General features: G+C 38.5%; 5 protein-coding genes, 1 long non-coding RNA gene and 2 pseudogenes across 9 annotated transcripts; 3 read left to right on the top strand and 5 right to left on the bottom strand.

The window, feature by feature from the left end:
• Positions 1-9,487: 9,487 nt before the first annotated feature.
• On the bottom strand, positions 9,488-10,943 carry LOC148850505 (transcription factor MYB93-like). Its single transcript, XM_088947790.1, has 3 exons — positions 10,699-10,943; positions 10,441-10,570; positions 9,488-10,330 (listed from the first exon to the last, which is right to left on the bottom strand). The coding sequence occupies exons 1-3, from the start codon at positions 10,829-10,831 to the stop codon at positions 9,652-9,654; spliced, it is 942 nt and encodes a 313-aa protein (XP_088803916.1). The 5' UTR covers positions 10,832-10,943; the 3' UTR covers positions 9,488-9,651.
• Positions 10,944-18,129: 7,186 nt separating this feature from the next.
• LOC148850504 (tubulin-folding cofactor C pseudogene) lies at positions 18,130-19,285 on the bottom strand (annotated as a pseudogene).
• Positions 19,286-19,685: 400 nt separating this feature from the next.
• Positions 19,686-20,533, bottom strand: LOC148850503 (uncharacterized). Its single transcript, XR_016099271.1, has 4 exons — positions 20,291-20,533; positions 20,159-20,188; positions 19,973-20,044; positions 19,686-19,858 (listed from the first exon to the last, which is right to left on the bottom strand). It is a non-coding gene; the product is annotated as an uncharacterized LOC148850503 (long non-coding RNA).
• A 7,264-nt stretch (positions 20,534-27,797) lies between these two features.
• LOC148850502 (signal peptidase complex-like protein DTM1) lies at positions 27,798-29,119 on the top strand. The gene is made up of 2 exons (XM_088947137.1): positions 27,798-28,272; positions 28,787-29,119. Exons 1-2 carry the CDS (start codon positions 28,025-28,027, stop codon positions 28,872-28,874), a joined length of 336 nt encoding a protein of 111 aa, XP_088803263.1. The 5' UTR covers positions 27,798-28,024; the 3' UTR covers positions 28,875-29,119.
• A 2,823-nt stretch (positions 29,120-31,942) lies between these two features.
• Positions 31,943-36,162, bottom strand: LOC148850501 (Ribosomal L29 family protein). The gene is made up of 2 exons (XM_088944799.1): positions 35,641-36,162; positions 31,943-32,474 (listed from the first exon to the last, which is right to left on the bottom strand). Exons 1-2 carry the CDS (start codon positions 35,962-35,964, stop codon positions 32,292-32,294), a joined length of 507 nt encoding a protein of 168 aa, XP_088800925.1. The 5' UTR covers positions 35,965-36,162; the 3' UTR covers positions 31,943-32,291.
• A 5,255-nt stretch (positions 36,163-41,417) lies between these two features.
• LOC148850500 (ubiquitin carboxyl-terminal hydrolase 4-like) lies at positions 41,418-51,863 on the top strand. 3 transcript variants are annotated; one of them, XM_088946957.1, is made up of 8 exons: positions 41,792-42,189; positions 43,393-43,444; positions 43,577-43,693; positions 47,029-47,162; positions 47,666-47,764; positions 49,823-50,011; positions 50,504-50,685; positions 51,107-51,863. In XM_088946957.1, the coding sequence occupies exons 4-8, from the start codon at positions 47,145-47,147 to the stop codon at positions 51,513-51,515; spliced, it is 897 nt and encodes a 298-aa protein (XP_088803083.1). In that variant the 5' UTR covers positions 41,792-42,189; positions 43,393-43,444; positions 43,577-43,693; positions 47,029-47,144; the 3' UTR covers positions 51,516-51,863. The 3 variants fall into 3 exon arrangements, with proteins under 3 accessions (XP_088803081.1, XP_088803082.1, XP_088803083.1); XM_088946956.1 differs by lacking the exon at positions 43,393-43,444 and having other exon boundaries at positions 41,535-42,189; XM_088946955.1 differs by lacking the exons at positions 43,393-43,444; positions 47,029-47,162 and having other exon boundaries at positions 41,418-42,189.
• Positions 51,864-56,174: 4,311 nt separating this feature from the next.
• LOC148850499 (multifunctional methyltransferase subunit TRM112 homolog A pseudogene) lies at positions 56,175-56,781 on the top strand (annotated as a pseudogene). Its single transcript, XR_016099119.1, has one exon. The product of XR_016099119.1 is annotated as a multifunctional methyltransferase subunit TRM112 homolog A pseudogene (transcript).
• A 341-nt stretch (positions 56,782-57,122) lies between these two features.
• Positions 57,123-63,881, bottom strand: LOC148850498 (uncharacterized). The gene is made up of 8 exons (XM_088944273.1): positions 63,460-63,881; positions 63,235-63,375; positions 62,864-63,091; positions 59,901-60,108; positions 58,736-58,872; positions 57,952-58,032; positions 57,354-57,420; positions 57,123-57,259 (listed from the first exon to the last, which is right to left on the bottom strand). Exons 1-8 carry the CDS (start codon positions 63,771-63,773, stop codon positions 57,254-57,256), a joined length of 1,182 nt encoding a protein of 393 aa, XP_088800399.1. The 5' UTR covers positions 63,774-63,881; the 3' UTR covers positions 57,123-57,253.
• Between the last annotated feature and the right edge of the window lie 7,190 nt (positions 63,882-71,071).

The following is a 71,071-nucleotide window of genomic DNA, read 5'->3' as shown; positions in this document are numbered from 1 at the left end:
CCTTGTGTGGTCAGATTCCAACACAACTTCCTGGTGGTAGCGACCCCCTCTCCCTACAATGCCATAATAGGTTGACCGATCACCCATGTCCTACGAGCGGTGGTCTCCACTTACCACTTGGCTATGAAATTCCCAACAGATTTCGGTGTGGGAGTAGCGAGGGGCGACCAGCTCAAGTCCCACAAGTGCTACGTTGCCGCCCTAAAGGGAAAAATCAAGGTGACCGATGACCTCGAACTGGAACGACCCACAGAGCAAGGCGAAGAGCAAGTCGTGCCCACGGAAGAAACAGTCGCGGTCCGGACCTCAACAACAGACCCAGCTCAGACTCTTCAGATCGACGCTTCCATCCAGGAGCCCCTACGATCCAAACTGGTAAGTTATTTACTTCAAAATTTATATATTTTTGCATGGTCAGCGGCAAAAATGCTCGGTATAGACCCTGGACTCATAACTCACAAGCTAAACACTGATCCTGTAGTTCGGCCCGTTAGACAGAAGAAACGCAACCTAGCCCCGGAATGGTGGAAAGCGATTGACGAAGAAATCGAGAAGCTCCTCACGGCGGACTTCATAAGAGAAGTCCAATAGCCGAGCTTGGTAGCCAACCCCGTCCTGGTAAAGAAGGCCAACAGTAAGTGGTGCATGTGCGTCGACTACACCGACCTGAACCGGGCTTGCCCGAAAGACGTCTTACCACTCCCCCAGGGCATGAGTTGCTCAGTTTCTTGGACGCCTATTCAGGCTATAACCAGATCAAGATGAACTCGGCAGACGAAGAAAAGACTGCCTTCATCACAGAGTTCGGCCTCTACTGTTACAAGGTTATGCCCTTCGGGTTGAAAAACGCAGGGGCAACCTTTCAGAGACTTGTAAATAAATTGTTTGCGCCGTTAATCGGCAGAAAAGTAGAATGCTATGTAGATGACATGGTCGTCAAAACTCAATTCTCATATGAATTAATACGAGACTTGCATTCTGTTTTTGAAATTTTGCGTAAGTTTAACATGAGATTAAATCCAAACAAGTGTGTGTTTGGCGTGACCCCAGGTAAATTCCTAGGATACATCGTTAACCAGCGTGGCATTGAAGCCAACCCAGATAAGGTTAAGGCCATCTTAGACATGAGACCACCTCGTAAGTTGTAGGAGGTTCAGAGGTTGAATGGTCGCATAGTCGCCCTGAACCGCTTCATGTCCAAATCGGCGAACCATTGTTTGTCATTCTTTAAGGCAATCAAGAGCAATGGGTTCGAGTGGACCCGAGACTGTCAGCTCGCGTTTGACAAGCTCAAGAATTACCTTTCTAGTGTGTCGATCTTAACCCGGCCCGAGGAGGGCGACGTTTTAGAACTGTACCTCTCGGCGAGCGACGAAGTGGTCAATATGGTACTAATAAAGGAAGTAGATCGGGTCCAACGACCCATCTATTATGTTAGTAAAGTATTGCAAGGATCAGAAACGAGATTCCTGAAGATGGAGAAGCTATCATACGCATTGATAATTGCAGCTTGGAAGCTCCACCCGTACTTCCAAGCTCATACTGTTATCGTCCTTACCGACAAACCTCTGAGGCGAGTCTTGCTTAAGCCCGAGGTCTCTAGTCAGTTGACTAAGTGGGCCATTGAGCTCAGCGAGTACAATCTCCAGTACAAGCCGTGAACTGCCATTAAGGCCCAAGCTTTAGCAGATTTCATAGCCGAATGCACATTCAGCTCCGAAGTTCCCAGTCCGGTTGAGTGCGAGGCTCCCACCTCGGATGAGCCCAAAGCTTCCGGATCAATTGAGTCTGAACCCCGTGAAGTAGTAGCCAGTGTGGCACCTCTCCTAGCTCGGCCAACCACGAACTAGGATGAGGAGCCCTGGATCCTTCACGTAGATGGCTCCTCGAACCAACAGGGCAGCGGTGTCGGAATAGTTCTGCACGATCCAAGCGGCATAAACCTGGAGTACGCGCTATGCTTCGAGTTCGAGGCATCCAACAATGAAGCAGAATACGAGGCGTTGATAGCTGGACTAGCTCAAGCCAGAGAAGTAAAATCCAAGCACATCGTTATCTGCAGCGACTCCCAGCTTGTGGTCAACCAGGTCATCAGCGAGTACGAAGCTCGCGAGCCAACCATGATCGCCTACTTAGTCAAAGTCAAAGAGGCCCTGCTCAACTTCTAGTCACACTTCATCAGGCAGATCCCTAGGTTGGAGAACGCTGAGGCCGACGCCCTATCCAAGTTAGCCAGCACTAGCGACATCACCATGAGAATTGTGTACATAGAGGGCCTGTATCGGCCTAGCATTCTCAGGGGGGCAGAGGAGGTCGCTCCCGTCGTTCAAGCATAGCCGAGCTGGATTGACCCGCTCGTGAGCTTCTTGCTACACGAGAACCTCCCTACAGATCACAATGCAGCCAGAAGGGTGTAGCGTCAGGCAGCCAAATACGTCGTGATAGACGAGCGGCTGTACAGGAGATCCTACATGCTCCCCTATCTATGTTGCTTGCGACCCACTGAAGCCGAGCTCGTACTCTGCGACATCCATGAGGGTCTATGCGGTGGACACTTGGGGGGCAGGGCCCTTGCCTAGAAAGTGCTTCGGCAAGGGTATTATTCGCCAACAATGAAGGCAGATGCCATTGAACTCGTCAAAAAATGTGACAAATGTCAGAGACATGCCAATATTCACCACCAACCCGTTGTCGACCTCAAGTACCTCACCAGCCCGTGGCCCTTTGCGCAGTGGGGCATCAATCTACTCGGGCCATTCCCGCCAGTAACAGGTGGAAGAAAGTTCTTAGTAGTGGCGGTGGACTATTTTACCAAGTGGGTAGAAGTCGAGCCCCTCGTAACGATCACAACCCGAAATGTCCAAAACTTCTTTTAGAAGAGCATCGTATGCCGTTTCGGACTACCTCCGGTATTGATTTTCGACAATGGCAAACAGTTCGAAGACATCAAATTTCAAGATTGGTGCAGAGACATGGGGATCCAATAGAACTTTACTTCAGTCGCGCACCCTCAAGCAAACGGTCAGACAGAAGTCATGAACAGAGCCATCCTCCGCGGACTAAAGGCACAGCTGAACCGAACTAAAGGATTGTGGGCAGATGAACTACCTAGTGTCTTATGGGCCTACTGAACCACAGAGAAGACCGACATGGGAGAAACACCCTTCAATCTCACCTACAGCACTGAAGCAGTGATTCCCGTAGAGATCGAAGTACCTACGTTGCGCCTGGAAGCATACAGTGATCAAACAAACGAAGATGAGCTACGTACCTACCTTGACCTACTCGATGAAGTGAGGGACCTCTTATACATTAGGACTGCAGCCTACCAGCAGAGAGTAGCTCGGTACTATAATGCCAGGGTCAAGAGGCGAAACCACCGTGTTAGCGATCTGGCCCTTTGTAAAGTTATGGTGCCTGAGCCCGGTACTGGCAAGCTCGGATCCAACTGGGAAGGTCCTTACCGAGTGAAACGAATGCTCGGGGAAGGAACATATGAGCTCGAGACCCTCGAAGGGAAACAAGTACCTCGAGCATGGAATATTGTCAACCTGAGGCAATATTACCTATAAAAATCAAGCGGACCACGCATCCCTTCCAAAGCCTAAGGGACAGAATACCGAGCTAACATGACCTCGGCACAAGAAGACCCCAGTTGCCACTTCGGCCTAGGAGAAATCCAGGAGCGGACTGCGCATCCCTTCCAAAGCCTAAGGGCCAGAATACCGAGCTAACATGACATTGGCACAAGAAGACCCCAGTTGCCACTTCGGCCTGGGAGAAATCCAGGAGCAGACTATGGGTCCCTCCCAAAGCTTAAGGGCCAAAACGCCGAGCTAACAAAGACCTCGGCGTGAAGAAAAGACACTTCAGTGGCAAAGGAAAGGTATGAAATATTAAAAGCGTAAGTAGCTCGGGTTTAAACCCCACGAAGCATAGTTCGTCCCGATAAATTGGTCGAACTGAGAAATAGCCAACCAATGCTTAGTTCGAGCATACGTTGTAATCACTCCGTGATATAACAAACAGGCTTTAAACGTGACAAATCGGGATAACGCATACCAAAGAACCCTACTTCAAGTATGTAACTTTAACAACTCAAGTGATGATATTGCTTTAGTATAAATAAAGGAAGTCCATCATACTCAGAAGAAGGGAGAAACTTCCATTCAAAAAAAAATTGACAAGTGCAAAAAAATGAGCTAAACATCTCGGGAAAGGTTCCATCATCATAGGGCACAACCGCCTAACTAAAAACTTGTGAAAGACCGGGTTTACGGCACCCTAAAGCCACAGAAGCCCAGAGCAATACCACCTCAAGAATCCACCTCCTCATCCTCGGGAGAATCGGGCTCCTCTTCATCCGCCTGGTCCGCTGTCTCAGGAGACAGACCCTTCATGGTAATGCCATCGAGGTTGAGCGCAGAGAACTTCTTCCAAACCAGCCACTGGCAGAGCTTAAACCATGAGCGGTATGAACCCAAACCGTACTCCGCCTGGAGGTCATGAAATTCCTTGGAGCCTTTAAAGTCCCAGATCGCTTTCTCTATCTTAGCCTCCACCATTTGATCGAAGTTTTGGGTCTGATTCAGAAGAGTGGACTCCAAGTCCCGCACCTGCTGCCTGAGAAGCTCCCTCTCCCCCGCCATCCTCGATGACTCCTCCCTGTAGCGTGTGCTCTCTTCAGTAAGCCAAGCGATTTGAGCTTCCTGGTCATGGACGAGTGGCTCCTGAGACTCGCTCCCCTTGCGGGTGTGATGGAGCTCGCCCCGGATCCGGTCGAGCTCGACCTGGAGCTTCTGGTTGGTAGCGCGCTGGTCGAGAGCGTCAACGTGATGGATGTGTGTCTGGAGAGCCATGGCATGAATGGCAGAATTTACCTGTCGGCAAGAAAGAAAGATCAGAAGACAGCGGGAAAGGGTAAAACAAGAGAAGAGGGAAAAATGTCACTTACCACCATACAGTGAGCAAAGGCGAATGCGGATAAATCCCAAGGCTCCATGTTTCCCCACTGAGCGATTTCATCATTGGTAACGGCTTTCCGGCTCCTCCGACGGGCTACCAGATAATCATTTACCCCTTCCCAGTTTCCCACTAGGAATCAGGGGTAAGGATGGGGCTGAAGAGGGTTGAAGGATACCTCCCCTGATTGAGGGAGTTAGCTTCCCCTAGGGTTAGTCCCACTAGTCCCCTTAGGGGGGGGGGCATCGGAACCTCGGGTGAAGGAGAGGGAAGGACCGACTCGGCGGACCTGAACTCAGTGCTTCCCGAAGGCGGGGTTCGGTCGGGGTGCATCCTCTTCGCTTAGCGTCTCTGGCTGTCCGAGAGAAGGTGGCACGAATCAGCACTAGACATGATGGCTGCCACAGGACCACAAGGTATTAGTCTAATAATAAACAAAATGCATGTGTACACAAGTCGTAAGGCACTACACGACCTAAAAGACTGACCTACCCGGGCTCAAGCTTGCCTGCACAAGCTTCTCCTCGGCTAAATAGTCTGAGCAATGGAAGCCTACTGACGCCCAGGACAGCATCGTTTTCCGAGTCTCAAGGTCCAACTTGGCCCCGAGGTCCTGGATAGCGCCCCTCCAAGCAATAGGAAAGGGCCACCCCTCGGGGTTACGGACCACAAAGTAGTCCCACTTCCAAGCGGGAATCTTATTCGGCAGCTCGTATAAGAGCTTATAGCCGCGACGGGGGGAGAGGTAATAAAAGCGCCTCTCCGGAGGAACCCCAGGAGCAGCATTCTTTATACAAATGATAGAAGCAAAAATATCAAGATCTAAAGGGAGACAGTACTCGTAACACAAAGATATAGTCCCAACCATGTTTCGAATGGCGTTGGGATGAAGTTGGTCAATGGTGACGTTAAAATGATTTAGCACCCCCACTATCAAGGGGTGCAGGGGGAGACGCAAGCCAATCTCGGGTTGTTCCTGAAAGATTACTATGTCATTGGGACCATGCTCCCAAGGGAAGTTGCCAGTAGGGATGAAAGTAGCGGATCAGAGACCTGAGTCTCTCCACTGTCATTAAGGAAGGGCCAAAGGAATCAAGCTCCCTTCCCCTAGAAGTAGATGTCGTATCGTCAGAGGCATCCCGAGCATCTGGGATACGCTCCCAGGCTCCCCCCGAGCTCAAGGGAGCATCATCATCCTGGCTATCGCCCCTCTGATAGGCATGACGTGGGTACCCAGACATGGCTGATGGCGATTGGGACTCACCAGAGTAAGACGGAATGAAGTAGACTGAGGAACTCGAGTAAGCTAGGCGAAATATGCGACCTCAGGATCCAAATGATGGCGTAGAGGAAGGTAGGGCCCGAGGAGGGCCCCTATTTATAGCCCCCGCCCTTTCAAACTGACGGCCCGAATCAAAGCAGATCCAACAATCCACAGATTTCCTGACTGCACGCCTTCTGAAAACCAAAGGCGATTGGCGGCACGTCTTCCACGATTGAGGTAGTCGCAGCTGCACGACGTTCGGAATTAAAGGCCACCTCAGCATGTTTTTGGAATCCGAAAAGTCATGGAAAACAGAAGATCTCTTGATTCCTACGAACGCATTTAATGAGGGTAGTCAATCAAGTTTGAATTTCGGTCAAGTCAGCCCATCGCACTTCATAAACTCCCCGCGCTAAGGCGATACCCCTAGCCCGAGGAGTGGGGGGCAATTGATGAAGGATGATTTGACCCGATCTATGAAACAACGACACGTGGACACTGACCTGACGTAAGCGATAGCTCAGCATTGTGGCCCGCTACAGCTAAGTAACGGGCCCCTAAAGCAGCTTGCCACAACGCAAGCTCCGGGTTCCCCGAGCTACCCGCAAAGGGATATTCCGAGGCAACTTCAGCTCGCAAGCTAAGAAGACCAGCTCGCCCGAACTCCCAAGAAGACAAGTCATCCCAAAGATTAATTCTACTAAGGGTACTCCTGAAGTATTCCTAGCTCGCTACAAAGTAGCTCGTGAATGGGTCGCACGAGCATTCCGTAGGACACTTCTATCTGACAAGCCGTACCAATCAGACTGCGCCATGTCCCCTACTGATGGCGCAGTCCCTATCCTTTCGGTAGTCTGCACCCATGTCTCTCAGTAGGTGGAGGCATGCCTGTCACTTTGGAGACGTGTCACTCGCCCGAGTAAGGAGTACTTCACAACGGCCACCTGCGTAGCCCTGGCAGGTAACGGCTGTAGCAGGGGGCCCAGTGGCGGTTATGTCCGATCTCCCAAAGAACGCCCCTATAAAAGCCCTCAAGGCAGAGGAGAAACTCTCTCCGAAAAAAAAGAGGACCAAAAAATCTATTGAGTACAGGAAAACTGTGCGACCTCCACTCTTAGCCTTCGTTCTTCCTTTCACTTCCCATGCACAATACTAACTTAAGCATCGGAGTATTCCCACCGGGTAAACCCCCGGGAATCCTTCCTTTCATCTTCTCAGGTCCCGCTCGTTGCCAGCAAGGAGCTAGTCAGCGATCAGCTAGGAGTGCCTGGATCGTGCTACATCGAATATGTCTTATTGGTCTGTCCAATTCATCCAAAATTGATCTTGATTTGAATATAGTCCAACCCAAAACCAGTCCATTAACACCCCTAATCACAGGACATATTCAGTAATTGTTGGGGTGTTTTAAGTTCTAACCAAATAAAAAAGGTGTTGATGGTGTGCACGAAAGGACGTGTTTGGTTCTCCATTTTTGAAAGGACTGAAGTGAACTCTACCAATCCCCATTCCCCTGACAAAACAATCACTGTAACTACTGATCAGCTTTCATAGTACTTTTTCCCTTTTAAAGGGTGTTACCCCAAAAATAAAAATAAATCTTCCTCAAACATTGCCCAGGACTCATATGTCATGTTTGGTTTGATGGAAAATAAGAGAGAACGTTGAAGGAAACCAAACATATATAATCATACTGAACAGAGAATAGGCCGAAGATTATAATTTAATCAATATAGGGAAAATCTATGATGTTGAAAAGACATTATATGGAAAGAGCTTTAACCAATTAAAGCCCACCCATGAATTTTGATAAATGCCTGTTTATGATACCCTTTGATTGGTTACAATTTTTTCGGATATGATATCTTTTCGATGGTAAGCATACAGCTTGATCTACAATTCCATATGTTGGACTTGGGACATGACACACTAGTTGGGCTTACAAAACCCGTTGGCCCATATAGCCGACGCTAGCCCTCAAAGCCCAAAAAAAATATCTCTAATCCATGTAAGAAGATGCATGGTTCTGTAATCTGTACATTTCACAAGCAAAAACATGGGTCTGGCCGGCCTAATTCCCGAAACCTACCAAGTCTCCCATCCCATGTTTAGAGGTAGAGGGGATCAGGAGTCAGGACCCATAATCACATTGAATATTAATATTAAGAAAAATAAAATTCTTTTACCATATAAAAAAAGTTAGAGTCCGGGATCCAAATCTGTTGATCTTGAAGAACTGAGAACCAACTTGTAGCTCAAAACCTCAAAGCTGATGAACTCACTACTAATGCGCACGCGTCTTCTCTAGCACAAGTAGTTGATTGAGACATTAGACAATTTGGCGACATGATTTCAAGCACTCTCGCCCAACGGCAACAGCAAAGTCCATTACACAGCATATCACGTTTCAACACTCAGTAAGAAGTTTCAACCTTTCGTGGAAACTGCTACAGCTACAACACAATCATAGAGAGAGAGAGAGAGCATGTCTAATTGTGTTTGTGCAGCCTTACAGTGCTTATGCTTGTTGGTTCAGTGGGTTCGTTTAAACCTCTTCTAGACCACAACTTCGCTCAAGAAAGATTACTAGGCAACTGAAATCAGGAATATTCAACCCGGGAATATGTATCAATAATGAATTAAATAGCCTAAAGTTCGGGACCGGGTAGGGTTGGGCCGGCCCAGGCTTGTATCTGGGCTCTAGTTTTGCCTTTTTGGGTTCGTTCTGTTCCTCTTTGTCATCATATTGTCTTGGGTTTGGAGTGGTTTGTATGTGCTTTGGCTTTGTCCCATTGGGCCGGTGCCGGTTTAGGCCCAGCTGGTTTTCCAGGGCTCTCCATGCCTGTTGTACATTCCAAGTGGCAATGCAAGGTGAAGTATGTGAGCCCTACCATGTTCACTATCATTGGCCTTGACAATTGAAACTGTAAACTATTTGGCAGCCTTTGAAATACTCAATGCAATGATGATAGAGTAACAAATTTCTTAGAATATTGGACTATTTTTTGTCTCATTACATCTTATCAATCCCTCACGAATTAAAGCCCAACTGAATGGTTTTGGGTCTGTTGGCTCAAGAACAGAAGCTAACTAAGCTGTTCTCCTAAAGAAGATACCACGTATAGAAAGAAATGCTAGATGTTAAGGACAGTGAGAAAAAGGCAATAAGTAATATATCCTCAACAAAAGAAGAGAGTATCTCAGTGAAGGAGACCAATCTTGGGTTATCAAGTCTTCTTTTTTAACTTGTTCATCAGAATCTAGCAAACAGAACAGGTTGTATATATGTGACATGCAGAACACAACAACAACAACAACAATATGTCGGTGCATTTGGGTAAACGAGTTGTTTATCCTACGTACACTAATTACATTCTAGCTACAATGTCAAACCTTTAACATATATCATAAGAACTAATAATTAATTAAAGCACCAATGGAAAGAAAGAGTCATCGTCAAGAAATAGTTCAGACCAAAACAGAGATGCTTCTCCTTCATAGCTAGAACTGCTGCAAGCGTCACCCGTCGTGTTGCTGGTCATGGTCGTCTCAGTTACACGTGGAGCAGCTAGTGCAGGTGGCTGATGGGGAGGATGAGAGGGAGAGGCCGCAGAGGGAACCCATGGAGACTGGAGCCAGCTTTCTTCTTGGCTAAATGATGTAACATCAGAAGCTTGCGTTATTTCATTGGTAAGAGGTGTTTGGATGCTGCCTGGCAGTTGCAGGCCTGATGAATGAGAGAAAAGAGTTGAATCAGGGACAGGGAGTACTGGTTGAGAAGTAGCCATTCCTAAAGGATTTGGGGAAGGATTTTCCCACTCGAATGAACTCAAAACCGGGTTTTCTTTGATTGGAGATGTGGAGTTCATTAATATCATCTGTGGGAGACAACCTATAAGCTTAGCCAACTGATGACAAGCTTCTGCCGGTGTAGCCAGTGGTATCAGCAGCAGCTGGGAAAGGCTGGAGAACAGATCAGTTCGAGGTTGGTGAGTCATGGGATCGAAGCCCATCTTTATCAGTTTCCTCTTTATGCGTGTGTTCCAAAAGTTCTTGATCTCATTGTCTGTACGACCTGGGAGATGCTTCGCCATTACAGACCACCTTGTAAACAAATTATCAAATTCAGAAAAGCTAGATAGTTTAATAATGGAATATATATAGGTACATATGTACATGATACATCTGAAGGAAAACAAAGAATATATAATTACTTGTTGCCAAGAACGAAATGCAGATTTAGAATCGTCTCCTCTTCCTCAGGTGAAAACTTCCCTCTCTTGATGTCAGGCTTCAGGTAATTTTCCCATCGTAGTCTACAGCTCTTCCCACATCTGTTAAGACCTGCAAAGAGTGAAGGGACATCGATGGGCATTAGTGAGAGAGAGAGAGAGAGAGAGAGAGAGAGAGAGAGAGAGAGATGGGTTTGGTTTGTTGGTGAATGGTGATGATATTAATTAAACCTAAACTACCCGCTAATTTGGGCAGGGACCTCCAATTTGAATGACCATGTTTTTGAATGTAAAGAAGAAGCTTTTCGTCCTCTTCTGGAGCCCATGGACCTTTCTTCAGACCGCTTTGATCACAACAAGGGGATCTTCCCATTTGATCCTTAGCTTACCGAAATAATCCAGTACGTACTGCTCCTTACCGGACGGAATAACTAGGGAGGGACGTCAAAGGATTTAACCTATTTATACAAAGGCCTCAGGCCTCCCCCACTTTGTGCTCTCTCGTCTCTCCTTCAATATTTTAATTAGTTCACTTTAAATTTGAAAGCGACTGTTACCAAATAAAAGAAACTTGAAACTCGAAACTTGAAAAAATCCAAATCTGATAGCCATAACGATGACAGCAATTATAATGATGATTGTGATAGTAATAATGTATTAAAAAGTTATATTAATATGTATTTTTTATTCTTTATTTTTATATTTTTTGGTTTTTATTATTAATAAGATATAGATTTCAAAATCCAAATCTGATTACATAAAACATCTCATCCAAATATCGTCGGATCGAATTGTGAAATTCAAGTATCATTGATAGGCCTACCTACTTGGTTAGATTCTTCTTTTTGTAATATTTTATCTTTTTGGTGTATCAATTTTTGTTCATTTATCAAATAAATGTAAGATTTGAATGGAAAAAATTGAATGAGGTGAATAAAGTTGTTCGATCCGAGGTGTGTCGAGCTAAACATGCAGTGGATGGTCCTATCAAATAGACGAAGTCAAGGTGGAAGGACAAGACAGTACACCATAGTCTACACACACAGAGAGAATCAAATGCCTCAAGAATTTACCCCTAGGTAGGCACTTCAATGCTCAAGTTAGTAATGAAGAGAGAGATTGGTTGGGTCAAGCAGGTAGAGTGAACTGGTCCAAGCGAATGAGAGTAATGTGTGTCAGATCCGAGACAGTTTACCCTGAAGGGGAGATGCCTTTATATACATCGAACACCTGTGTCATAATCGGATGAGGTCCACGGGGTTGCTGGGATGAGGTCGCCCATCGAGGTTCCCGAGAGGTCCTACTCTCCTTGATGGCCCACGTCTCCTTATTCATGCGGGACTCTGCTTCCTCGTGAGGTGGTTGTGGTGACATGTGTCGATGTAATCTAAAGTCACTGGCCACAAAGGCAGATCACGTGGCAGCTTCGGCCAGCTAAGGCGTCACCCGAATAGTAAAAATTAGTGGTTCAATTTACCATTTAAACCTCACAATTAAATAGGGACTAAATTCAAATTTGAGTATTTTAGTTAAAACAATGTTCTATAATCTTATTCATACTTTTAATAGTAGTGTAAATATAGAATTTTAGATGTGTTCAATTTTTTCTATAATTCTTTTTGTACTTCTATGTAAAAATAATTCTGATATGTCATACTTACTTCTTGCTTAATATGATAATTATATGATATTATACATGTGGCTGAATGTTCTTTTGCAAAATTTATGTATTTTTTTCATTTTGTATTTTTATATTTTATTAGTTTTATTTATTTACTTATGACATTAAATTCTAACAAATTTGACCCAAAAGTTAAATTATTGATTTTTGTCAAACATTAAAATAATTTTATTTCTACTCAGTTCTAAATTATTTATTTAATTTTTATTATCAATAAAAATAATTTTTGTTTATTACACTTAGTTTTAATTTTGTTAATAAAAATATGATAAATGTGTCTAATTTTTTTCTACATTTTGTAATTTTTATATTTATTTCTATTTTAAAAAATTTACTACCTAACTATGACTATATAGGTTGATTAATTTGATTCGGATGGTTGAATTTCTTAGCCACCACTATGATAAAGAATGATTTTGTTATTGAGTTAATTTTAAAATATGCGGGTTTATATTGTTAAAAATATTGGCATAGATTTAATTAGTATCATTTATTAGCAAAAATTACTTAATATAGGATTTAATAATAGAAAATGAGAGTTAATGCTTTAAGTTATAAGACTTAATGAAAGGAGATTAAATAAGGTGGAAAGTGATAATTTAAGTAACATTTTCATCCTTTAAAATTAGAGATGTACTAAATAGACAAATATGGACATTTTAGTAGTCATTAAAATTGACGTTAAAACTACAATAAAATGACTTTCATTCCATGAAATATGGGCTAATTTTAGTCTATATATACATTTTCCATTCATGTCTCCAAATGAAAAGGAAATGGTAACAGTTTCTCCAAATTCAATTCAATATATCTTATCAATTCAATCCGTTTACAAAATTAATTTGATTGAAACACATATGAATCCACCCCCTGCAATCTGATCTGGTATGATCAAATCTGATGATTTGATATTTAATAAAATTTGTTATTAATGTTGTATGTTTATTAAGGAGTTTCATGCAAATTATAAATTCATCTTAGTTCATGAAGGACGTGTAAGGTATTATATATATATAGAGAGAGAAAGGGAGACATGATTCTCAGAGTATATAGTCTAAACAAATTAGTCGGACCCACTAATTTGAACATTCTTTTCTTTTCTTGTATTTTTTTAAATATATTTCCTATCAAGTAAGCAGAGATGTTCCACTTCCACAATATGATGGATGTATTTGCTTACAAAATCAAAACTAACGATGCTGTGTCAAACACCCCTTAATAATATATATATTAAGGCATGTCAATCGTCTTTGGTATAAATTATTAACTTGGCTAAAGCATGCGCAATTTCTTTACCAAACACTAACCAAAATGGTCTACCATTATTCAATAAATTTCTAAAGTTATATCCCATTAGAATTAAGCTTGAAGTTTGAAAATGTGGATACCCTTTGGGCTTTGGCTCTTCGGCGTGACATTACCAATCCAAGTAGCTGGCTGCTGGCACCTCCAAAATATCAAGTTCTGCCATGCATCGTGACTTTGACAATTTAGTGGTAAGAATCTCTCTGTTTAAACTATGGTTTTTGAACCGCTGTTGATGGCGGATGGTCGGATCATTATTGAAAATTGTTCAGGCAATTGGTTTCGTTTTGCTTCAACTTCGGTTTTTGGTCAAAAATCATTAAAATGGTCAATGATTTGTTGATTCAGGCAGTCGAATTGTGAATCTATTTAATAATTTTTGGTCTTTTTTATTTAATTATTTTGTTAATTTTTTATTTTTTTTTGTCAGAATAGGTCGTTTGTTCAAAATAGATGATCAAACCGTCAACCTGAAAACCAGTGTCTAGAATGGTTCCAATTCTGGGTCATTTTTTTAAACATTGGTTTAAACAGTACCACACCGCTAATATTGAGAAGACTACATACATAAACAATATTTAAAAAATGACCCGGAGGCCGAACCATTTTTGCATTTGGGTTACAAATCACCGATTCAATCAGTCAGGTCGAATGGTTCAGACCGTGCCATGTCAATGGGTCGAACGGGTCAACGGTCTAACTGTCCGGGTTGAACGGTTTTTTACCATTTGACAGATTTTAACTGAACTGGACCCAGAATTCTAAAAATTCTAAAAAAGTGACTGTTCAAACGGTTTAACCAGCTGAGTGAACGGCAAATTGAGAACATTGTATATAAATCGTTTCGCCACACAATGTATGACTAGATCAAAGGAAATAAAAAAAAGAGGGATGAGATATATAGATTGTTTGAATCAATTCTCTCTCTACAGAGAAGGAGTTAGGATTTTCTCTTGAGATGAGCCAAAAGTTAGTAAACATAAATAAGGTGATAGATAGATGACCAAAATATAGGTGAGGTTGAGAAGGGTATTTTGTGGATTTTCAAGGCATGGGGGCCATGGCCTCTCTCTCTCTCTAAGCACGTACCTTTGCAGCAGTGCAAATAAATTGTACGCATTCCCAAACATTGAAAGAGATGAGATCAGTATATTTTTTTGGGGGATAAATATACTGCATAATTCCACTCAAATTTATAATAATTCAAAATTTTAAACAATTTTATCTATTACATTAATAAAACTAAGATTTATTGGGATGGACTGAACAATAAAAATCCCATCTTCTTTATTGACGATAATTAAAATGAAAAAAAAATAAAAAAAACTGTCCCGACCGTAATCATCTGAGGTTCTAAACCGAACTGCTGGCAGAAACTGGGTCATGCCGCATTAAATTGAGCAGGTTGATGTGAAACCCATATTAAGTGGGTTTAGACCCTATCGCATGTTTAATATTGCGTTAGGAGTTAGGACCCAACCTGTAGTCCGACTCAAATGCATATATGGATCAAAATGAATTTATCCTACAGGAAGAGACCAAGTGGGGCAAAGAAGCAGCTCAATCAGATTCCAGATTCAGATTCCTCTAACCATTAACCATTAAATAAATAGGTATTTGGTAAATTAAACCCAGTGAAATAGAAGGCCCTTTGCGGATATACAAGTTTCTTCCTTTGATGATGCAACAAGTATAATTACTCTTCAACGTCTTCAATTTCAGAAATTTTCATTCATTGCGGACCCTGTATCCATGATTGAGTTTCTTTTAAATTTTGACGAATTTATTTCTTTAACAAATTTTAATTATTTTATTAGTATTCTATAATATTTTGAAGGATAAATTATAAATAAGTACCCTCTACTTTGGGGTATTGACACTTGAGGGCCTAAAAACTTTCAATTGCAACAGTTTAGTATCCAAAAGTTTCAGAAATATACAAAAATCCAATTCCATTAAAACTGAATAAAATTACAAAAATGCCTATATTCATATTCTTTTTTCATCTTCTTCTACTTTTAGATACTTTTAGATACAAACAGTGGCAACAAAAAAAAATTATGATGGACAGTGCATTTATACAAATACAAAAGCCAATATGTAAGCATTGTTCAATATATATTCATCACCTTTGGAAGCTTCATTAGAGAATCCAAATGTTCTCTCCTGTTTCTGGATGCTTTTATTTGAGTGCCAACTTTATCTGCTTTATTGTCCTGTGAATCGATGTTTTTTGTGCCATCATTGAATTGCATTTGATGGTAGATCCATGATTTTTAAAAACGAATCAGTCAGGGGTCTAGTTACCAGTTCAAATGGTCCGACCATTTGACCCGAATGCCCGGCCCATTTTGACAAAAAATATAAAAATTTTGAAAAACAATCAAAACCGTTTGAATGATTTGGACGGTTCAAACAGTTAATTAGCCGGTTCAGCAGTTTGCTGAACAAAATCAACAATTTTGGGAAAAAGCAGGTTTGGGGAAAAACGGAACCGGTCAGGCAACCTATTCCCGGTTTTCCCGGTCCAGTCCAGTTTTGAAAACCATGGGTATATAAAAAAGAAAAAAAGGAGAATTTGAATATGAGCATTTTAATAACCTTTACCCTTATACTCACTATAACACCAGTTTAAATCCGTTAAACTTAAGGCTGTGTTTGTTTCCAATGTAAATATATATATATCAGTATAAAACTCCATTCCTAGCCATTTGTTTTCAGTGTAAGTTTTACATCAAAAATTGATATAAACCTCCCCTTGGTTGAGTTTTACATCGATTATCACACTTTAAAAAGTTTCAACAGTTCACTCATTTTCAACCCATCGGTGTTGAACTACATTGATTTTTACATCGATACAATTGCACTGACAGCAAACACAGCCTAAGTGTATATTTCTAAAAGTTGAAGGACTTCGTATGTCAGCAATAAATGTCGAAATCTTAATTTTTAAACTTTTATCAACAACATTTCCACTCAATATTTTTCATATATCGTGTCGGTTGTTCTCAATATTTATTAACAACCTTTTGTACCAAAGAAGTTAATAACTACTCTCATCCCAGTGAAGGGTTCTACCAGGCCAGATTTTCTAGTTCTAGACTTCTAGTATTTGATGAATTCAAGCAGCTCACGGAAGGTTGACAAAAAAGAAATACATGAACGTTGACCGTAAGGTCACATCCTGCCATTTCAACAACTGCTTTCTTTGAACCTATTAGGTTTGAGACCTTGTACCCCCAATTGGTCCAGGGCCTGCTCACTGCGTACCTGCATCCATGAAGTTGAGGATCAATTTCTTCTAAAATCATAGAGGGATTAAATGATTCAAATTTGGACTCATGAATCCTCTATTTGGGAATTTCTAATAATAAATTGAAAAACAAAACAAATAAAGAAACCCGTTCACCATGAATCTCTGTTAATTAATCCCTAGATGTATTCTTTGTGTATGACTTTTTCTGGCGTTATATATTTTCTCTCAACTGTTGTAACAAATGTCTTTGACTCTTTTCAAGAATGTTAAATACTTTGGATTTTTCTTACAAATCCTTTAAATAAATGCTTATACTGAAACGAAAATGAAAAAAAATAAAAAGATGAAATTTTCATATATATTCATTCACCTAATCACTGTTTTAGCTAGCAACTAGTACGTAGTCTTAATTTTATTCTTTGTTTATTGGCTATACTGGCATTAGCAATGACATCATCACCACATACTTTCAATTTGAGAATTATATATAGTTTAATCGCCCTAAATTAGTCAAAGACATTGGTAGCAATCCATATCAAGTATTTTTACTTGCTACATCTTTTTCCTATTTACTTACAGTTGGAATTCAAAGTTGAATAGGAAAGAGCAAGATGGGAGACCAGCAAATAGAAGAGGTGGCAATTGGATGGGTTGGATGCAGGTTGAAGACCAACCCAACCACTATCAGTCAACAATTCACACCTATTATTTACCCGTTCATCCACGTTAGCCCATTTAAAATATTTTGAATATAATGGTGAAATGGGTCACTCTATGTTCACTCTTGGATCGAGAGTTGATCCATTTTACAATAAATCTAAACTAAAATTAAGAACAAAGTTTTCGTAGCTGGATATGTAATTCATACTGCCAAGTGCCAACCCAATCCATACTGGGTCTGCTCCATTTAATTTCAATGCGGGTTGGGCAGTTAATGCACTCTTTTACTTCCTGAATTAAATCCAAGTTGGGCATTGTTGACTGGATCAGTTACAATCCCTGGAGGTGGGTTTCTAGTAATTTCTTCAATAAAGCATATATAATTGAACAGTGGAACTCAATAGTGGTGGTTTTGTTCCTATCAATTTAATGCTTAGTTTGGAAGGAGTATAAATGCAAATGTGTAGAGTGCAAAATCTTATATTTTGTATTATTTTGTATACATTTATATTTGTATTCCTTCCAAATTGAATCTTAAAAAGAATATAAATACAAATATATAGAGTGCAAGTCTTACATTTTGTATGTATTTGTAATGTATACATTTTCCAAACTTAGCCTAAAGTAATAAGTCATGCTATTATAATTTTAAAAATAAAGCAGTACATTTTCCAAACCGCCGGTGTACTTCACGCTCACGGGCGTCGGCTGTACAATGAAATCGCCGGTGGTTTGCTTCTGGGTTAGGGCTCGGAGGAGAAAATGAGAGGGAGTTCGAATGAACTCTCAAATCCCAAATAATTCAAAAAGTTTTTTTTTTTTTTTTTTGGCCTTTTTGTCTTTTTTCTGTCCGATTCAACCAGATTCAATTGATTAACGCCCAAAAGCCCGTTAACCTTAGGATGAATTTGAAGTGGGTGACATGCACGCCTCCTATTAGAGGGTGCACCTTCCCGTGAACCCAAGGTCCACTGAATCTGGACACCCAATTTCCAGTCTCAGCATCAAGACTTGAATCTGTAAGATCTTTCTCGATTACTTCATAAAACAAAAGGTTGGAGCAAACCTCACACCGCTACTTTCTTCGATTATTGGCCTACTTCGAACACGAAGATAGAAATCTCAAGCGATGAACAAAGAGCGCTCGTAGGCTACCTATTAAGCGAACTTCACAGGAGTTAAGATCGGAAAGCATGAAATCTCCCTCCTGTGAAATCTGAAAACGCTTAACCAAACCTCACCCTTCTTGTTCCTAAACCCAGGAGAGTCTCGAAACTGAAAATTCGGTTTTTCCGCTAAAGCCGTATCGGAAGCCTTGATATCAGTTTCCTGAGCTACATTACCTTGATCTTTCTTTCTCGCTTTACTCTTGAAAGCAAACTTCTTTTTCGGCATTACCTCAGAATTCACACTTTCTAGAGTTTATTTCAATTCGGAGATTGCTTTCAGAGACGAGTGCACTTCATAGGAGGGCAAGAAGTAAGAATTCTCAGAGACAAGCTTCTCAAGATCGGCAATGGAGACTGATACCTTCTCAATGTCAGATTTTAAACGAGATTTCAAATCAGGATCAGAGACCTGGCGGCAGCGCTCAAGTTCGTTCTGAATAGATCGTTTTGCTTCCGAGAAGTGACCTCAAAAGGAGATAAGGTCGAATCGGACTTACGAGAATTGGACTGTTGGAGACGAGACTGGTGGAGATTGGAGAGGCGTTCGATCATTGCTGCATTTCTTCTCAGCGACTGCATCTACATTTTTGTCCGGCATTTCTTTAGGATTCGAGTGACCTGCCATGGCCTTACAGGCGCGATTCCTGTAATATAATTCTGACTCTCAGAACTCTTCTTCACTCGAGTTCAAATCTGCGCCCCACAGATGCCCCACACGCCCGTTCGGCGCCATCTGTCCCTTTGCACGATATTCGCTTGTCCCGCGTGCGGGGCTAACGGGACCTTAGCCCCAAAACTCCCAAAACATACGAGTTCAAATCTCAAAACCCTATTCCCACTTCCCCTCGAGTTCGTGCAGTTGGTCCCCTGACCCCTCGTTCCTCTCCCGTCACCCGAGTTCTCTTCTTCTCCGGCACCGGCGATAATCCGGAGGTACTCTCCAGTTCTTATATTTCAACTTTTTCACACATTTCTTATTTTTTTCTTTTTTTTCTGATATTTTGGTTTTTCAGAAATCAGAGAAACCGGCGGCAACATGGCTTTTTCCTCCGGCATCCATTACCAGAAAAGTTGATTACCAGAGGGAATGGCATCCATTACCAGAAAAGTCGATTCAAATAGGGATGCTTGATACTTAGATGGCCAGATACAAAAATGGGCATTAGCAATTGAGGCACATGAATCAAATGCTCATGCATGTCAATAAAATCAGAAAGGAAGGCATACGCATTGCCGCGAAAGCCCCACTTTTCTCACCAACCCATTCTTCCATACAACTTCCCCTGCCTCTCTTGCTGCATCACGGAATTCCCTGTCACACGAGAACACCTAGAAACCACACAGTACACATGAACGGGTCAGTCTGGTCTCAAGACTCTGAACCACAAAAACAAAAGAGATGAAAAATTCAAAATCGTTGCCTTTATAATTAGAGGTACAAACCCGGGCTGCATTGCTTAACATCCTCAGCGTCTTGCACAGGTACATGCTTGTTACCCGGATGATCGCCGGTGCCTGAGAAAAAGCACTGTTGCCGGTATTTTCTCTGATTTGAATTAAAAAATAAAATATAAAAAAAAAACTAAGAAAAATGTGTGAAAGAATGATGATATGAGAGATGGAGGGTACCTGTGACAGTGAAATGGCCGGATGTCTGATCTGAAATGAGAAAACAAAGTATCAGACAACAGAGGTTTAGCTGATTTGAAATGAAAAAACAAAATATGAGTGTTCGAGAATACTTGGTCAAAGTGAACTCACCGGAGAAGTCGTCGGTGCCGAAGGAGGAGAGCTCGGGTGGAGGGGAGAAGAATGGGGTCAGGGGACGGCCAGTTCAAGCAGAGGTATAGATTGAGGGGGCGGGAATGTAGAAATGAGGGTTTTGGTCTTTTGCGCTAGATTTGGCCCCGCATGCGAGAAGCATTTCCACATGCGAATGGACAGGTGGTAGACGCTCGGTGTGTGGGACATTTGTGGAGTGTAGGGATGGCAATGAGGCGGGACACCCCTCCCCATCCCCTCCCCGTGGTTAAAATCCCCGCACCCGTCCCTGCCCCGTTCTTGGTATCGAGGTAGAAATTCAACTCCCATCCCCAACCCCGTCGGCGATGAAGAATCCCCGACATATACCTACCCCACAACCTTCCTACTCTAACGATCTAATTCTATTCTTGAATGGATGGGCTCTAGGGTGTGAACAAACGAGAAAAGGAATATATTTGTATCAAAGATTCAAAATATATAGAAATTTACACGATTACAAACAAAATGGCGAAGAAGTTGGTTCATCCATGAAACAACCAAGAAGCAACCTTGAAGAGTATCGACATTCACGTGTTCCAAGCAAAGCAAAAAAGCAAACTCCAAGTAAAAGTAATTCCAATTCATGTACATGTAATAAACGCAAAGCTATCATGTCGTATTGAACATAGAGAGTACCGAAAAATACAGTGAAGATCGAAGAAAGGAAGACTGGGAAGTTTGCTGCTACGGTGGTGGCAGCGCTCGGTGGTCGATGGACGAACGGAAAGCAAGAAAGGAAGAAACAGAGAATGAGAGAAGGACTGCCAGTGCCAGATTGAGAAACAAAGAATGAGAAAAAGAGAGAACTGTGGCGGTCGGCGGTTCCTCTTTGCTACGGTGGCGGCGGCACCCGGTGGTCGACGATTGTGCAAAGTTTGAAGGAAAACTCAGTTCAGTGATTCTCTAAGTCTTTGTATGTGCGAAGGTTGAAGAAGACGAAATAGTAGGGTAGTAGGGAATAGGGAAACAAGCAGCAACTCGCAACACTGTTGTATTCGAGACTCCTAACCTAATACAGCAATACCTATGTAATACCTTAATAGACTATATACATAAGGTTATATCTGTAATTTACAACCGGGGTTGGGGCGGGTTCGGGGATTTATATGCAGACCCATCTCCGCCCCGTCCCCAGTCCGGGGCAAAAAAAATTCTCTGAACCCGACCTGTCCCCATGTATGATCGGGGAAAATCCGCCCCATTCAAGGCAGGACGGACCGGAGGTGATGGGGCGAGAGGTAATGGGGCGCAGATTTGAACTCCCCTCACTCACGTTTGCTACTTTGCTCTATAGACTGTAGTGTGATCATGGGCCAGGATTCTTTAATACGATACTTTTGAATTGAACCGAGACACACGGGCCCAGGCAAAAATTTATTGTATACTGTTCAATTAATTCTAATACTAATTATATGTTATAAAATAGGCAAAACCTATTCTATCTCCGCTGCATCATGTATCTGGTTGAATGTAATATTAAGTCTATGTTTCTAAGCTATAGATACATTTTGTGAAATATGAATTAATAAAAAATAAACAAATTTTAGTAAATAGTCTATTGATTGTAGATGTATGTGTGTATATATAATAAAACATCACATGCCTAGCCTCTCAACCATGTTATCATCTTTCTCTTATCTTTTTTTTTTAATATATTCTTCTTTTCAGATTTGAAAAATCGATATCCGACAAAAAAAATGAAGAAAAAAAAAAACTATTCATGCAACACGTAGAATAAGACATTTTTGGGCCAGCTAAATGCCATCTTCTAGCTTTAAATACATAGTTTTTATTCAACTTCCAACCAAAAAGCTATCTTCTAGCTTTAAATGCTTTGTTTAGTATATTCTTCTTTTCAGATTTGAAAAACCGATATCCCATAAAAAAAGAAAAAAAATAACTATTCATGCAACACGTAGTATAAGACATTTTTGGGCCAGCTAAATGCCATGTTCTAGTTTTAAATGCATAGATTTTATTCAACTTCCAACCAAAAATTTATCTTCTAGCTTTAACATTCCGTTCGCTTTTTGGTAAGTTATTTATCTCGGTAATTTTTTCTGGAAAACACTTATCTATGTAAGTGTATTTATCCACATTTTTTTATTTGTCATGTAAATAAGGCAATGGTCATTTTAGCCATAAAAATTCATTATTGAAAAGTGTATTTTTATCCCATTCAAGTATTGACAACTTTCCCCTTAGTTGAGAAAGTTATTTACCCACCTAAGAGATGAGTATCATCACTTACCCAAGTAAGTGATACCTGGGAAAAAAACTTTTCCTGATCTCCATATAAATCTGAAAAAAGAACATGAGATTCTTGGTCAATAGGAACCAAAATCCCATTGACCAACTTTCCTCCCTCTCAAAATCTGAAAAAATAACACCCCCTAAATGCATTATCCCACTTACAATGCTTTGTTTACCAGATTAGCTCCTAAATTAATCCCACTCCATGTGATTGATTGTATGCACCATGTGAATTGGTTGCATCTTCTATACATCTATGACTGGCACCATAAAGATAAATCTGCAAATACAAGCATTCTTTGATGGAGATAAAATGTCTTCTTTGGGTCTCTCTTGCTGGCCATTATTTGTCTCTTGATGCAGATTGTAAATACCAATGCTGGAAATTTCAATTAATATGAGACCAATTTAAATCATATGTGACTAATACAGATTACATACCAATGCAAATGAAGGGGATTGACATATCATACATGTAATAACTAACCATGTAAAATTTATGGGATTGTGATTTGTGATTGGTCAAAGTCTTGTCTTTTTGGCATCGTTGGTTTGTCCTGGCAGATTAGACTACAATGCTTAAAATATATGATGTTGAAAAAACTTACAATCGATCAAATGGCCTCGTAAAAGTAATAATCAATCAATATTGGAATGAATGTTTAAGGTTGCGTTTGAAAACGATGCAAATGGAGTGTAAATTTAGATTGAAGGTAAATTTATATTCTGGTTTATTTTTGTCTGTGTTTAGTAACGTTATATTTATATATTGATAAATGATAGGCCAATGTATATTTACATTGATAATAAGATGTAAAAGTATATCAATAAAAAAGAAGTAAATTTGCATTCAAGTGAGCTTTTGATAAAAAAAAAAAAAAAAAAAGCATATGCTTTATTGAAATTCATGTTTACATCTATTTAGCTGCAATTGTTTGTGAGGGGTAAATATTGAACCAGTGTTATATTATACTTCATTCCAGTTTTATAGTTGTTTGGACGAAGTGTAAATAACTATCGAAAATCAATGTAAAATTCTATGCAAATCTAGTTTTGCATCAATAATTGATGGGGAAAATTCATGATGTGTATCATGTACTTTAGCTCGAGTTATAATTTGGTCCCCAAACTTTAATATGCGATAATCCAGAATCCAAACTTTCAAAATGCGATAATATGGTACTTGTGGTTAACGGACCTTCAAGCAGCACGTAAAAAGATGTAAATTCCCATCTCATTTTTTATAACCGAATTTGAGTCATTTTCAAAATGACGAAAATGACCCCCAATATAATAACCTTTCTTTGCAAGTGGGAACCATTGTTCACTACTCTAACGTTCTGAAGAGCACAGTTCTCCCTGCCGGCGCTAAATAAGTAGAATATGCCGCCAGAAAAGCTGAAATAAAGGGGAAAAGGAAAACTGGAAAACATCACCGGAGGGAACACTTGTTATCGGAACAAAAAACGCTTATTGGGAAAGTATCGCCAGAATAGAGAGCATTTGCTGCTATTAGAAGTGTTTTTAATCCCACTGTCATTAGAGAAGAGAATGCTTGTTGCGGGCGGAGGAGACAAACAAGTTTTTTTTCTTTTTTGCTATTTTATTTCTATCCATTTTCTATGTTACTTAATACAAGGTAAAACGTCTTGGTGTGTGTTCTTCGAAGCTTGGTTCCACTGAATTTGATGTCGACTTGCAGGTTCCTAATGGCCGGGAAAAACGTCTTGATTTGAAGGTACTTTTGGGTTTCCGATTAACACTTATTCTTTAATGAATCTCATTTTCATGTGATTCTTCTGTTTTATAACATGAATTTGAATGCTTTTTCTTGGTTGGTTTTGTTTAAGTTCATGTTGTAATTTTTTTTTTCTTGGTTTCCGATCAATATTTATTCTCTAATGCTTTTTTGGTGATTCTTTTGCTTTAAAGCACGAATTTGTTGCCCTTTCTCTATTTCTTTTTTAATTTTTTTTTCTGAAGTTTGGATTTTAGAAACCTAATTAGTGATCCTGGACTTCTTTTTTTAGGGAAATTGCCTAAAACCCACCATCATTTTTTATGAATTATCTTAAATTCAACATAACCATTCAAAACTCTCCATGTCAGTGAGATAATGATAACTTGACTAACAGATATCGTTAATTTATTATTTTACCTTTTATTATGTTCGGCTCATTTTATTATTTAACCTAAATGTTTTATCCATCACACATGAGTGTAAATATTAAAATATCAGGACAGACGTGTTGGCATCGTTCTTGTGTCAAGAACACTCGTGGCTGCCACATCATCAAACAAGAATATTTTATATGAAATAGTCCGCATCAATATCCAGATATCGGGATATCACCAGAGATTCCTCCGAAGAGAAGATTCTGAACTACATTGAGAACTTGAAGGTCAATGAAGTTGAAGATATCTGGCAGAAGACGACCGAAGAATGAATTGTACTGCAAGAAGAGGGTGCGAAGACGAGAGCATTTAGAAAGAGAAAGAAGGGATGCTATCGTTGAAGAGGTGTTACCAGTATGGACTCCAAAGATTATCAAACACAATTAACCCCCTCCCTCCCAAGCAGAGGTGTAAAGCTGGCCATTCATACTGGCCCGTAGGCCGTCACGGGTCATGCTGCCCTTCCCAGTGAAAAATTGAGGGGTCAGCTCGACACGGCCCACAGCCCAAGCCTGTGCGGGGCTAAGCTGTCTCATGGGCCGAGTCTTGGGGCAAGTCGGGCTGTACATTGGGCCAAAGCTATTTATTTAAAAAAATTGATAATATAGATAAATATATATAATATAAATAATATATATGGGTCATGTCGGGCCATGCCGTGCCATTCTAACGCATGGACCTAAACCCCAGGCCCAACACAGCCCGCATAGTCATGTCGGGCCTGGCATGACCTGTGAACTGTCATTCCAGGCCGTGTCAGACTGGTCCAAGTTCGTGCCAGGCCATGCCGGGCCGCAAACCACACAGCCCGATTTACACATCTACTCCCAAATCCCACTACCTCTTTATAGCACCAAGAAACAACCCAAACAGCAATAACATTGGAAACGACTCTATAGCCATCGCTACTGCAACCCTCACATCCCCTCTCTCCTCTTCTCCTCCCTCAACCCTCAACTGTTGGAGACGGCAAAGCTCCACCATCCATGCAAATTTGATGAACTAATAACCCAAAACACATAAGCTCGTGAATTTACTAAAAGTAAGTTCCATCATCCAGCTTGGGCGGTATACACATTTGCAAAATTGTATTATAGTGCTCAACAAGAAACTTCCGGAGATGAAATATTCCATTTTGATTAGAAGGGCCATGGTTTATAATATGTTTTGCTAGTTGCTATTTGAAATTTTGAATTGAAACAGAAGAGGGTGAACGCCGACAATTATAAGAAGCTAAGAGATTACTGTTCAGTAGAGGTATTAACAATAGGAGATTAATTTTGACTTGGGAAATGAAGTGGAGGGATGATATATGACAACTTCTCAACATGAAGCCATGTGAAGGATAGAGTAGTTCGACACACATCAAAATATGTGATTGTCATCTGTTGCACTCTGGATCTATATGGGTTACTCATCTGTTAAAGAGAAAATTTCAAACATTTGTGTTGTGCAACGACTAGGGTTAATAATCCTAAACTCGAGTCTGGAATTCCTGAATTACTGTAATTCTGTTGTATTTTATTCGCACTTCCATTCACTTTGTGACAAGTATCTCCAAAAGAGTTGTTGTGGCGAGCCTTGCCGTTTTCAATGGTTGAGGGAGGAGAAGAGAAGAGAGAGGGGGAGGGTTACAGCGGAGAGAGGGGATGCGAGGGCTTGTTCACGGCGGTGAGATCGGCATTGTGTGTTGGTGAGGGTGAAGGGGTGGGAATAGAAGGGGGAAGAGACGGAAATCGTTGATAGAGAGAGGGAGACAGTGAACGGGAATATTATATATGAAATTGGATTGGGCACTTAAGGGCATTTTGGTCAAAAAATATTTAATAAGCTGACACTCTCTTCAGCAGTGGTGATGGTAAATTTAAGAGAATTCATAAAAAGTGATAGTAGATTTTAGACAATTTCTCTTTTTTTTAAGTATCATACATCAACGCCGCCCTTCGGTGGTGGTGATGGTTATTATTTTTAAACGTTAATATTGTTTTAATTATATATCCTTCTATTCTCTATGCAACTCTATATCCTCTGAGTTTGAACTTGGATTCCTCAAGGCTTTATCCCTTTTCCAGCTATTTCTCTGACACTCTTTTCTTTCTTCTACTTACTCTCTTTCTCTCTCTGAATTTCAAACTAGTACGTTCTCCAGAAATTAAACTCTTTTTCTTCTGTAGAGCAAGCAAAAGCAATTCCTCTCTATACCCATCTCTCTATTTGCCATTGCTGTCAGAAAAATTTACCTTTAGAGATGCAAGTCACCCAACTCATCATAGTCGCCTGAATATAAGCATCAGCAACAGAATCGAACAGTTCCAGCCATCGAGGTCTTCAAGACTTGAATTTCCCTCCATCATCAACATCTTCGACTGAAGATGAACGAGTCTTTTACGCTTCTTTTATTTGTTCAGAAAAAAAAAAAGGTAAAAAGGTCTGAAAATTATCAATAAAAGTAATTTTAACATTTTTAATTATTATAATTATTCATTCCATATATGATGGTGTTAACGGTCTATTAACAACAAGTACCTAAATATCACGTTTCCAAAGTTTTGGGTATTATGACATTTTAGAATTGGGAGACCAAATTATCACTCGATCCAAAATACCCTGTACTTTCCCTAATTGAAGAAAACTTACTTCTAATAAAAACTATGTAAAACTTTATATGAATATCAATATTTCCCATTTACGCATAAATTCATGGTGTAAAGGTGTATTTATAACAAGGCTGAGGTCTTCTTATACCCTATGAGTCTCTCAGACTAATATAACCCGAGGTTGTTTTCGGTAAATAAAAATATAAGCGGAGTTCAGAAATTGCGGATTTTGAGCATGATTCATTGGCATCGAGCGTACTGCAGGATGAAGATCTTGACCACATGGTCAGGAATTCTTTTATAGAATTCCTACCTTCTCATGCCAAACTTGCATTGCACCAAACGATATGGGACCTAAACTAAAGGGTATAAATTGGGAAATGACTATTGACTTAGGCGGCAGCCCGCAGCCCGCACCGGCAGAGTGACTGGCAGCCACCGTCTTCATTTAATGCCCAAGCAAGTTGCCAACAATCCAATGTCAATTATCAACGGACAACAGCAGTTCATCTGTTCATGCCTCTTTTCCACGTTCCACCCCCTATTATCTTCGCCGAGGCCCTCAATCAAACACTTTAACTGCGTCTTCGTCTTTTGACTCTTTCCTAGGGTTAGCTTTTCGTCTGAGGTTAGGGTTTCTCATTTTCGGCACCAGCAGCCGTCTGGCATGGCGATGGCGAACGACGCCGTTCTCCGGTCTTCTCTGCTTTTCTTGGGCGCGGTGGTGCTATTAGTCGGAGCCTTCACTTACTCATTCAAGAAGATGATAGTCACTTACTTCTCCGGTCTCTTCGCCATCGCCGGTCTGCTTCTCCCCGACTGGGAGTTCTTCGACCGCGATTTCTCTCAGTGGTTTTACCCAATGACCACCGAACAAGGAGACGCCAATTCTTCTCAGAGATCCAAATCGACCGGGTAAATTTTCTCTATTACTCTTTTAGATCTGAAGTTCGCTATCCTTTTCGTTTCTGAACTCTTATAAATAGATCTGAAGGTTTGGTCTTGGTCCCATTACTTCTTCGTACTGTTCGTTTTTCCTTCATTTTGTTTGTAGAGCCGTGATCATATAATGCTTGCTTAATTAAACCCCATTAAAACAAACTACTTAAGGTTTACATAAAATGCGTCAACATAATTGCTCATTACGGTAAACCTTCTCTCAGTTGTGACTAAAAGCCTAACTTCCAGTTCGCTGATGTTTCACCGGCTCTGAAGCTTCCCACTAAAATCCCAACCTTGTGTCAGTTCAGTTGGTGATGCAAAGAGAAAGAGCTAGAGAGTTTCTAAGTTCTGTTTCTGCAAAGGGATCTTAAGAAGTGTAAATCTTTACTCCACGACCTCGTCCAATCATCCAGTTGAAGATAGAGCTAATATCTTGTTTGAAAGCATTAGTGATCATTCCTGAATCCGGTTTGTTATTGTTTTGCAGGTTTAGAATCTACCCGTTGAGGATAATTTTGTACACAACAGTCTATGGCTTTGGTCTTTACAAATGGTGGATGTTTGTGTCCAACTAGTGAACTACCTGCTACCTCTCTCACTCAACACAAGATGCCATTCGATATATATGACATGTAACGCTTCCTCGTCTAGATTATAATTTCTGGACTTCCATCATATATTTGTGTCAAGAAATCTGTATCATTCTCAGCTAGTTTAAGATGAATTTCTTTGTTTTTTTCCTAAACAATGAACAACATGCTTTATCGTTTTCAGTAACGAGAGGAAATACCATATTGCCACCAAGGCCCAAGTTCTGTCATTCTGTGTACTTCTGGGATGGTCAACAGACTCAACACTCGACAGATCATTCGATTGTTCTGAACTTTTGATCAGGGTTTTAGTCTTTTAGAAGTAACCAGGCAACTATTTACTATTACAAACTGGGGTTACCCACATGCCTTCCCATATAGAAAGCCAATAAGAAAAGAATAACCACCATTTATATAGTCGTCAAATCCAGAAGATGAAAAGCTCAGAGCCTTGTTGTGTTATGAAGTTTCATTTGTGCTTCCTATTATCTAAGGGGAACGACGATGGAGATGGCACACAATCCAACATACAAGTGATTCTACTTCTGTACCGGTAATTTCATAATCTAAAATTTAGATAAGTCGGCAATTGAACTAGGTAGGATGGGGTTTCTCCACAAATAATCTGATTTATATGGTGAACCTGTCCAGAAAATTACAGTTTAGTCTTTGGCAAGTGACTCATCAAAGTCTTCAATCTCGATTTAACCAGATGCCATTTGCTCACCACCACCACCATCACCCCTCACCCTACTAAAAAAAAATCTAGATTAGAATTTTCAATTTTTCTTCACGACAAATTGAAGGGGCTAGAAGAACTAGAAGCATATCCAAAAGGACTTAATTTAAGCACTCATGTTTTAATAATTTAATGATGGATATGGCATTGAACAAAATGGAATGACGAAGTAGGATTCATGTGACTGGTCCATATTGTTGGGATAAGGCTTCAATGATGATGATGATGACCCTTAAATTGAGTTCAGATTTCTCATGATAAACTACTTTGTTAATTGTTTCATTTTAATTATATATCTTAATTAAAACTTTTCTGAATAATTCATTTGAACTTAAATTGTGATTTAGACCAATGATGGGGCAGTGTTTTAAAAGGCATAGGCTTGGAGACAGCACTCCAGGCATTGACATGTCTGAGGTATATGCCTCGGGTGCAAGAGGTGTACACCTCAATTGCTTTTTCCATGAGGCGTGATGCACCTTAGGCACACCTCATATAAAAAGATAAAAAGAAAGAAAAGAAAAGTAAAAAAGAAAATAAAATAAAAAAAGAAAATAAAAGGTGATCTTTCCTCCTCCCTCCACTTATGCCTCCTTATATTTGGGAGGATTAAGCCCAATACGTTTTGAACTATGCCTCACACCTCTAGGTATTAAAATGCTTGGTATCACATCTCCATGTTTTAAAACATTGGATGGGGTGACATTTTTGAAAATAACAATACTCAGTTATATCAATTGTAGCCATTAGGCATTAGTTACAAGGCTTTGTTTATTTATCAAGAAAATATTTATCTAGATAAGTGCACTTGCCCATATTAGTTTTGTTGAAATATATCTTTTAAGCAAATTAAACATTGACCATTTTTACCCATAAAATGTTACTATTAGAAGGGGGCAATTTTATCTCATAATATTTTATTGTAGGGCCCATAATTTATCAAAAAATTAATATAGGATTGTCGGGCAACCGAAACCACTTTTCCATTAGTCAACTTTCTCCCCTCCATTTACCAAAACGCATGAAGGATCTAAGTATTAAAAAAACAATGTTTTTAACATGTGCATATTTTGTTTCTTTTGAAGGTATCATCTTTTCCAGTATGATGGAAATTGCCTAAGAAAGGAATTAATGGATATCGATTTTGATTAAGTTCCTTTATTTTGTTTGCAGTGCAATTCTATTTGCACTGGTCTAAACAAATTCTTAATTACTTTTATTTGAGGTCCTACCTTGTGTTGTGTGCAGTGCAACTGAAGTAAAGCATGAACCGGAAGTGAAGCAGAATTTGCACTCTTCATTTTAATTTTCATGAATTCGTACTGATGCAAATAAATTTACAAAATTTAGAGTGCAATTAAACTAGTGATTAAATTGTACTACTTCAGAATCATAAATCACATCTGTGCTTTGTAGCCATATACACATTGCCGGAGTGCACTGCTTCCATAAAGTTGCTAGGCGAGTGCTAGCATGGCGCTCTCTCTTAATTCACAGGACAGGACATAACACCTCTTGCATTGCTCAGCTTAGTAATATAAAAAAATGATATGCGAATCTCAACCAGTGGGCAGTGGCTAACCAATGGCAATGTCCAGTCGTCCACTCGCTCACATTAGAAAGCAAACCATATTGGTAAATTACTTTCTCTAATAAAGTAATAATCCAGTATCAGGCCCTGTTTGGTTAACGGGAATAGGGGTCTGGAATCGGAATCAGAATCCCAATCTTATTCCTACTGGAATGACATTCTCTCATTTGAAGGAATGGCCATTTCTTACCTATTTCTCGGGAATAAAATCTCATTCCTGCTGATTTTAATTCCCATTCTCATTCTTATCTGAACCAAATAGATTATAGGAATAGACCATTCTACTTCCGATTCCGGAGGATTTCAATTCCAACTGTAAACCAAACGGACCCTCAGTCTTAATTCCTCTCTTCTCCAGTGTAAGCCGCTGCTAGTGTTATGATGTGTTCAGAATTCAGATTTTAAAAAATAACCACTAATCTTAACCTTGCATCAGGGTTTTAAGTAGCTTCAGGTTTATTTTCCTTTTCCAGCTTTTTCATAATCCCATAGAAAGACAGTTTTTTGTTTTTGCCAGCTAAATTCTGGGACTACCAGGTACCAGGTAGTTATGTACTTGTGTGGGAACAAGAATTACTGCGGAAAGAATGAAGGGATAAAGGATGATGGCTAAGTAGATTAGAAGATGAATATTATGAAACCATAGACAACTTCTGTTAGTATTTTGTGCGCTGACTCACTAACAAAATCCTGACAAAATGTGCAGCCCAAGGCCTGCTAATATTTCACCAACCTGAGATGATTCAAATTTATTAATCAGGAACAGGGAGTCCTATAATAGAGTGGTACCGGCTCAGATCAGAATAACCCAATGCAATTGCCACCTCTGAAGAAGGGCCCCGCCTGCAACTGATTCATATTCATCAGCAAGCATTGGGACAACTACTTTCAACTTTCAAGTCCTCACACACACACACAAAAAAAAAACCACGTATTTAAATTATACTCCCTTCCACAAGAAGAATTAACTGCCTAAATAAATTGATGATGTGATACAGAAAGATTGACAAATTCAACTAATGCTGCTACTCTGCTACCAAAGACCAAAGTGATTACAATGTGAAAGTCAGGCTCATGTTGACTTTTCTGCTTCTGCTTTTTCTGCTGCTGCCTCCTCCTCTTGCAATTTCTTGAGAGATGGTGGCGGCCTGACAATAATGCTTTTCTTCCATTGCCGGTCAAGCTTTCTTGATAACCTCTTGTTGATTCCCTCTTCAATCTCTCTTTCCCTTCTTACTGTAAGCATGCGTGCAATCTGTGCTTAGAGAAAAAGGATTGATCATTATAGAATGATAACATCACAAACCACTAACTTGGTGAGGGTAAAAGTCTCCAAGGTGCCTTAAGCCTTTATGCCCAAAGATACAAGCAAAGAAAGTCTAATAGATAAGGAGGAATTTGTAATGGTATTGGTGACTTAACATGCGAGTATGAAAAAAAGGAATATAATGACATCCAGAAGGGAAGGTAAGTGAAAATAGATTGTAACGTCTTATTAACTCATTATGGAATATAGCATTTCAGGGACTCTTATAAATGGATGAAATGTCCCTGTTGGATATTAAATCCAAACACTCCATGGATTATTGAGGGGATACTTCTACATAACGCTTTCTTTTCTGACTATTTGACATAAACAAACAGCCAAAGTACACATCACAATGGATGCCATTTTTCCTAAAAATACATAGACAAAGATAAACTTTTAGACCTTTTTCTATAGGTATGTATGTGTGTGTGTATGTGTGAAATTATGAATTAGACAAGTCCATTTATAATCTTGCTATCTTGCCTATTTAGATTCTGATTCCCATGTCTATGTGACCATGCAACAACATTGATGGAATTAGACAAGTTCAACAACAATCCGAGTCTACCTTCTTCCTTTTCTTTCCCCTGACTGAAAAAAAAAATGGAAAAGAGGCAAAAAACGAAACAACCACAATAACAAGAAAAGGCGATAACACTTGTCATAGTGATATGGAGTAGAGCTTTGGTTTAAAAACAAAACGAGCTAGCCTCATTGATAAGTTCTTTGGTGGTTGAAGTTGATGTCTGGGATCAAATCTGAGTACAGACAAACTGGGCATTGAGCTTAGCCATTAGAAAACAATTTTGATACCAGGGGAACTTCAAATTTAGTAGTCAATGGAAAACCCTAGTCAAACATGTTACATTTCTAAAACTTAGTTGAGGCCAAAAGCATCAGTAGTTCTTTTTGAGAACAAAATAATTGTTTCTCCACCATAAGAAAATGCTCCATTTGCCCTATTAGGAATTTTCAACAGAGACTGTTTATGATATAATTACATGCAATACCTCACATGCTCCATTTGTTTCTTATCTTTCAAACACACAAGTCGTTTTCCCCTTTTTCATGTGAACAACTTTTATGACTTAGTACCTCTTCAGCAAGAAAACTAAACATGAACACCACAACCCGGCATCTTGTACAGAGCCAGTCCTCTTGAGTCTTGATCCTTCCTTTCCTTTTCTCCCTTTCTTGTTTAGTTCTTTTTCTTTATTCTCTTTTTATTGCAGAGATGTAAAATGATGTCATTTCTCATTGCAGAGATGTAAGTTCAACTATTTTCTAGTCAATATCAATAAAAAAGAACCATACTATCTTTATTAACATAAAAAACCACCCGTTTACCACATTTCCAAAGCCCCAACGGCTCTATAGCCTCTTTGCCCGATAGAAATAAAAGAGAATAACAAAATACTGCAGAGGCCGAAATTAAATAATCAAGCTCACAACAAAAGCCAGTGAACAATAAGGTAACATTTTAAATAGCACAAAATTGTCTAAGACTTGGTAAAAAAATATGGAAAAATCTTATATGATGCAAAAGATCTAATTCTCATCCTTAGACTAGCCGGTGAAAAGGATCAAAAGAAAGCTCAATCATTTCCCAAGGGAAAAGAAAAGAACCAATAATAAAATTTGAATGTGTGATTAGACAATTACAAAGAGCTGTTGCAATTTCCAAACGGTACCAAAAATCAATAACCAAAACCCTTTCTAAAGCATCCATCAACTGTAAACCCATTTCTTTTTACATTGACTGCACGGAACAAGTTTCTTGAAGACATTACTTAGGTCAAAAAAGGGATTACTCATTTAAGGAAGCAGCAAAGAGAAACCTCTGTTTATTTTGCGTTTCAATTTTCCCACGAAAAGTCCGAGAATATAAACAAAAGGGTAAAAGACTTAAACCTTCCTTCACATTTCTCATAAATACCAAAACCTCCCCTCTCTTTTTAAAATGGACTAAGACCTCTCCTACTAGAGTAATATTCAACTGAGTTATCCAAAAGTCTCTTTTGCCATTGCTAATTCTTCAAATTTTCAAAACGAATCTATCTTGTCAAAAATCGTGCTGGGCATTTATCTGACTTTTCCTCATAACCAAAATGTGGTAGCTTTAAATAATATTAACACACAATTTATGTTAGACACGAGAAATCAAACTCCAGAGTCTGATCTCTTTTTATAGTTGTCTGGGAAATCGATTTCCAGTGGTTACGGTGAAATCCATGACTTGTCTGATCTCTCTCAGCTACAAGCAAGATCTGTAATGTCCTTGCTTCATTATCGGAACCCTTTTCTTTTTTTCTGCTACGGATGCCTATCCACGATTTCATCACATGGAGAAATATGAAAAGAAACAAACACTAGGAAAACAAAGAAATGGAGATACAAAGAGAAGACAATCCAATAAAGCCCGTTACAAGGAAAGAAGTGTTTACAAAGGTTTTGAAGAAAAAAAAAATTAGAGAAAGTAAGCTAATTAAGACAAAAAGTTGTTTAAGATTTAAACTTCCTACAACTATTCTGTTTTGAACAAAATTCAATCAACCAACGCCCCCCCCCCCCCTGTTTTCGTTTTATTCATCTTCCTAATATCCTTTTTATCTATTTCTTGTCCTCCTTTCTCTCTTTCCCTCTCTCCCTTGTTCTCTATTACCACTGGTGAACATGGAACTTGATTGAACAAGTTGGAATTTCTCGGTCACAACCTCTTCTGAATCATTCCTAGGTTGCAACCTGGAATTTTTCGGTATTCACTTCTTTTTCTTGCACTAATAAGCCAGATTTGATTGAATTTCCCAGCAAAAAGAGAAAATTTATTTTACACTATATGATTTCCCGTGCAAAAAGGGCAAAACTGGATTTTTAAAAAATTTCACCCAAACATAAGGTCACATGTAAACAGATTGCTAACGGATTGCTAGAGGAGGGGACTGGGGAGGTCTTTGTCCCATGAATTACCCGAGAGGAGAGGCTTAAGTTCATTTTAAAAAGATAGGGGAAGTTTTAGTATTTAGGTCAAAGATGAAGGGAGGTTCAAGTCTTTTACCCTAAACAAAATTAACTTATCGAAAACTCAGAGATGAAATAACTTGGAATATCTTACTCTTTTTCGCATTCGACGGAAGTCGCTGGATTTGAACTCATTACGGACTGATTTCTGCAATCGGAGCATGAAGAGTTCACCCTTGAGATCGACAATCTCTTCGTTTAGTTCTTCGGTGGTCTTGGCTCTAATCTCCTTCAGTTCTTCCTCTCTCTTCGCCATCATCACCACAGACGAAGCAGGGTTTCGCGAAGAGGGCATCCGAAGTGGCAGGACATGCTGAATTCGGATGCCATGGAAGGAGGATGATTTCGCATTTCCGGATATGATTTTTGAAGAGGAACAGAAAACGCTCGAAGGAGAAGCTACAGAGAGGCTCAGCATTTTCACGATCTTTCGTTTCTCCCGCTCGCCCACCCGCTCAGTCTGAGAGTGATAAGTTGAGAGAACAGTTGTAGTATATCTATGGATAACGCTCTTTTCTTATTAAAAATAAAATAAATATATCATTTTTAAAATGACTGAAAAGCCACTTAACCTCAATCGTGGAGCAGTGGGCTGGATTGGGCCTGGACCTCAACTAGACCTGGACTTCTTCTGAGATCAGTTAAATGATTAAATCATGATATTCTTTCTTCTTCTACTTTTCTACGATTTAAAATTTTAAAAGCATAAATTATGACCGAGAGAAACCTGATGACACTGACTTTCTCAACGCCCAACCCTTCAAACGGTATATGATAAACTACTGGTCCTACTTGTATAGGGAGTTTCGTGAAGCTAGTCATTAGTCAACAACTACTGGTCCTAGTTGTATCTACAAGTACCGAAGATTGTTCTCTTGCTATCTTGACTTGTAGATGAGGTTTGGGAGATCAAATAACCCCCCACAACTTCGCATAGCACATCTCCGCCGTGTATTGAGAACAATTTCCGATGATGATATCATCATTTCTAGTATTATCATCGGGAAATGTTTCAAATATTTTACGAGAATGCATTGTGGGACACTGTGGAGGGCTGATTTGAACTCGAGGCTTGGGGCCATAATTTGCCACGTGACCTTTTAGTTCATAGTTTTTTTTGGGGGGGGGTTGATAAAACAAACAAAACACAACCACAAATAAAAGAAAAAACCGGGAAAAAAAACAGAAAACTAAGGAGGGTCAAAGACCCCTCCCTCCAAGTCAGGCACCTGCAAGACATCTTCAGCACTAAAAGGGGGAAGCATCCAAAGCAAGGGGTGCTCCCAAAATTCCTGAACACCATTCTTGGCCCTTAGCAGCCAGTCTATGCGTTGCTCCAATAGAGTCCCTTTTCGTTAATCTTACCTTCAAGGATAAGTTAGACAGCACATACAAGTTGTGAAGGATCAACCAAATACTAGGATCACAATGAAAAGAGTTCCTAGCGATGACAAAAACTATAATAGAAGAGTTGCAAAAAATATTTATAGATCTTAGGCCCATACCATAAATAAACAAAACACACTCAAGAAATGTCGTGGCCTCTACATAGAAGCAAGGTCCACACTTAGCAAAAAGAAATGCCCTCTATCAATAGAAAACCAAAAACCATAGGTGCTTTTATCATCTCCAAAGCTTCCATTAGTCATAGCAATGCAACCTTCACACTTCATCCATCTTCGCAAAAAAGGCTTGACCACCATCTTTTTAGGCTGAGAACAATCTATTGATCTTGGAAGGGAAACTCTCTTCACTTTCATCCTCAACCTGCAAATAACATGCAAAGTATTACAATGGTTGGAATATGTAGAATCAAAGATGAAGCCATTTCTGGCTTTCCATATATTCCACAGAACAAATGCAGATAATTCCAGAGTGTCATCACCCACACAAGATAGATGCTAATCATGATTAATCCATCATCCCCACCAATCATAAAAATAGTTAAAAGATATGAAGTGTCCACGTGAATGGCTAAATCACTGCCAAACCAAACTGCTCTATCATGATCGCACATAAACAAGGCACGTGTGACAGATTCAGGTTCTCTACCACAAAATTGGGCAAAAGTCTTCAATTCCTATCTGCCTTCTCACTAAAACCTACTTCACGACCATATTGTTATAGCAACATTTCCAAATGAAATGCTTTATCTTCTGAGAGATTTTTAGGGCCCAAATTTTCTTTCAGATTTTGTCGCTAGAGGGGCTTTGGACTACACTCTGAATAGTTGGCTGCACTTTATTAGCTAGACACTGATAAGTTGATTTAACTGAGAACTTACCTTTTGGATTTGGGTTCCACGTTAGAATATCCCCCCCCCCAGCCTAAGAATTTCAATTTTACTTATCTTGTCAATGGTATTATGGTCAAAGACCTCAATTAACTTCCTATAATCCTAATTCATGGTTTGCATATCAATCAAAGCATCTACCTTAATCTTCTCACTATATCTAGGTTGAGGACCCATTGGTTTGAAATGGGGGATTCCATCAATCCACGGGTCCTCCCATAGAGACATGCCCTTTCCTAAGGCCACACTCCAGCAAGCCCCCTCCCTTAACATCTCTCTTCTTGCCAAAATACTTCTAAAACCCCAAGAGCGGGACCTGGGGACTTTATAATTCCAAAAATTCGTATCCCCTAGGTACCTGCCCCTTGTAATCTTGCCCCATAGGCTATTCTTGTTTGTACATAGCCTCCAAGCGAGCTTTGATAGGAGGGCTGGGTTGAAAAGATGAGGGTCTTTGAACCCCAACCCTCCAAAGAATTTACTTTTATAGATATTGCTCCAACTCACCCAGTTAACCTTTTTCTGATTGCTATTCTCCCCCTACAAAAAAAATGTCTGATTTTTTTTTCTCACAAATTCCTATTGGAATGAGGAAGGCTAACATTGTATAGGCTGGTACTGCCATTAACACTGCTTTTATCAATACCTCCTTTCCTACCGGAGAAAGAAAGTTGGTTTTCCATCCCTTTGATTTGGCCTCCAATCTTTCACAATTGTAATTAAAATACTCTTTTTTGGACTTTCCTAACCCCGCAAGTAAACCTAAGTAGTTTGAGGGAGAGCCAACATTTTTAACTCCAATAGCCCTAGATATCATTTTCTGGAACCTATGATGTAGTTTTGGACTAAAGAAAATTTCAGATTTAGAGAAGTTCACATGTTGTCCTGAAGCTTGGCCATATTGGTGGAGGACTTCTAGGATCAGCCCTCATTGCTCAATGTTTACTTCTGTGAAGACACAGGAATCATCTGCAAAGAATAGGTTTGTGATGGTAAGGCAATTTATATTAATTTGCACTCCTAAAAGTCTACCAAGAGAGTGAGCATTATGAATAGCTAAAGATAACACTTCAAAAACTAAGAGGAATAAGTACGGGGATAGAGGACCCCCTTGCCTAAGACCTCTGGCTGGATAGAAAGTCTGACTCAAATTACCATTTACAATCAACTGGTAGGAGACTGAAGAAACACATTGCATAAACCAAACAATAAAACTTTAACTTATTGTCCTTAGAAAATACCATTCTACCCTATCATAAGCCTTACTCGTATCCAACTTTATAACCATAAAGTTATTTTTTGGTGGTTTTTCGCAGAGTGGATGAATTCATGGGAAATAAGAACATTATCCAAAATGAACCTACCTGGGTCAAAGGCATTTTGATTTTGACTTATAATTTTTAGTAGAATTGACTTCAGTATGTTCACTATTATCTTGGTTATTGTTTTATACAGGGTATTGCAAAAACTTATGGGTCTAAACTGATTAGTTGTTTTTGGGGATCTACATTTAAGGATTAACACAATAAAGGTTTTGTTTCTCTCTCTACGAAGTTCTCCCTTGTGGAAAAATCCTTTAACTTCTTTTATGAAAGTAGGCCCCACCTATTAATTCATAGTTGGGAAAACATCATCGAACCCTTTATTCATTATTTAAACAAAACTGCTTAAAAAAGAGTAACAAAACAATGGAAAAAACTGAATAAAATAAAATAGGGTAAATTGCATACTTTTATCCTATACTTTGAGATAGTCTAAATTTAGTGTTCAAACCTTAAAACATGCCATTACATATTTAAACTCTTGAAAACTATCACTTTGGTTATGATCATTAGGAATTCCGATCTCCTATCCACACCTACCCACAGGGCACCATAATTGTATATTAGGAACATCTCCCATGAATGGGAACATGTAAACACTGAAGATGTTCTCAATATACAGCTATAGTCTCCTGTGGGTAGGAGATTGGAGCTTGGTCATTAGCATTCTATTATCTGATGTACACTATGTCACATACATTTGTAACTTTTAGAATCGCAAAATTATCCATTAAAGAATACATCATTTATTATCTTCTCCCTCGAGGTAAACCCAAATAGCGATGAATAGTTGAGTCCCAAACTCACAATCAATCCACCTCCTTTCAAAGATGCCGCCCTAATACCATCTCTAAATCATCCCATTGGAGAGACTGGATCTGCACTTCACACGCACATCCTACAATGTATTTAATGGGAATATCTCCCGTACTTAAGTTATTAATCACAGGAGATGTTCCCAATGCAGAGTGGATGTGCATGTAAGGCATCCGTATTGTGTGAGGAGCAGATCCCGTTTCCTCATTGGAGTCCTAGTCAAGAATTCTTTGACCCCGCACTTAACAATCTTAGATAAATGGAGTGAGTTCGCTGGATATAAGTAGCATATGGAAAATACCAAATTGTCAATGACCTACCAATTAGGGTATTCCATGATCCTCATCTGTTGGCATATGTAAGAGAGCAATTCGTCAGTTTTGTAAAGGTATTTGATTGTATATGACAGTAAAGGACAATTTGGTAAATTTATCATCCATTGTAACATTCACGTGGCAATTTTTGAAAGTTCATATACTAAAGAAAGATTACCCAAAATGCATAGTACTTATACGCAATTTACCCAGTAAATTATATTATTTGATCAGGTTGTTATACTTCGACTGGAAAGAGAACCGTAATAGTGACCGGGCAATCGACCCATTCAACCCAATCAAATAACCGGGACCCAAAAAGGGTTATGAGTCATCGCTTCAACCATCAGGTCCCAGTCCGTCTCTCACAACACTTCCTCTAATTTCTCTATAGTCCAACAAGTGAAGTGCAACTCAGACCAGATTGGCTCGGCTAAGGTCAACCCTAAACCAAGGGTACAATGGAGACGAGCTGAACATTTACATGTTTTGGCTTTGCTGAATTAAAATATTTCTACATTCAAGTTTGAGTTGAAATTCAATTCAAATTATATCTTCTAATTCTTGGTTCAACTAAATATAATGAATTCGAGTTTAGTTGTAAAAATCAAATCAGTTTAACAAATTTTTTAGTTAAACATTTTATTTATTAATTGAATTTATCTTAAGGCTGTGTTTGATTGTAATATAAATAAATTTGTATTGATGCAAAACTATGACAGTACAAATGATTCGAGTATAATTTCTGCCCTATTTTGTTTTAAATTTTAACTTATTTTGTTTAATTGCAGTGTAAATGAAGTAAATCAAAACATGAGGTAGAATAAAATGAATTCTAAAACAAAATTAAATAAAATTTTACATTTTTTTTCATTTGCACTCCCATGCATTTGTACTAGTGCAAATAAACTGCAATCAAACACATTCAAACTTGATTAACACCAAACTCAAATCGAACCAAATCAAACTCGGTCCCAAACTGTTCGACTAAATCTTGATTCCATTGCACCCCTACCCTAAACCCTAGCCTAACCCAATGCATCACATCACCCGACCCCCATTTTGAATCCAAGGTTATATCTAATCTAATCCGGCTATAAATCAGATAATTGAATTGAATTTCTTCGGCCCCACCCAAAAAAAGTTTAATTTCTTGGGCCCAACCCAAATTGCACCCATATCACAAAATGAGAGTGTGGTGGAGTGCTCGTTAGTTTGGTTGGATCACCAACAAAACTGAAATTGATATTTGATGGGGAAGAGAAGAACTTGGGAGGCAAGACAGAAGGCATGTGTAATTTGGTCACAACACACTAAAAAGTTTAGTTAGAGTGAGATCGGCTTCAGTCAGTTCAAGTCCGTTTACAGCCTTGCATCCGTACCTATGTATTTTATTTTGGAAGATATTCCTAATGCAAGGCCATAGAGGCAGTTCGAACGGGCCTCGCACTGACTGAAGCCAAGTTCAGTTAAGAGTAGATCAACGTTACCGTAACCTACAAACAACATTTTAGCCGGACATTGCTTCTTCTGTCTCTAATTTTCCCGTTTCTGATATATTTCCCTCTTTATTCTTGTCTCCTTTTTCTCCCTCTATCTTCTTCATTCTTCTATCTGTCGATGCTCCTCTCACAAAACCCTAACCTGAAAGAGCAGCGAAGAGATGCATAGAAAGTTCCGAATCTGATCGGTTGTTCATGGCTCGAGAATTCCAGGGCTGAAGGAGAGAGAGAGAGAGAGAGAGCCAGAGAGAGGAGGTTTGGTCTCTAGTTGATGGTCTCATGGGTGCCGCGGGCTCGAAACTCGAGAAAGCTCTTGGTGACCAATTTCCTGAAGGCGAGAGGTACTTCGGACTCGAGAATTTTGGCAACACTTGCTATTGTAACAGCGTTTTACAGGTTCGTCTAAATCTATGCCAATCTTCTATTGGTTTGATTGCACTTACATGATTCGTTTTTTCCAGATTTCGTTTTTGATTGATTAACAAGGTTATTTCTCGTCTAAATCCATGCCAAGGTCTTTTTGGTGTTGCGAATTCGTTGATGCAACTAAGTAGTTGGATTTCGAATTCATCCTTGTGTCTCATGTGCTTGATGTCTTGTCTAAATCACTGTTTGATCCTCGGTGGATTTCCAATTTATCCTTGTGTCTCATGCGCTTGAAAACTTTGCAACTGTGGTTTTGCTTTGTCCGTCATTCTTGCGGATGTTTTCTTGGTCTTTGAGTACTCATTTGATTGGTTTATGCTTCTGCGGCTTCGGAAGTAATTGGATTTTATTCATTCTTGGGTACTGAAATGGAATTTATATCAGTAGTATTTTCTAGTCCCGATGTTTTAAAAACTAGAAGATCTTAAAATGCCTTTGTTGCGCTTTGGGGATGAATTGTCAGATAAACCTTTATATTTTGATATCAATTTCGGTCTCTAGTGAAAGCTTGGAGTTCTGATGGGGTTTTGTGATGTAGTACAACCAAGAAAAGCTACTTTTTTTTTTTTTCCTCCTGTAACGTAGATATAGAATAAACTTCGGTTTTGAAGTTAAAACCTCAGGTTTTAAAATTTGAAGCTAGTTTTGTTTTTGTGGACCGAACCGATTAAGGAAAAGGTTTTTAGTAAACGTCTTCTAAAAATTTGAAGGCTTTAGAGTTAAAAAGTAAGTTATGAAAGAGGATGTTGCAGCCACACGTTTGAAAGAAAAGAAAAAGACCCACGGTCCAAGTTAATGATAAGTTAATGATAAAAGAACGTTGGGCTTAAAATGTTTGGATGTAAGACCAAAGGTTAGGTTGATGCAACTTATCCAAAAAAGGTTTAAGGGGAGATACTTCATGTTTGAAGGGCAATGGTTGGGTTTATTAGCATTTTTTACTAGAAAGAAGTCTCCTTTTCCAATGAGTAGTTGATTTATTATTGAGTTCGGCCTTCTTTTTTTTTTTTTTAAATCTAACCATATTTTCCTGGTAATTAATTGAACTAATAGATTTGTGAAGATTCAAGATTGTATTTGAAATAGAAGATAGAATTCAGTGTGGTTATGCATGCATTGTATTTTTTATTTTCTTCTTTCCGTCCAAGGTGTTCATTTTTTAAATCGAAACAGGAATTTCAGCAGACTCAAATGAGAGTGTTGTTCCATTCAAGAAAATTTCCTAGTATGTTCATTTATGATTATGGAGCATATGCTTTTTTAGTTTTTACGTGCTATATTTTAGCTTGCTATCTGTTTCTAACCTTCTATAATGGTTGTTCTATAACACACTAACACAGGGTTGTTTTATATACAGGCTCTTTATTTTTGTGTTCCTTTCCGGGAACAGTTATTAGAATATTATGCAAATAATAAAAATCAGGGTGATGCAGAAGAGAATCTTTTGACATGCTTGGCAGACTTATTCACACAGGTAATAACTCTATTGGAAATTGGTGGGCCACATTTTAGTTACATTGCTTTTGTATAATGTAGAAGAGAATCCAATTAGGCACTAATACTTTGTTGTCAGTTCATTATATTTGCTTTCAAAAGGTAACTTGTACTTGAGTTCTTGATGTAATATTTATGTAGCTGTGTTTTTTTTTTTATAAATAGTATTTGTTTAGCTATTGTATTTCCACCTCAATTATTTTATTTTTTCTAATCAAACTTGCAGTTCCATAGATCATGCTGTAAGCTGCTAGCTGATGACAAATTACACCAGTAAATGATTAAATTTCAACTATAGTACACATGCTCCTCAAAAAAAAAAAAAAAAAGAAGACGTGTCAAGATTTTTGAATAACCTGATTGGTTTAATGTAATGTAGATACCCATAGGGGTTAGGAGTCCTAACTTTTATGTACACTCTTGTTGACTCCATTAAAATGTTCTCATCTATACTATACTGCCTGCCTACTGTCTAGATGATGCATAGGGGACTCCCCCACCTTGCCCTGGCAATTCAGGGGAGCATCTCATAGAGTTATATTCATCAATTAAAAGGTAAGTAGTGAGTACAATATGCCAAGCATCCCAAAATACAGGGGAGATGACCCCAAAAAGAACTTTCTATTACAATGCAACCCAAAATAGTTGCTCCCTATTTATCCATTGTTTGGATAAAGTGTCAGCCAAACCATTTGCTGATCTTCTAGCTCATCTAAAGTTGGCCCCAATCTCCCTTCTAGACATTTGACATCCCACATGACTTTTTCATGGGTCCAAATTCCCAATTTTTTTTTTCTTTGTCCATTCAACCACCAATTTGGGGTCCCCTTCCACTTGTCCATGGGCGCAGATCTTTTTGCTGCATATGTTTTGCTTTTATGTTTAACAGATCGTTATTGATAAGAAATAACAAAAAGGATTTTTTTAGTTAGTAGTAAATTGGATGAAATGGATGCTTGCAAGTGTCAAATCATCGAATAGCAATGCAAGAGGTGAGGCAACTAGCAAAAGAAATGGGGGTTAGATTGATTAAAACAGATAATGGTTTGGCTGATAGACTTGCCAAACAATGGACAAATATTGCAGAGCTTTTTTGGGCTACTTTGTAATAATAACTGACACATTGTAGGTCATGTTTTAATTTCCACTAATAAAGAAATATAGAGTTCTTTTGTTCTCCTAGTTGAAATAAGTGAATGATTTCTCTCATTAAGGAGCATTTCAGTTTTTTCATTGTATTTCCTAAAGTTCCAAAATTTATGAAATTGGGCTAAATATCTGGTGTATGTCTTTTTTGTGGAGAGTATACCTGAACCAGAGTTGCATGGATACTTCCAATTTTATCGGATGTCTCCAAAGAGACAAAGTTGCATGGATACATGAGAATTAGAATCCGATGCATGTTTCAGTGGTTACTTGAATCATCTTAAAGTATTGCTAGTGCATTTATGAATTTTGCAGATTACCTCAAAACCACAGTAAATGCAGTTATTGGTCTTTCCAAGTTGTTACAACGTACTTAGATCATCTTTAGGACCTTGATAATACATTTATGAATTTGCATTCAGTATTACTGTCAACCAAAGTAAAAGCAACTTTTGGTGGCTTATATTTTGGGAACTAGGGTTGGCTACAAGTTGAAGGGGCTAGAAGGGAAAGGGGTAGACAAAAAGGACACGGGTACATGTAGTAAGAAATGATTTAAGCGCCAATAATTTAACAATGGATTTGGATTTAAACAGAATGGACTGGCAAAGCAGGATTCATGTAGCCGGCCTCATATTCTTGGGATAAGGCTTGGATGATGTTGAAGATGAGGGTTGACTAGAAGTGAGATCATTATAACAATTGTATTTAATTTCTTTTATCTGTAACAGATAGATTAAAACTTTTTTAATGTGTAGAAGTCAAAGAGATGAGATACAGAGAAAAGAAAGAACTTGTTAGGGTAGATATATAGAATTTTATTCTATTATCTTCATCCAGTTGGAAATTTTGATCTCGCAAGCATATAAATGTAAGTTTATGGCACAAGAAACCAAATTGTGAATATACATTTCAATTGTGATTTCAAAGATAGGCATGCTTGAGTAAAATGTTAACACTGTTGTTTTCTTTTCTCAAAAAAAAAAAGATGGGCATGCTTGAGATCTATGCTCCTTCAATGCTATTCTCTTTATGGAGCATACCACCAAAAACTTCCTTAAATGCCCATGAAGACTATTATAATACTTTTTTTTATGAATAATACTATTATAATACTTGCTATATTAAATTTTGAGACCCCTCCCCCAATTTTTGGGATGGTTGGTAAAGGTTTGGTGAAATGACTCTTTAGACTGCCAACTTGTGTAGGATGCATAGATATCTTGCTTTCATGTGGTTTGGGTATGGCCCATGTAGCCCTATGGGCTACGTTTTCATTGATCATGTTCCCTTCTCCCTTTTGTTGGGGACTTGGGGAAAATAGAAGCTGAGAAGGATTTTGTATGGCTGTCTGCAGTCTGCAGTCTGCACCCTCTTCAAATACTTTGTGCGGACATTGGTGCTTTGCAAATGAATTAGCTAAAAGTGGTAATTTTTTTTACCTGGCACCAATTGGTGGCTTGGTTTTAGGAGTTAGCTTCTACCTAGAGAAGGGGCCATTGCTTGGTGTAATGGTAAAATCTCAGGCTGACAAGGTTGAGAATGTAGATTTGAGTCTGAGAACTGGCGAACTGCCACTTTGTGCAAAAAAAAAAAAAAAGAGCCAAAGCTTTGGTCTGTATTCAGTCCACCCCTCCCAGAACCTCAGATAGCTGAGACCAATACTGGGTAATTGCCTTTTTTTTTTCTAGCTAGGGGAGTCTATTTTTCTACTAAGGCCTAAGGGCCATTTTGGATATCCAATTTGGTTAGCATTGTACAATCTAGTCAACCACCAGACGTAAACAGGTTAGCACATTGTCTATCCAATCATACACCGATGCTAGTTTGGCTTTGATTTGACACTTTCGCACATTGACTTTTGTTTAGCTTACAACCAACAGGTCATGAGCCTTGTATTGGGACTTTGGTCCTCTGTTGGTCATCTAGACCCAGATATTGTTTCTAGAAGTTGTGATATTAAGTTCTTTCCAACAATTCTACTGGAGAAATTATGATTGCAGAAGACTCAAAAGATATGATCATTTAATGATGATTCTGGACAGACACCCTGGATTGGTTTATCCAACTAAATCAATTGAGATTTTGAATAGATCAAGACAATTTTAAGATGCATAAGCAAATTTTGTTTTATTTATTTTTTATCAATAACAATTAATTTTATTGCAGAAAATAAGATATGTAAAGATAACCTACACTCCAGTTGATAGGGAGGTGGACAACTCATAAGCATTACAGCCATAGGCTGACCAGTATCAAATGCTCAAGTAGCAATTAAACTACAGATGTTGCCCCTCGGCCTGGTATTTCCTACTTTAGTTCATTCTTGTTGATCTCCAATCTTGCTGGGCTGTCTGCTAACCTATATTGACAGACCTAGGGATCCAATTGTACATAGTCACCATTATGTGGTGAACTTATATCTAGACACAATTCTCAATTATAATATTTTCTTGCCTGCCTTCTTGGTGGGTTTGCCCCTAGTTGTGGCCTTTTTGTTTTGTTCTTTTATTCTTTTTCCTCAACAAAATCCAGATTAAGTGTTAAAACATGACACTTGCACACCTTTTTATGTGCAAACAGTTCAATTTGCTTCACCTCCTATAGTTGGAAGACTCAGATTATCTCATATATATCTGGGAGGAACTTCTTTTTATAATAATTAAAAATACTCGTATATGATGTGCATGGTTTTGAATCATTAGCCACATAATGATCTTATATCTTTTGGGAATCTTTCTTTTTTATTTTTTTCTCAACATCATACATCTTTCCATTGTTAAAAGAATCTATTGCTTTAATGCAGATAAGTTCTCAGAAGAAGAAAACAGGTGTCATTGCTCCAAAGCGTTTTGTACAGAGAGTGAAGAAACAAAATGAGCTCTTCCGAAGCTACATGCATCAGGTACGTTCAGTACATAATGTAACAGGTTTTCTAACCATTATAAACAAAGGTCCGTTGCATCATCCCTGGCAACAGTTACTGACCTTGGTGCCTATTAAAAAATGATGGCAGGATGTCATGCATTTATTTGTCTGAGACTCAAGATAAAAACCAAGTTACTTTTGTAAAACAAAAATAAAGCCTGGTTGATCAGCTAGAAGCATAATGTACGGTCATGGTGGTGGATCTGCTGTTTGAACATTGCAATTCTCATGGTGAACAATGGTTTAGAAAATGTTGGGATCTAATCCAGGGAACTGTGGTGTATTTTATTTTATTTTTTATGCATATAGGGTACACAGCTTGAATAAAGGTAAGTACTTTGGATAGATTTCTAGTTAAAGAAGCTAGAGCTTTGGCTGCCAACATGAATTCCTTGTTTAGATGAACACCAAAATCAGGCAATAGTCTAGATGATTCATAGTTAAATCAGAATTCATAAACAACAATCTTGTATCGGACATACCTGGGACTAGGAGTATTCATGGGTCGATTTGGTTTGGTTGCAGGCTGTTTGGCCAACTTAACCAACCTGATCGGATTGGGAAATTGGCCACCTGAAACTGACAGACCATTAGTTGAAACTGGCTAACTCAGGTCGTATTGGTTTGGTCGGGTAGCTAATTTATTAATTAAACTAGGAAACATGGTTTGATTGGATAAAAAATTAAAACAACAGTTAATTAATAATTGCAGTGGAAGTGGTATTATTAAGAAAATAAATTAAAAAAAAATTAAATTTAATATATATATGCATGAACTGAAGCCGAATGAAAATAGTTGAAAACCAACCTGGGCCAGGGTGTGGATTATAGCTTCCAAATTTTGTAACTGATCTGGGGTAGTCAGCATTTTAGCTATTCCTCTGTGTATCTGGCTATCCAAATTTCTGGATAAGATGTGAATTCTCCTTAAAGCAATAACTCCCTTTTACTGTTGCTTATCAACAAAAGGTTCCAGAATGCATATGTATTTTATGAATATATGCATTTAGAAATGGGTCAGTGGTAGGGTTAATTTAGGCTCCACAATCTGATTTTTCCAACATTGGTAAGTTCACTCAAATTCAGATTGTTCAAATATCAGACATTTTAGAAGTGATTTAAACTCTCACATTAAGAGCTTTATCTTTTCGCAGTCAAGTAAAGGGACACAAGTTCAAACCTATGGTCCCAATTTGAATATGCTGGCCATGCCCTGAAATTTTATTTTTAGCCATTCTATCTGTCTAAATTCCAAATGAAGTTTTTTATATTGAAGTTGGAATTGACTGGTTTTGGTTTTAGCTCGGACAATCCAGGGAGCAGCCTAACATAAGATGAATTTCATTTGATGATCATTACTTGAACTTTTGATGTGATTGGCCAAAACTGCTGGCAGCCTATCATTGGATAAGATAATCCCTGTAGTTCATGGGACTTATGACTCCATTACTCATAAAATGTGTCTATATGCCCAGACTGACATACTGATGTACACCAAAATGAAGATAGATGCTTCTCAGTTGGTTTTTTTTTTTTTTTGTTTCTTTTATTTCTCCTTTTCCTTTTTGTAGTTTCTTTTAGTCAGTATGCTTTGGTTTGTCTTTACCATGTTATTACTTATTACATGCTTTATAATTATAGATGCTTCAATGGTTTCATTTAGAAGAGTTTATACTGTGATATTCTAGGGAGCTCCATGTTGTCTAAAGAATTTCATAATGCCATATCTCAAATATAAAAGGAAAGCCCAATGCATGAGGCTCTGCCAATGTGGGGTATGGTGTAGGGCAGTGCTTTAAAAGCAGTTGTTTTTCTTTTCTTTTATTCTTTTTTTTTTTTTTTTGAGAAAGGTAAAGTGTGATTTCATTAAAAAGGGGAACTTAAACACCCTTGGAGTGAGGCTTTAAAGTGAGTAACTGTAGAGATCCATACGTATAAAAAAGTATCCAAAATATTCAAATATTATAGACATTTAAATTTTAAAGTGTTGTCGTAAGACACTCCTTTTGAAATCATCTTCCCACTTTCCCTGTAGGATGCACATGAATTTTTGAACTTCTTGCTGAATGAGCTGGTTGACATACTGGAGAAAGAATCCCGTGCTGCAAAAAGTTCTCCAGAAACTTCATCACCATCAGAAAATACTGCAAATGGGCCGAAAAGTGCACATGCCAATGGTGTTCAAAGGGAGCCCCTGGTTACTTGGGTTCACAAAAATTTTCAGGTGACTTTGACTTGGTTGATTTCTCCCTGCTCTCAGTTCATGCATGATAAACAATTTTTTGTATTCTTTTTTCCTTTCCTTTTAAACTTTCAGTATGGGTGAGAAGTTAAATATAAAGTGGTTAAACAAAAGTGCCATTGCTTTACCTACATGTGCCCTGCCTGTGGATCAATATTAATAGTTTGGTTGGTGGGCCCGTCGTCTAATATCCACAGCTTACTAGCTGCGAACTGCATCTAAAATTCTCAATTAATATCTTAACACGGAAACTGGAAAAAGGTTCTAACTGTGAAGTATGCATCTGTAGACCAGTGTTCTGGTTGTTGCCCACTGAAATGTTGGCCCAGGATGGACTGATCTGTTGGTGGGCTTTGTTTGTGTACCGTGGCTTGCATGATGAAAAACCTGTTTTAGTATATTGGTTTGTAGAGATCTTATCTATTATCTTCTTATCCAGAAGACTTTCTATTGTTGATGACTTTATAAATGCAGGGTATACTGACAAATGAGACAAGGTGCCTACGATGTGAGACAGTAACGGCAAGGGATGAAACATTCCTAGACTTGAGTCTTGATATAGAACAGAACAGTTCAATCACAAGTTGCCTTAAAAATTTCAGTTCTACCGAGACTCTAAATGCGGAGGACAAATTCTTTTGTGACAAGTGCTGCAGGTGAATTTTGCATACATCTTTATGTGTTGCTATATGCAATTATAGCATCCTATCTGTTTTTACATTTGAAAGGTAGAACTAGAATATTTGTCATTGATCCTATTGTTTGCTCCCACTAGGCATTCACGTCCACCATCCAACTGCTGCTCCCTACAAGTTCTCTTAGGAAAAATTATTGACCATATTGAGTTACCCATGGTGCCCAATCCTTTCTTAACCGAGTAAATTTTTTGACCTGGGAGATGTCATAAGGACCCATCAAATGATGGGTTGCAGCTTTCATGCAGGTACTCAGTGTATGGGATGGGTGAGGAGAACAGCATTTTCTGGTGGTGTTTTGAGAAAAGGAATACACACTGTATACTTGTATTCATTGTTTTGAATCACCCAAATGTTCAACCATGCTACTTCTCTAATGCAGTTTGCAGGAAGCCCAGAAGTGGATGAAGATAAAAAAACCCCCACACATCTTGGTTATCCATCTGAAGCGTTTCAAGTACATTGAGCAACTTGGTCGGTACAAGAAACTCTCTTACCGTGTTGTGTTTCCATTGGAACTGAAGCTGAGCAATACAATGGAAGATGCAGACCTTGAATATTCATTATTTGCAGTTGTTGTCCATGTTGGAAGCGGGCCAAACCATGGACATTATGTAAGCCTGGTGAAGAGCCATAACCACTGGCTGTTTTTCGATGATGAGAATGTGGAGATGATAGATGAGTCTGCCGTTCAAACATTCTTTGGGTCAGCGCAGGAGTATTCTAGTAACACAGACCATGGGTACATCCTGTTCTATGAGAGCCAAGCTGCTGTTACTAGCAAGAGTTGAGGGGAATTTTTTGTATTGAGCCTTTTCAGTTCTGGGTAGTATTTATTTGCTATCCTTTTTTAACTCCTTTTCTTGTTTTCTCAAATATTCTTCATTTCCCCTTTGATATAACCTGTGGGAAGAGCTCTCTAATATCACTGAGATGAGATGAGATGACATGCCGAGGCATATTTAGGTGGTTTCCATGTACAGTGAATGGTGGAAGTACACTATCCTTTGGTATGTTGGACAATAAGAAAAAAGGGAGTGTAAATGATGAGTTTCATAGACACTTGTATTCTTCATTGTTGAGAATATTTAATTTTTAAAATAGAATGCAATGCAATTGCATTAGCCTGCCCTTTACTCTTATTAGATATTCAATTTGGGATATGATTTACAGGAATTTTTCATTCTTTTTCTATATGGATTCTGTAACTACCTTGTCGCCATTTCTGATTCATGTCCATGTATGGCAATGCCCTTGATTAGCCATGTGTACTTGCTTTGGTTCAATCAGTTCTACTACTTCTACCTACACAATGTCGTGTGTTTGCTATATCATATGATGAATTATTCCAGGCCTTCGTTTGGGATAGGGGAGCGGAATCCGAAATGGATTTCAATCTCTATTTGGAGGAATTGGGACGAAACAGAAATTACTTTCTTTTCTTTTCTTTTTTTATTTTTTTTATTTTGTTGTTAAGTTCCTGGCTTTCCATATGTATTCTTCAAAAAGTCGTGCGAGGTGGCACATGCATTGCAGAATTGCCCACTCCATGGATATCAACCTGGTTGTTTGGAGTTTGGACGAGGATGGTTGTTGGAATTTGAAAGAGAAAACCTTAACACTACCACAAGGGGTCCCAGTTCCCAACTCCCACGTGAATGACGACTGTGGTCGCAGGGAGTTCAAATCAGCCCCCCACAAGACTGCCTCCCACAATGTTCCACAGCATATCCCCGCTGTGTATTGAGAACATCTCCCTATAATGATACAATCATTTCGCAGGCAATGTTTTCTCTTGAAAGACAACATAAAAGTATGTGAGATGTTCCCGTGGCTGAAATGTCTTGTGGGTGGGAGATCAAGCTTTGATGTGAGATAAAACCCCAGAAGCAGGAATGTAGAAACAGATGACCATTCCATTTCCTTAATTGTCAAAATTGAACATGTTCAACTGGATCCCAATGGGGGTAATCCGTCCCCCAACTCAGTTGCAGGCGAGATTTCATTTCAAGTCTCCACTACGATCAACAGGAGATCTTATCAACCAGCTGATTGGCACCACTTTCTTTGTATATTTAATAATTAACGAGCAGTATAATCAATTAATCGTTAATGTTATATTTTATTTCTGAATCATAACAAAAAATTATTTAATTTTTACCATACCATAAAGTATTGATTGAGCTAATCATCTCTAAGAACCGTGGGTTACGGCAGCCTTGAAACCTGCTATTGCAGGTCACAAGGCAACTTATCAAATTACATGATCCTGTTTCGTCGTTCCATTTTTTGAATGTCATATATGTTATTAAATTAATTCAGGCTCCATGGTCATGAGAGTTTAGTAAAAGTTTAATGCGGCTGAGAACCTGATAGAATCCTCTTCCTTTATGAGCTTAGCACTGTGGTGTAAAACAAATTCACAATAGGAGTGTTTGGTACAGTGGTGTTACATTGTTGTTGCATTTTGAATAGATCAATACAAATTTGTGAGAAATATATTTTGTTAGATCATATGTGAGTGTCATTTCAAATAGAAAAATGCATGTGTGATTAATCGATGTAACCTGTGGTCGAAATGCCAAATTTCACATTTTAGGTAGAAATATCAATTTTTATCATGGTTCCAAAGCTGGACTGGACCGGATGGTCGGACCAGAAAAACTGGGAATCGGTCAGGTCTGTTTTATCTCAAAGCCGGATTTTCTTCAAAAACTATTGATTTTGGTCAGTAAACCACTGACCCGAGCAGTTAACCGTTCGGACGGTTTTGACCATTTTTTATTTTTTATTTATCAAAATGGACCAATCATTCAGTTTGAATGGTTGGACCGTTAAACCTGAGAACTGGACCCCTGACCGGTTCGTTCTCCGGGTCGATTTTAAAAACCTTGATTTTTATTCATCAATTCAAAATGTTTTTTCAGTAGAAAAATCTCTCCTATACAAATTTATATTGATCAACCCAAAATGTAAAAGCAACGCAGCACCTCTATATCGAACACTTGCATCGGACTGTCAAAGCTTGACCAAAGGTGCAAACAAAAGGGTCTTAAATTTCTGCTCATATGTGTTTTTCTTGCTCAAAGACATCTTTAGCTACTCCTGTTGATGTCTATTTTGTTTACATGGTCAGGAATTCCCATGTTCTAAGCAAAGAGAGACTTGCAAGATCAGAACATCTTTTTGTTAACTGCCCTCATTGGTTTGCTGCTTAGTCTCGCTCTTATGAACTGTTTGGTTCCGTTTACGTATATTGAGTAAAAGCTTATTGACGGTGCCACATAGGCGCCCTATCAACAAATGCATTATTAATTGCATTTGTATATATCAAAGTTTGCAAATACAAACTTCAATTTCTGTGTATCTTTCCTGTTTCAAGAAACTGCATATTGGAACTTCCTGAAACGGTTAGACGTGTATTGGCATTTTGCTGATATGGTGCCTAATGGCACCTATGTATTATAAATGCTCTCATTAAATGTATTTTTCGGTTTTACAATAAATGAAACCAAACACCCTCATAATCTTCTATCTTATTAAAAAAAAGGCAAATGCTGGTATATGGGAGCATTGGTCATTCCATATGATAGGGGAATGAACTGTTACCACACAATTCCATTGTATTGGCAGATATGCCACTTTATGACCTCAGCTCCCATGAAATGAAACTGTTCCTATACCCATAGAATGAACAGAATTCATAATCATTTTTTCAAAAATAAAGAGTAACAGGGTGAATTGTCACATGGAGATTTGTTGCTTGCTGATCCCAATTACTGGTGTATTTACTCATGATTGGAATACATGACTCATTATAGACAGCCTAACAAACAACACATTTAAAGTCGTTCATTTGATCTTTTAAAATTAAAGTCGTTCATTTGATCTTTTAAAGTCGTTCATTGGAATACATGACTCATTATAGACAGCCTAACAAACAACACATTTAAAGTCGTTCATTTGATCTTTTAAAACTTGGCCGAGCCGGGCCAAGTTTTTGGACCTAATTATTGTATTTTGATTTTAAAATTAAATAATTATACTTTTTTTTTTCATTTATTGTCATAGAGACTATAGTAATTTGTAAGAAACTTTAAATTTAATATTAAGATAAAAGCTTCTAATATAAAAGAAATTAAATAATTATACATTGTAATTTATAAGTTTCAATTGGTTATTAGTATGCTAAAAATGACAATTTTAACAAACCAATTCTTTTATCAACAAAAAAATCAACCTAAAACCTATAATATCTATCATAAAATAACCATCCATTGTCATGTAATATCCACAAAACAACTTTAAACATCTCTATAAGGGGCTCCGTCTTCCATTCAACTCCTACAAATAAAAAGTAAAATAAAAAATATATTAGTAAATTAAGAAAAATAGTTCAAATTAATACAAATAAGTAAGTAATAAAATATTGAAAATGGTTTCAATTTTACCAAAAACTTACAACCACTCTAAACTTCAAATTTATCTTCATCAATTGAGTCTTCATCACTAGAAGATTCATCTCTTGGTGAGAGAGAGAGAGAGAGAGAGATTGGGCGTGTCGGTGATTTTATGAAATTGGTGAGAAAGAGAGCAGAAAAGATTAGGGTTTAGTAATTTCCTTTTAGTTCTATATTTCATTAAATACTAGATTAGAATTTAGTAAGATCATCATAGGATTAAAATCTTTAATCTCCTATAAATCTCTATTAATCTTTATTTTATTTATAAAACATCAATTATCAAATATTTTTAAATAACATATATACATAAAGATATATATTATTTATAAATATACAAACCGGGCCTTAACGAAAAACCTAGGCCCAAGCCAGATTTTCCAGGCCGGGTAGGGCTGAAATGATCACCCCTAAACAACCCCCTCTAATCTGTAATTTCGCAAGCTAAAAGCAAGATGCCAATTGACTGATTGGTAAGGTAATAAGGTCTCCTACTAGTTTTAGCCGAGATTTAAGATTGAATCCCACCTGCGGCTGAGTTTGGAGGGAAGGTCTATACGTTTGGGGGTTGTGCTACCTTGTCATGGAGCTTAAAAAAAAAAAAAAAAAAAACTTCACGATCTAAAACGATTTCATTCAACAATGTTTTTTCCTTTTTATTTTTCCAAAGCCTTGATCATTTGATTTTTACTAATAACAATTCTGCACAGAATCCACTTTCTAGACAATTCTATCACTTTAATATAAATATACAGTATAAAACCCTATATATTATACTGCTAAACCTTGTTTATATTTATATTCTTCCCAAACTGGGCTTAATTCAATGGCCCGATTGTCCTCATAAAGTCATAAATTACATCAGACCGAAAGAGAAAGAGGTATAATTGTAACGTACTCCGCCTATAAGACGGTCTTTTTTCGGTTTTTCCCTATTACAAAATGGGCATTTTTGTCATTGTGACCGTATAAGTGAACTTTTGAGTTAGGCAAGCAATACTCTATCAGTCTTTCCTCTCCCGAGCTCCGGCCGCTGTTGACCGACCGAGAGAAATGAGACTCTTGACACACAACATGCTATCTTGCAACATCAAAGGAGTGACGAACGGTTTCCCTCTACGCCTCGAGGTCGTGAAATTTGTGGAGAAAGAAGTCGATTTCAGTGCAGAGTTTCTTAGAAACATATTCCCCAAGATCGAATGGAAGGCTCTCGTCGATGCCTCTCGATCCATGGGCTACTCTCAACTTCCCGATGAGGCCGATTCATCGATGCTCGACTCCGACGACTTCCTGAAGAAGTTCCACCACGCCCTACTCGAGCTTCACCTTAAAGAAGGTGTTCTAATCTGCCCGGAGACCGGTCGGCGCTTCCCGGTCAACAAGGGAATCCCCAACATGCTCCTTCACGAAGACGAGGTCTGAGAGATCCATTGCTTTTCCTCTTACCGCTCCAGCGACGAAAACTAGGGTTTTTGTGGGGTTTAGATTTTGTCATGTAAGTTGAAGAATTTCTTTTCTTTCTTTGGTAATATAGAACTACCATCGTCTTTCTGTTTTGGATCAATCAATGAAAATATAGTTTTGCTTCTTTTTCAAACGCTCTAATATTGATATTTTACTTCTAAAAAAAAAAATCCAAACACGGGTTAAAATGCTCTCTTGCAGGAGGGTAAAGAATGAATTCCGTCACGCATCATCGCGTTTTGCGCCGATTTGTGTAGTTCAACAATTCTTGAAAACTGAAGAGGGTTCACCAGAAAAAACTAAAACCTTTTTCCTTGTGGACAGACCGGTTCAGGATGGCCTTGGCTATGTTTAGATTCGTCGTAATCAGTCAACTTGAAATTTTCACCAGCTTGGCAGCCATTATTACAAGAAAAGAAATTCTCAGCTGCCACTTTGAAGATTAAACGACCATTCATTTTTGGCTTTATTGGAAATTCTCTTCAGCTTACTTGACCTTGGCAGCAGATCGGCATCAGCCAAGCATGTGAAGAAGCTCTCAATGGCTCTTGCCAAGCAATATAGAGAGATTTCGAACCGTCTACTTTTCTTCTCAATCCCCAAGGCTAGACCTGAAGGAAACTTATGTAACACAAACAAACTCATTTCAGATAGACACTGGAAAGCAATGCTATGTGGGAAGGAATAGAATATAAGTCCAATTACCGTTCCCATCACCACCATGGGAATGTTGCATGTCTTAAAAATCCTGAACAGCAAACAGGTCCACATCCTGTAGATGGAAGGAAAGGTTATGTTGCTGATTTCTGAGAAAATTAAAAGAATTAACATATTGCAATGGTATATTGTTTCAGAATGTAAAACTTATGTTGATTCAATCCCTAGTTGAGCATGTAAATTCATCAAGTCTTGATCTTGCTATAGTTGTAAGAAAGAAGACTTCATTAAAAAAAAAAACAATCAATTGGCATTTGGCAAGTGCATATCATTTTCTTTTTCTCTTCCCTTGTAAACCTGTGCCTAAATTGCAAGCTACAATTTCGAGGGAGTTAATATGGTTCCATGACAAGGATAATTCAAACACAACAATGCATTTCATGGGAAATCCTTTTTCATGGAAAGTAAATGTTGACATGTACGTGAATTTCCCATGAAATGCTTGTTTTCTTCCACTTGTACCCAGGAAAAAAAAAGGAAAAAAAGAAAAGAAAACATCCATAGGATGTTCATTGTAAGAGAACTGGGCCGTAGCTACCATGATATCTTGAAACTAAATACAATATATGCAAAGTGAAATGCTAACCAGGCTGATGCACAATATACAGAAAGAAACAGGCTTGATCTTGCGGTGCCAAAGAGACCCTTCCCCAAAATTGTACAAGGACTGCATGGTATTAAGTAGAAATATATCAGGTGAGAAATAAAAATAATGTCATGGTTGAGAAGTAAAATGAATGATAAAAATAATAGAAACACAGTGCAAGCAAAGAAAAGGAAACATAAAGGTTATAGGATATATAATCATGAAATTCAAGTATGATCAACCATGAGCAGTGAAACATCATCTAATTAGTTACTATAGGGAGGTTAAAACAAGAGCAAGTCCAAAATCCCCAGGAATCTCTTAGAAGCCAAAAAAAAATCCCCAGATAAACTAATGAAACATAGAATGAGCCAACTTATCCCAAATTGATGCCGATTTGCAATATAGATATTCTATTATGATAAATCATTGTTTTTAAATCAATTGAGTGTATGCATGGTATCTAGCTTGATGCTAGAGGGGTCCACTCAGACTGAAAGCTAGACTAAGTACCAAATATTGTAAAATGAAAAAGAGTTCATGCAGAAGATACGATTATAAATATAGATTGCCTCTACCACTAACTTTTTTTGTTAATCTTCTTTGTACCACAATTGTGGATAAAAATATAAATTTGTGAATCTTAATGAGGAAGATGAATTTATCCAAGTTGCTGCCGATTAAAAAGCTGGGGTTCGGAGGATAGGACGTATAACAAAGAACCACTAAGCAAATCTGATATCTTTTTTTTTTTTTTTTTTTTCTGACAAGACAAATCTGATACCTTTCCAAGAGGCCCTGACGATGGACTATTAGTGCAGGAATCAAATATACTGGAAGATAGACTGGCAATGCTCTTCCATAAGCCTGAACAAGAAAAGAAATAATGTGTGCAGCACAAGACTGATTTCCATGTACAATCTGCATTAAGATTGAACAAATAGTAGTTATGGAAGATCTTTACCAACAAGGTAATGGCAATAAATGGTGCCACCAGCAACTAATTTTGCATAGTCAAATTAACAAATTAAATAATTTGGAAGCTTCAGAGTTTAAGCTAACCTTGGGACATTCAAGGTTTGCTTCCATGGTCAAATGCTAAACTAATTCAGAGTTTTCTGCATTGTCAAATGTTTTCTTTTAAGCTAACCTTGGGACATTCAGAGTTTAGTCAACCTCACAACCACCCACAAGAACCCTCATTGAGCCCCCTCACCCATAGCCACTAGTCAGTTACATGATGAAAAATGAAGCATCAAAGTCACCAGAATACCCTTGAACAGGAGCTTCCAAAATTCAACAAGTTTATCAAAACAAGAAATTCTCGAACCTTCCCAGATCTCCCAATACAAGATGTTTATTAACAATTTGAGTAACATGAAAATAACATAAATAAAATAAGCATCAAAAGAACAGGAGAAGATATCCTTTTGCTCCTTTGCTTCCATGATCCACAGCAAAACCACTAAAGAAACCAATTTCTAAGTTTTCCAAACACATTTTTGTATGTATGTTTCAAATATTTTGGGTTTTAATATTATTTTTTTAAAGCTGTAAACATTATAATCCTTGCTTATATGATGACAAATACATGTCCACATTCTTCTTATAAAAAACATAATCCTTTTGTGTACTTTTCCTATTTCATTTTTACGTTGAAAGAATTGAATCTCATGAGGCTTATGCCTCATGCATTCAAATATCCTACATATATTTTTTTTATTACCATCCTACACGTAGCTTTCTAAACATTGCTTCTTAGAGCTCAGAGTGAATTCATCCTTAACCCCTAGCTAACCAACATGTAACCCATCAAATCATATGCAGAAACCACTGTGAGGTAGTTGACAACCAAAATATCCTTGTGAAAGAGTTGCAGTGCAACAAAATCTACATGTAAAGAAGAAAAGGAATAAAAAATAAGAAAAGAAAATTAGGGGAATGCATACCGAACATGGTACTTTCATTTCAGGATCTAGTTTTATGTTCACACCCTGCAACTTGTAATGTTTCTCTATCCCTTCCAAATTAGTAAAAGGAACACCACTTGTAATTTCTTTGACCCCTTGTAAAATAACAGAATCCTTTCCACCATGTTTATTCAGAAAAGATCTATATGATGGAGGCAAACTGTCTTGCTTCAATATGTAAGCCAATCTGTCAAAAGAATGCAGTAGGTCAATAATCTATGGCTTTTCATCTGTTTCCCCCCTTAAAATAGAAGAGACAATAACTAGCAAGAAGCATGCGTGTACAAAAAATCAACATCTCAAGAACATTGTGAACATGATTTCAAGCGTATCATATCCAAATTCCAAATGTACAATGTGGTGATCATATTCTAACACTTCAACCATCTAATGGGGAAAAAGGAATAAGCTGCACCAAGGTTCAAAATATCGATATGGCTGATATGCCGGTAGGGCCATATCAGCCTGTATCGAAGCTGATTTCTCCCTTTTTTTTTAGTTTTTTTAAACCTGATTCAGAAGGGTCGGTTTAAGGCCTGTCTACCCCGTGAACTGGGTTAAACCTCGAAACACCCCCTGTAGTGGTGTATCAGAAAGCCCTCGATACGATACGTATTGGCCGATACAGTCCAATACGTATTGAAATTTTGAACCTTGAGCTGCACCAATGAAGATTTGGCTGTAAAATAGATGTCTCGTAAAGACACACCATTTTGGACAAAATGCATGATGAATTAATCAATTTAAGCATTGGAGAATGATCAGAAAGTGAATTTTCACAATGGTACAATGTCTAGTATTGAACCTATAGATTTAAAACTTCCCATTAGGTAAAATCCATCTTATAAGTCTCTATATCACCTCAAAGGTAATCTACATTCCATCATAATAAAAAGAAAATTCTACCTTTTACAAAGTCCATAGTTGAAAAGTTTCTCCAGTGCAAAATAGGTGATATGAAAACCAAGGGATGTGTGCATGGATATGTGTTTAGGAGTAAGATACGTGGAATGGCAACATTTTAGTATATCTAGACTAAACTAAGATGAGTCTATATGTTGATAAGTTAGATGTTGAATAATGAACATATAATTTCAAAGTATAGAGGCAAGCTATATCTTATTAATCAAGACACCTCCTGGTACTGCGGTACTGGTAATCGTATCCAATAAGTAAACAAAAGAAAGCAATAATCAACTTGCAAAATGGAATTGTTGTTTAATTGTCAACTGAAAGATGCATTGAGGAGTCCCAAAAATAAAAGAGAAAAGGATTTCCAAGGACATTTTAACTTATAAGTTGTAACTAATCTTTTATCGGTGATGATTACCATATCCTTTATAAATAAGAAAAATGGAAGATAAACAAGATGTATACAAAACAGAATAGCAGGGGAAAAGGATATAAACCCCTCAGACCATAGCCCCAAGAAAAAGCCAAAAAGCCTCAATATACAGAAAACAACAAAAACACCAAGTATTACAACAACCTCCCACAAACGGTGCCCTACCACAAGGGACATCCACTCCAACCTCCAGAAATTCCATCCAAACTAGGATACCACCCCAACCCCATTGATCGGTCAAACAACTCTCCAGTTATCTAGCTCATCCTCACCCAAATTACCTGCCAATAAAATTAATTAGTGCCTTCTTTGCAAACCCCTTTTCTCCCTCTAACTCTTGATGAACTACCTTTAAGTCTCCCTTGTCCTGACTTCTCTTTTATCAGAAAGTGTTCCTTAACTTTGGTGTCACCTCCAACCAAAGAAAATTAAAAAAAACAAAAGTTCCTTGCTAGGACCACCTCTTCTAACAATATGTCTCTTACCTACCAATAGACTCTAAACCTTCCATCAAAATGTCAACCCTTCTCACACTATCTAATACCACCTCTTCCTCTTCCTAAATCTCTAAAGTATTACTACACTCAACCTTTTCCACTAATTCATTGTCTGTTGTCAAATGAAACTTCTTACTTGACCCAGATCCCATAACAGACACTAATTGGAACCTCAGGCCAAAAATGCCTATCAGAGTGGTTATCTTTCAACTCATAAGATCACAGCCTCACAGGTTTGATCCTAAAGTACCGTCAGCAGGAGAAAACAAACTGGGCATTTGCTCTTTTTTAACCCTGCCTTCCAGAACTATTATTCCTGATAGCCTAATCTCCCAGATCCTCTAAAAGGGATTCCACTCCTAACCATGTTGGTGTTGACCCCTGGAACTTTCCTCCTTTAAAAGCACACCTAGGACCTGCATACTTACTGGTACGGAATTGTGCTTCCTTCCGTCTTTATTGATGAAAAAAAGAAGGAAACAAAACTAAGGATTTCTCTCAGAAAGGAAGAAGCCTAGAGATAAAGCCAGACAAACCCAACATATAAGTATGGCTCCTATACGGGTAAAGAACCCTAACATAAAGACTGTCTTACAAGACAATTTTACTGATTTGGCTCCCTTCTAAACCTTAAGGTTGCAATCCTTTTTCCCCAAAAACAGTACTGTATGCTTCTAATTGGGCAGAATAAATAAACACCGGAGACCATAATAACATGTACAACTTCCTTTTAATAAATAAAACTGGAGGATCACTAGTTTTGCTTTTCAACAGATGAAAGAAACTTTATTAATGAATAAGAAAGGAAAGGAGATTTTAGAGTTACACGATTAGCTAGACAGAGACCATTCTGATTACCCTAATAATCAGCATAGATACTACTAAGTACTAACGATTCTCTCTGGCCTTCCTCCCAAGGTTGCGCATCCATACCAAGTAATTTGAATTTGATTATCCATCAAAGAAATGTAAACTGAATTTGATGAGTATGAAAGGATACCAAATAACTTGGGATGCAAAACGTTCAGGAGAAATTCATTATAAAAATTTAAGAAATAAAAGGTTCGGTGCTAGAAGGTAGAAGCAGAAGGTGTACATACAGAATTTGTGAAGAAGAGAGGCACATAAGGAAAATGTCTCCGTGTGCCCACGTCAAAGGTTTACAAATGCGTCCAAATCGTTTGCTCTTTATTCCACATCGAGAAGCTAGGACAGCAGCACGCATAAGGATATAAATGGACAAGCTTGTGTGCTGTGCATTCGGTCCAGTCAAAAGCATGGAAGGCCCAGCAATCGCCCCTGCTAACAAGGCTCTCCATCTTGCCGTCCTGAACCAGAATGACAGGGTAACTGATTACACGACCAAAAAGCATCAAAACTTCTTCTGTACTAGTAATAACTAAGAATTGTCAAACGTCCCGAACCAAAAACATTCAATTTTTATGGATTCACAGAAAGAACGGTGACATGCCTACGATGTCCTCCCAAAGCAGCTATACACTCATCTACAGAAACAAATGTACCCGCAAAGGTGCCGAGGAAGAGACCGTATCTAACAGTCTCTTTAATGGCCACAACAACCGCTTCACGATTCGAACCCTTAATAGCCGTCCTGAAACGAAAAGGTTTAATAGTTCAATCAAATGACAACCTCCCCAACTAAATATCAAAATTGACAAAATGACATATAATTAACCTTCGAGAAGCAGAGGATCTCCCTCTTCTCAACCGAGCGAGTATCGAAAAGGCAGCAAGACCACCTTTGAGACCCGCACCAATACTGAAACCCTTGGCGGCGGCGCAAACGCATCTCCAAACCTTCTCGAAGTCTTTCTCATATCTCGAATCGGAGCTAAGAACATGGCACGGAGATGATGAAGAAGGATCAGATTTTCCACCGCACCGAGGACATGTTTGTTCATGGGCTCTCGAGCAGTTCTCGCCATGAAAAGTATCATCACATCCGCAATGGCCTTCAGGGGCGTCGCTTGCGCCGCAGACCGGAACCATGGCGGGCAATTAAACCATTAGTTGCACTGCTGCAGGGACAGAGTTGCAGCCAGAGCCAGAGAGACGACCAGAGCCAGTCATTTTGTTGTGATCTTTGACGATGACGTGATGGGAGTTGTTGCTTCTCAGCTTTGTTCACTGCCCCCTCACCACACGTGGTCACATGGCACGTGGGTACTATTTGGCACTGTCTGGTCCCACTGCCGGCCACCGTAATGGAAACTTTTTTGTTGTCACTCATCTCATTCTCCGCCGTGTCCGACCAAGATCGTTGGTCTGGTTGCCATTTTTCATTGATACAGTGGGTTGAGTCTGGCCAAGAGCATTTTTCTTGCGAGGGGCAATCCAGAGTTTGGAAAGAGTACAATTATAAATACAAATATAAATATCTTAGTGGAATCCGTGCATAGTTACCGGTGCAATTTGAGTAGGCATAATCTAAGCCCCTATAAGTTGGATTTGAGTTTTTAATCCAAAAAAACTCAAGTTTAACATAAATTTAGGTTGGATTTGAGTTGAGGCCTTGGGTAATCGATCCTGATTCTGCCAATTTGAGTCCATTCAACATTTTCTGATATATATATTTATATATTATCAATACATTCTACTTAAAATTTGGGCTATAAAATTTAACATGTCTAATCCTAAACTCAATTATTGATAATTTTCAATAATTACTGATAATTTATTAACATATAACAAAAGTTACTAATAATTTATTAACTCAGGCTCAAGTTTATCAACTTAGGCCTAACCCGAGCTTAACCTAACATCTTGGGTTGGATCTGGGTTTGGTCATATTGAACTTTATAGCCTAATTTCTAAGTAGAACATATTGATAATATGTAGATATGTATATCATAAAATATTGGTATAGGCTCAAATTGGGTTAGGTCGAGTTTAAACTACTTAAGGCCTCAACTCCAACCCAACACGAGTTTAGGTTAGCCTTAAGTTTTTTGGCCTAAACCCAACTTGAAGTTCAAAAATTCAAGCCCAACTTGTGCAAAAGCTTGGGTTGAACTGTGTTGGACTCGAGTTAGACCCACCCAACCCAAGGTACACCTCTAGCTCCTTTTGCTTCAAATTCTTTTAACAAAACTCGTGCATCGCAGGATCCCCGCTAGTAATTAATAGCATCAAATTTAATTTATAGTTACTAATAGTAATATTAATTACTAAGAGTAGTAATATTTTGTGGTATTTTTTAATTATTCACAAAAAATAGTTAATGATTATTTTTAAAATTTATAATTAATATTAAAAAATTATTAGTAAATCTATAGTTATAGTTAATAATTCTTAATTATGAATTAATAAATTTTATAACTCTTAATTTATAAAAATATTACTATTATTAATAGTTAATTTAATAATCAATTTAACTATTCACGAAACAATTATTAATTTTTAAATTTTAATATTAATTAATTAATTAATATTATTATTGGTAATTAATTAATTTGTTGGTAATATATCACTAATTAATTAATCATGAATTATTATTATATCACTATATTAATTACTAAAAACAGTAATATATTTTGGTATTAAATTTTGGCAATTTTTAATCAATCATGGATATAAATAATAGATTTTAAGTGAATTTTGGTACTATTAAATTAGTCCTAAGAGAACTAATTAATTTTGGTAAACTATTAATAAATTGTCAACAATATTAGTAATTAACCCCAAAAATATTACTAAAATGAAAATTATTCATTATTAAAGATAGTAATATTGTTTTGGAAATTTTAATTAATCACGAAAATAATTAACTTATTTTGGTTTGAGTTGTAATAAAATGAAATGATTAACTATAAACAATAGGTAATATACCATTCAAAGTAAATGGGCCGGATTAATAAAAACCAAACCATACCTAATCCAACAAACCACATCAGTTTAGTTAAATGGATCAAAGAGAGAGAGAGAGACAGAGAGAGAGAGAGAGAGAGAGAGAGAGAGATGTGTCTTAGTTAAAAGTGGGAATACATTGTGAGGCAATAGTAGGTGAGACCTAAGACTGGGTCAATGAACTACACCTCAACATGGAAATTATAAAGAATGTTGTGGTGGAGTTGGAAAGCCGCTTCAATGGAACCCTCAAAGACATCCACAACACCTTGCAACATTCACAAGGTAGTTCCTCCCAAAGCAGCCTTCAAGGCATGATGGACAGTTTCCAAGCACAATTGGACTAGATGAGGGGTGAGTTGACACTCATAAATAGAGCCATGGCCAATTCTGCTATTATCTCACCTGCTCCAACAACTCACATCAAGATACGCCAATTGACACCATACTCCATACTCAATTGCTCACGATGCTCGGGTGCTTGAAAATTTCTTGTGGCAACTTGAATAGTATTTCTCTGCGACTGGCATCCATGATGACCTAACTCAAGTACGCACAACCACCATGTATTTAAATGATACTGCAATGTTATGGTGGTGTAGGTGTTGCTAGGACAATGTGGCACACATACCCTCAACACCTGGGCTGATTTCAAGTGAGAAATCAATTGACGGTTCTACCCTGAAAATGTTGAGTGCCTAGTACAAAGGAAGTTGAAGAACTTGAAGCACAAGGACTCACTACACAACTATGTCCAAGAATTCTTAGTCTTGACACTTGAGATCTCCAACATGTCTGACAATGACCTCTTGTTCAACTTCATGGATGATCTCAAACCATGGGTGGAGCTTGAACTACTATAGTGTGGGGTAAAGGACTTAGCAATAGCCATGGCGGCAGCCGAGCAACTTGTTGATCTAAAGAAGCCTGATGAAGAAGGCCACTAGCCACATAGCCCATGTACCAATAGCTTGAGTGGGGGAGACATGCGATCAACTTACACTCAGATAAAACAACCATACCCCAATAAGCCAGTTAATCAACAACAAGGGAAGAAGCCACAAGGACCTCAGAACTCCCAAGTCACAAGTACACAGGACCTTACAAACCCCAAGGTTACCAATACACCAGAAAACCAGCCACACCTCCTTCACCATGTTACATTTGCAATGAAATGCATTGGACCAGTGAATGCCCCTTGTAGAAGAAGGTCAATGCCCTCATCGCCAATCTTAGTGATGATGAAGAGAGCAATGAGGAGAAACCCAAAACAACATCAAGAGTAGGCACCCTTCAACTCATCAATGCCATGGTTAAGAAAGAGGCCACATGTAATCAGCCTAGCAAAGCCCACAAGGGGCTAGAATATGTGAACATCACCCTCGGCGAGAGGCCGACTCAAGCCTTGGTGGACACTAGGGCCACTCAAAACTTTATCTCACTTGTTGAGGTGCAACGACTTGGCTTGACCACTACCAAAGGAACAAGGTGGGTTAAGGCTATCAACTCAGGGGCCAAGGAAGTAGAAGGCATGGCTCATGGAGTGGAGCTCTAAGTTGGGCCAAGGAAAGGACACATCAACATATCTTTGGTACCTTAGGATGATTTTCAGGTTGTTCTTGGAATGGAGTTTCTCACGCAGGCGGAAGCAACGCTCATGCCACACATCGACAGTTTACTTATCTTGGACGAGCATTCCCTTTGCATGATTCCAGTGACAACAACACTGAAGGTACACGGGAAGCAACTTTCAGCCTTACAGTTATACCAAGAAGCAGACACCCATGGAGCTAGTGTCGAGCCAACAATAGAGAAGGCCCCCACATTAGTGAAGGAATGGGTAGGGAAGCCATCACAAAGCAGCCTACACTGAAGCAACCCCAGCACTGGCACCAACCTCAAGGTCCTCAACATCAGCATCAACGTTAGCAACAACACCAACATCAACACCGCAAGCATCCAACACAGAAGACACCTGTAAGACCCAAGGCTCACAACCATAACAATTTCCACTACAATCACCCTCGGGGAGAGCGAGTGCCACCCTTTCCACACCCATATAGGTACCCTTTCCACCACCTTCCTCAAGCCAACCCTCAGAGGATCCTCATGAGGAGTCATCCTTGGGAGAAAATCATCATGGGAACCAATGCCCTAAAAATCCAAACAATCATTTTGACCTAACCCTAGCCTTAACTTTTCCTACCACCAAATCAAAACACCCAAAATCCTACCTTGAAGCAGCCAAGCAAGGACTTAACTTAGAAATTAGCCATAGATTCCCCCACTATCAAGAGCACCCTAAAGCCTTCCACCCAACCTTATGCCCGGACCTTGGAAGAGAGCATTCATGGAGAAACTAAAGAATCCTCCTTCATCAACAACATATGCATGTAGCACACAGAAGCCAGTCTTTGAGGACGAAAACTGAATTAAGTGGGAGAAACTATCACAAGTGTTCTCTTCACCATACCATCAAGTGTCATCCATTGTGATTGCAGCCCACCAACCGTGTGTCATTGTCTATGTCCTAGGTGGGGAAATTCATGTATTATGTAAGGGGGGAATGCCAATGGCATTATTTTAAATACTTAGTATGATTTTTTATCGTTTTGATGTTTCTTTATGTCACTCTCCCAAAATCTTAACATACTCTTTGAGGGGAGGTAGGTAGTCGAGTGTGCCAATACTGTGTAAAGGAAACACAAGGTCCCCTTGACAAAACTTGTGTGCTTATTCTTTCCATCAATTAGTACAATACAAAGAGCCTTTTGACTAATTTGTGTGCCATCTTGTTGTCTTTTCATGTGTTGTTGCTTTGTTTCTTTGGGTGCCGCACGGGGCCCCAACGACTAGCCCCATGACAAAAGAGCACTTGCAGTTTTCTACCTCACCTTATTCTCTCTCCCCTTCATGTTGATTCTTGACTCTCATAAAATTTTGTAATTTTTTTGTATCTTTAAAAATTAAAAAAAAAAAGACATGAATTATAGAACTATTTAAATTCACCTATAACCACTTCAATTCCTTTCTCTCTCTCTCTCTTGATAAACTTCCAAGAGTGGCTACACAGAATGGGGTAGCACGTCCCCAAAAATCAAAACACCTAATAACTTTTAAAGGATTCAAAATACAAGAAATTAAAATTTCATTACAGTGCGAATAATTAACTAACTAATCAGCAACCGCATTGCCTTCCCTGTAAGTATGCCGGTATTCCACCTTTCCTTCAACTCTCTCGACTAAGACTTCACACTCTTCAATGATCAGCTGCACTCTCCAAGGGGGGAAATCTTCTTCAATAAATTGTCAATGACTAGCTTAGAATCTCCCTCGATAATGATGCATTGTTGGAAAAATTGAGAGCCACATTATGGGCTTTTCATGCCACCCAGGCTTCGCAACATTAACTTTAGTAAACCCAATTGTACTAGCTTTGTGGTCCAAGACATGACGCATACAATCTCTTTCCATGCAAGCAATAGTGTAATCACCATTAATGCAAGATGCATCAAAATTTATTTTAACTTTATCCAACTCAGGACTTAAACCATCAAAATAAGTATTGTTTCCCTTTGCTTGAGAGAGACTATTAGAATCGGCAATATTCTCAATCTCTAAAAACTTTTTACGAGCTCTTTTAATGATTATAGGGCGGGGGCATTCCATTGTTAAAGACTTTATCATTTTGATTTTTCCAAATTTGCCATAATATTAGAGTGATTTTTTTAGGGGTGAGCACAAAAACTAAAAAAACCAAATCGACCGAAACCGACCAAAAAATCGGTTAACTGAATCGATCGGTTCGGTTTCGGTTTGATATTCTTAAAAAACCAATAGTTTCAATTCGGTTTCGGTTAGCCATGAACTGACCGATATATATAAAGTAATATATATATATATATATATATATATATATATCATTTTTTTTAAATCGAATATACACTTTCAGTAGTAGACTTTTCAGACTTTCTCTTTGAAAGTTTCAAAGAGAAACTTTGAAAGAGAAATTTTAGCCTTGCCAGAGTGCCAGACTGGAGACTGTTAGTCTCTTGGTCTTGAAAATTGAAAAGTTTCAAGCTTTAGCCCTTTCTTCTCTTTTGTCTCAGTGGTTTTCTTTCCATCAGCAGTTTCTTCATATCACACTCTCAGTCTCTCACAATCTCACTCTCTCGGACTCTTAGTTTCTTCCCCAACAGACCGACGGCCTCCGGTGCTCCGCCCTCCGACCGAATCACTGACGACTGGCGTCTCCTCTCAGATTCAGCCTTCACTCTCTCGGACCGATATCTAGCGTCTTCTCTCAAATCTGAAATCTCAATCTCTCACTCTCATTCAACACTCACTCAACACTCAAATTCACTGATCTCTCTCAATATCTTCTCTCTCAGTCTCTTCTCTCAATCTCAGTCACTCATCTCTCTCAATATCTCTTTCTCTCTCTCTCATCTCTCTCACTCTCAGTTCACAGTTCGTTCACTCTCTTCAGACCATCAGTAGGGAAGATTTTCCCCTTTTTTTAATATTGAGGGCATAAAAAAACCGAAAAATCGAACCACAGTTAACCGAGTGCATCGGTTCAGTTTTGGTTTGGTTAAATTGAAAAACCGAACAGTTCAATTCAGTCCAAAAAATCACCCCACAGTTCGGTTAACCGAACCATGAGCACCCCTAATTTTTTTCTTTTCTTTAAGGGTCAATGGGAACCCCTCTTCCAATGGTAGAAATGTCATTCCACCAATCAGTAATTGATCCCACATTGTTGCTGGGCAGATTCAAAGCCTCTTGCGTAGCAAGCCACATAGACCCACACTTGCTTGGAAAAAGAGAAATTTACTCTCTCTCTCTCTCTCTCTTATTTTTTCTTCATGGGACTACACAAATTGGAGTAGCCCATCCTTCAACCCCCATACCTATCTATATAACCTCTCCAACCTTGGTGGTAATTGGATTGATCCCAACTCTCGACAAATATGATCACTATGTAGAGTATTTGAATATGGGCACCTTTTAACACCAACCCATGCATCACATGCGTCTCTTCTAATAAAAATTATGGCCATGTCAAAAACTAAAAGATAAAAAACAACTGTGGAAAGGTTATATTATAATCAAAGAGTGCAAGTCGAAAGGAATAAATTGGGTTGAGGCCAAACTAACCCAGTTGATGTATTAAAATTCCGTCCTATTTAACCCAGTTTGCATCAAATAGAATGCAATGACATAGCAGGATTTATGTAGCTGATCCTATATAGTTGGAATAAGGCTTAGATGATGCCAATAATTTAATCAAGCTGGAATTAGCACTCCTTTGATTGGGTAAGTTTTGGTCATTAACCTGATAATTGTATGTATAAATTTCATACAAATATGCATCTATAAATTCAAAGGTAATAATTTTTCAATATAACATAAGACCAAGTTTGGGAGTGCTTAAAAAT

This window comes from Nelumbo lutea, chromosome 5 (genome assembly GCF_056320005.1).
Source record: "Nelumbo lutea isolate HS-2025 chromosome 5, American lotus-T2T, whole genome shotgun sequence".
NCBI classification, from domain to species: domain Eukaryota; kingdom Viridiplantae; phylum Streptophyta; class Magnoliopsida; order Proteales; family Nelumbonaceae; genus Nelumbo; species Nelumbo lutea.
Note: the sequence above shows the minus strand (reverse complement) of the source record. Positions and strands in the feature narration are given on the sequence as shown.

Coding starts and splice junctions, on each gene's coding strand:
- LOC148850505 (XM_088947790.1), bottom strand. CDS start 10,831: ATGGGAAGATCCCCTTGTTGTGATCAAAGCGGTCTGAAGAAAGGTCCA. Junction 10,571..10,698: donor GTCCCTGCCCAAATTAGCGG/GTAGTTTAGGTT, acceptor CACTCTTTGCAG/GTCTTAACAGATGTGGGAAG. Junction 10,331..10,440: donor CATTTCGTTCTTGGCAACAA/GTAATTATATAT, acceptor TTTGTTTACAAG/GTGGTCTGTAATGGCGAAGC.
- LOC148850501 (XM_088944799.1), bottom strand. CDS start 35,964: ATGCTGAGCCTCTCTGTAGCTTCTCCTTCGAGCGTTTTCTGTTCCTCT. Junction 32,475..35,640: donor TCCGTCGAATGCGAAAAAGA/GTAAGATATTCC, acceptor CTCTAAGCACAG/ATTGCACGCATGCTTACAGT.
- LOC148850500 (XM_088946955.1), top strand. CDS start 42,073: ATGGGTGCCGCGGGCTCGAAACTCGAGAAAGCTCTTGGTGACCAATTT. Junction 42,190..43,576: donor ATTGTAACAGCGTTTTACAG/GTTCGTCTAAAT, acceptor TTTTATATACAG/GCTCTTTATTTTTGTGTTCC. Junction 47,765..49,822: donor TCCGAAGCTACATGCATCAG/GTACGTTCAGTA, acceptor CTTTCCCTGTAG/GATGCACATGAATTTTTGAA.
- LOC148850498 (XM_088944273.1), bottom strand. CDS start 63,773: ATGGTTCCGGTCTGCGGCGCAAGCGACGCCCCTGAAGGCCATTGCGGA. Junction 63,376..63,459: donor AGATCCTCTGCTTCTCGAAG/GTTAATTATATG, acceptor TTTTCGTTTCAG/GACGGCTATTAAGGGTTCGA. Junction 58,873..59,900: donor AAATGAAAGTACCATGTTCG/GTATGCATTCCC, acceptor ATCTTAATGCAG/ATTGTACATGGAAATCAGTC.
- LOC148850502 (XM_088947137.1), top strand. CDS start 28,025: ATGGCGATGGCGAACGACGCCGTTCTCCGGTCTTCTCTGCTTTTCTTG. Junction 28,273..28,786: donor CAGAGATCCAAATCGACCGG/GTAAATTTTCTC, acceptor ATTGTTTTGCAG/GTTTAGAATCTACCCGTTGA.